Source organism: Miscanthus floridulus, chromosome 10 (assembly GCF_019320115.1).
Source record: "Miscanthus floridulus cultivar M001 chromosome 10, ASM1932011v1, whole genome shotgun sequence".
Taxonomy (NCBI): domain Eukaryota; kingdom Viridiplantae; phylum Streptophyta; class Magnoliopsida; order Poales; family Poaceae; genus Miscanthus; species Miscanthus floridulus.
In genome coordinates this window covers 23,733,284-23,805,372 of record NC_089589.1, presented here as the reverse complement: position 1 = coordinate 23,805,372, position 72,089 = coordinate 23,733,284, and the positions used below count along the sequence as shown (strand labels likewise).

General features: G+C 45.3%; 1 protein-coding gene across 4 annotated transcripts; it reads right to left on the bottom strand.

The window, feature by feature from the left end:
- Window positions 1–23,693: 23,693 nt before the first annotated feature.
- On the bottom strand, window positions 23,694–57,444 carry LOC136486369 (disease resistance protein RGA2-like). Of its 4 annotated transcripts, XM_066483248.1 has the most exons (5): window positions 39,650–39,816; window positions 30,287–31,344; window positions 24,303–26,244; window positions 24,118–24,204; window positions 23,694–24,039 (listed from the first exon to the last, which is right to left on the bottom strand). In XM_066483248.1, the coding sequence occupies exons 2-4, from the start codon at window positions 31,325–31,327 to the stop codon at window positions 24,125–24,127; spliced, it is 3,063 nt and encodes a 1,020-aa protein (XP_066339345.1). In that variant the 5' UTR covers window positions 31,328–31,344; window positions 39,650–39,816; the 3' UTR covers window positions 23,694–24,039; window positions 24,118–24,124. The 4 variants fall into 4 exon arrangements, with proteins under 4 accessions (XP_066339345.1, XP_066339344.1, XP_066339342.1 ...); XM_066483247.1 differs by lacking the exon at window positions 39,650–39,816 and adding an exon at window positions 57,423–57,444 and having other exon boundaries at window positions 23,694–24,204; XM_066483245.1 differs by having other exon boundaries at window positions 23,694–24,204.
- Window positions 57,445–72,089: the final 14,645 nt, after the last annotated feature.

Genomic DNA, 72,089 nt, shown 5'->3' with positions numbered 1-72,089 from the left:
CCGAGCATGCCAGGAGTGATGCTAGGAGGTTCTGCAGTGGTGGCGACCACTTCAGGACGGGTGCCGAGCACTCCCGTGGCGGAGCCAAGACGTCTTACTGTGGTGACGACCACTCCAAGACTGAGGCTGGGCACTCCTACAGTGTGGCCGAACACTGCATGAGTTATGACAAGTTGTCCAAAAGCAGTGCTGAGCACTTCAGGTTCTATGCCGAGCACTCCGGCGAAACAGGGAACTCAATCGACGCCGATCGAGTTCAACTCACCTCTAAGTGACATTACTGAATTCGTGGACGCCTACCACGAAGGTGAGGAGGTGCGGTTCCACAGGATGGACGACATCGTCGGTGACACAAGTCCCTCAGGTCTGGCGAGTAGGCTGCTCAACAATGCAGAGCTGCTACTCGTCAGTGTGGATGAACCACCCACGTTCGCGCTAGCCGAGCGCGATGGAAACTGGCGACGTGCGATTGCTGGAGGAGATGAAGGCGATCGAGGAAAACGAGACTTGACAGCTCGTTGATCCACCTCCAGGATGCCATCCGATCAGCTTGAAGTGGGTGTACAAGGTCAAAAGGGATGAGCTCGGCGCCATTGTCAAGCACAAGACGCGCCTCATCACCCGAGGCTTTGTTCAGCGTGAGGGCATCGACTTCAAGGAGGTCTTTGCACCAGTAGCGCGCATGGAGTCGGTCTGTTTGCTACTAGCCTTGGCAGCAGCAAAGGACTGGCGCGTCCATCACTTGGACGTTAAATCAGCCTTCCTCAACGGCGAACTGGCGGAAACGGTCTTCGTCAGGCAACCTCCAGGTTTCACCGTCAAGGGAGAGGAGCACAGGGTGCTTCGACTGCGCAAGGCGCTCTACGGGCTGCGGCAAGCCCCTCGAGCATGGAACGCCAAGCTTGACGCCATGCCGGGCGAGCTTGGGTTTCAAAGGTGCGCAACCGAGCACATTCTCTACATGCGACGACGGGGAAGGAGGACCTCGTGGTCGGCGTGTATGTGGATGACTTAATCGTCACCGGCGCGCGCACGGTGGACATCAACAGCTTCAAGCGCGAGATAGCAGCTCGTTTTCGAATGAGCGATCTCGGCACACTCTCCTACTACCTCGGCATCGAGGTGAGACAGGAGAAGGAGGAACTCACGCTCGGTCAGAGCGCGTACGCCTCCAAGTAGTTGGAGATGAGCGGCATGGTGGAGTGCAAGTCATGTGTGACTTCGATGGAGGAGCGGCTGAAGCTGACGAAGGCCAGCACCGTGGCGAAGGTGGATGCAACACTCTACCGGAGCATCGTCGGCGGTCTGCGCTACTTAGTCCACACGAGACCAGACATTGCGTTCGCCGTGGGATACGTCAGCTACTTCATGGAGGATCCCAGAGAGGATCACTGGGCTGCGGTGAAGCGGCTACTACGCTACGTCAAGGGGACGATGAATCAATGGATCATCTTCCCAAAGACCGGCGGAAGTAGGCTGCAGCTCATGGTGTTCAGTGATGTAGACATGGCGGCGGACATCGATGGACGACGGAGCACCTCTGGCGTGCTCGTCTTCCTCGGGTCGGCCCCAATTTCATGGGTGTCGCTGAAACAGAAGGTGGTGGCGCTATCTACGTGCGAGGCAGAGTATGTAGCGGCGGCCACAGCGGTGTGCCAAGTTGTGTGGCTACGCCGGCTGCTGGGCGAGCTGACCTGTGTGGAAGCTCACACACCAGCACTGATGGTGGACAACAAGCCCGCCATCGCCCTCGCGAAGAATCTGGTTCTGCACGACCGGAGTAAACACATCGACGTGAAGTTCCACATCCTCAGAGACTGTGTTGATGGAGGGCAGATCGTCATCGAGTTCGTCGAAACTGGTCGGCAACTCACGGACATCCTCACCAAGCCGCTCGGACGACTTCGACTCACGGAGCTGAAGGAGATGATCGGCATGGAGGGAGTATAAGGGTTAGCAGTAGAATTGGGGGAAGATTGTTAGCTAATCTACTGCCACCTTGTGTGAACACAGCAAGGGAAGGCGGCGCCGAACTGGCCCCCTGCTGTGATACTGTAGCCGCTGCAGGTGCAGGCGCCGCAAGGCTCACCTGCAGCACTATAGGAATATGCAGTGGCCGGCGCAGAGTCAGCCCTGTCAGTGTTATCTAGTTACTGTTATAGCATGTGAGCTGTACTAGGACTAGATAGATAGAGTTGTATAAATAGACATACAAAGCAACTCAATAAAGAGAGTTCAGATTTGCCATCTCGCTTCGGCCAGCGCTGGTGTCTTGTATTGTGCTTGCTTGCTCTGTTTTCCCTTCTTCTAGCTCCAGCCATAGTGTGTGAGAATAGACAGCGCCTGTTAATGGTCGGCAAGGCTAGTGGGTGCTCGGCAACACTAGCGGGTGCTCGGCAAGACCGACGAGTGATTCACTCGCCTGAGCCGGTGAACCTGTGGGCCAACAAAGACTAGCTTTATGGGTGGTCCATGATGGTCCCATTTGATGACTGGGATATGAAGAATAATTCATATGCATTTGCCATCTTGGACCTCTCCGTTTAGTGATAACCGGAGACCGTCCAGATACAGGCCCTCCATCCCCATCTACTCATATAGAAGCGTGGGTCAAGCAGTGACAGTCTTGTCTTCTTCTCAATCTCGTATGGGTGTGAGACTCTTTACTTCGAGTCACAGGTCCTGGCTTCCTCGAAATCCAACCAACCACGCGGCCGGCCATCGGACTCTTTCATCAGGAATTTAATATGCAAGGTTACGGCATACACTATCGTAAGCCAGCTGAAATTACAGAGGACAAGCAAGTTCCAATCCATAATACTCCGTAGAAGACATAAATCTTCAGTAGCAGATAGCAACATAAATATTTGCACTGCGCCATGAGTCCATAATCCATAGCGTCACCCAACAAGCCTTAATATTTGCAATGTGCCGTGAGTCGATAACATGGTCCACCAGCATGAAAGAATGGCAATATACTGAGGTGAAGGCAAACGAATGGAATTAACTGGAGGAGCATAATGAACGCAGACTGAACAAAAAGTGGAAACAGATCAAGTCTTGTTCAGCACAAGCAGTTGGCAGATGGTACCGGTGGAGATCAACGAATGGCCAGAATGCATATATTGCCCTGTTCGGGAGGCCGTATCGTATCGTGGATTATTTACTGCTGGCTGGTTTGGTGTGAGAGAAAAACACTGTTCCCGGCTGGAAATTTACGATCGTTTACGAGCAAGCGAACAGGTGATGTGTGTACACGCAGAACACGCTGCTGCTTCGATCCACTGATCTGATGGGTTCAACACCCTAAATTTTGCATCATTTTAAAATAAGATAATTTGATTTATTTATGTATTTATGTGAGCATTTAAACTTAGAAAAATAAAAACTTTGTTGAAATTAAAATCAAATATAAGGTCTAGCTACAAGTTTGTGCATACATGCTGCTGCATATTTATTTATGATGATTGGGTTTGAACAATATTTCAAAAGGATTTAAATTTGAATTGAATTTGGATTTAAAAAACATTGGAAAAAAGGATCTCTCTCCCTCCTCCTCTCTCTGTTTTTGGCCTGGAGGAGCCCAGCAAGGCCAGTACCGTCCGCGCGGCCTACTCCCTCACCTCTATCCCGCAGGCCCAATCTAGCTCTCTCCCGACCCAGCTTTCTTCCTCCCGCAGTGGCCCAGCAGCTGCCCTCACTCTCCCGCGGCCCGCGCTAGCAAGCCACCAGCCCACTTCCTCCCTTTCTTTCCCCGCGACCCACCGCGCGCACCGGCCCAGCCGCAGCATCCGAAAGCCCGCGCAGCTGTGTCGCCCGCAGCCCTCTCTCTCCCGCGCCTTGAGTTGCCGACAGGTGGGCCCTCTCTGTCAGACACGTCGTCTTCCTCATGTCGCCGACCCGAACTCTACTTCGCCGGAGTCCGCTGTCGCCCCGTCCCGCGTCGTTGCTGTGCACTCCAAGCCGCTTCGCCCCTTAAATACCGAGCCACAGGTGCCGCGCCGCCCCATCCCAGAACCTTAGCTCGCGCCGCCCTCGCCTCGAGTCACAGCGCCATCGAAACCCTAGCCGCCGTAGTGCTCGCCGTCAGCCCCACCGTGTCCCGCATCGTCTCCGTGCCGCCTTCGATCGCGAAAAGCATCGTGGTGAGTTTGCCATCCCGCTCTCTTTCTCCCCGTACTATTCCCGCAAGGAACCGAGGTCCTAAACCCTTTTTTGTCGAACTCCGGTGAGCTCTCATCGCCGGTGAAAGCATCTAGGCCCCTAGTTGGGTTTCGGTGATTAATGACAATAATTGTTTGCCTAAACGGTCGTTTAGCCCGTTTAAACACTATGTAAACGCTACACGGTGGTGCGCTATTTCCGTTTAATCACCTGTTTACCCCATTTAATTGGCTGTTTAGCCCGTTTAATGGGACGTTTTGCCCGAATAATGGCTAAACGGTATGTGACCGACTGTTTACCGTTTAGCGTTTAGGAAAACACTGTCAATACGAGATTACTGTGACTAACGTGTGTTTTGCAGATGCAATTAAGTTAGCTCATGGTAATGACAATTGATTGGGCAATCATGGTTGTCATGCCCATACGATGGAAATCTTTTTGGTTTTCAAAGGATGGACGACAAGGTTAAGGATGGACTAGTTCTAAGTGTTGTTTGGTGTTGAAGAGACACTTAGAGTAGTTTAGGACTTTATTTTTCCTTTGGCCATACTATTAAGGGGGGTATGGACGGGTACCTTTGTAACACCCCAGGTGTTTGTCACCAGTAAGCAATGGGTTTAAGCTTAAACATGACAGATTAAGTGACGATGGAGATGTCAAGGTCAAACCTATGGAAATAAGCCCCAACCTAAACTCGGACATAGCACCCTTGCTTTACATATAGGCCCTTTTCAAGATATATGCTTGACTGGTGTTATTGGAATATCTTCATGTGTCTCACATCAATACCCATCTATATGGATTACTGGAAAAGTTTCATGACAGTTGGAATCAAAAAGTCACATGAAATGATAAGTTATATCCCTGTTGGAATGGCTTTAATAAGTGCTTGAATTGCACTATTAAGTGAATGGAAATATAGGTCATCAACCAAACCTTGCCCAAATGACTCTAGATAAACTCTACAACAAAAGTCATGAAAGGTTCGTATTGAGCAAATGCCAAGAAAATGCTCCAATGGATCAAAAAGGATAATTTAAGCTTTATCATGATCCTACATTGGTCAAAATAGAACTATAGGTTCTATGCATGTTTTGGAGTTGGACCTTTAATAAAAGTTGTGGCTCATCTTATGTAGAACAAACTTTGTTAAATGGTCAAGAGCTAGTTTGGTATCTAACTTAGTCAAATAGAGCTCCCAATATTCAATGAAGTGCTTGTTCTGGAGCCTCAGATTTTGGCTAAGTCAAAATGGTGTTTCAGTTTTGGGTACCCTAGTTTGGAGCTATGTATCTTCCTAACCAGGCCGAACCAGTAGAAGGTACTTTAATAAAAGTTGTAGATTGAGTTGTGTACCACAAACTTTGTTTTTGGGGCACACCCCAGTTCGGCTTATTAATGCTTCAACGGAGGTACCAAGTTTGAATTGCGCTGCTGTTGTCCAGTCTTCAAATAATCCTATGTCATTAGATTGGCATGCCAGCGTTCTCGAATTTTTGTTAAGCAACTCAAGTTGAGCTAAATACAAAAGTTGGAGTAGACATTGTGGAGAGGAGCATGTACAAAGATGGCATCAGTTTGACTTCATTTTGGCCATCATTCGCTGGAGTTGTCAATCATTGTCAACTCACTGACGCAGCCACTTTGGAGCCTAATTATCTCATAATCCGTTTCTCTAATCTCCTTGTACCTTGAATGAAAAATGTAGAGCATATTGCGGGCTTCAAACGTCATTAAAGGCCCATGTCTAGATTCGGCCCGTAACCAGCCCAAAACGGCGCACCACCTTCGCCCCATCGTCACCCGCCACGTGCTCGTGGAAATGCCCGAATGGGTAACACCTGCCCAGGGCATGGCGGCCATGCGCGAATTGAGCGCCCCACCGCCCGGCCGTGTGTCCTAGCATGCTGGCGTCGAAGGGGAGCTGCCCCAGGCTCACTTGGTGCCTCTCCCGCACTCGCTCTCGCCTCTCGGTCGCCCACCCTTGCCTCTGCCGAGCTCCAGGGCGCGCTCCCGCCATGGCTGCCCATGGAGCTCCGGCCGCCGCTTCCGTTTCCGCCTCCTCCTACCTCCTCGCGCCGAGCCAGCGCTTCCACTGTCTTCGCATTGCCTCCCTCCCTCCCTCGCATGCGCTCGTCGTGGCTAATTCCGCCAGGGAGCTGCCGCCGTCGGCATGGCCACCACGGCGCCGGCACCCTCGCGTGGCTGGGCCACCATGGGATGCCCGGGCTGAGCCGAAGCCCTGAGCGGGTGCGCGCAGGTCAGGGCCTTGCCGCGGCCCTGTCGCTCGCCGCCGACGCTACCCTGCCGGCCGGGAATCACGAGCCGACCACCTCCTCTGTTCCAGTTTGCGTGGGGGACTTCGTCCTCAAATTCGACTAAAGGGAAGGGCCTAAATGCAATGTCATTGACTCAAGTGAATAGTGCCTCGAGGGACCTATTTGTTGTAAATCGGGTGAAACTTTGAAAATGCATAGTAAATCATAGGAAATTCGTAAAATAGCAAATGAGGACTTTTTGGAATCCTTGTGAAATTATCTATGCATTACATCTATAATATGGCATGTTTTAGTTTCCATATTTTGCAGTAAAAATAGATTTGTGCAGTATGGTTGTAATGCTAGTTGAATTTGTTATTTTCCATAATTGCAGATCTAGGGCTCCAAATGAAGTGAAATTTTTGTGGCATGCTACTCATGTGATAGTTGATGTGTGGTAAAAATTTCATGAGTATTGGATGAAGTATGAGTGAGTTATTGGTTTATCTTGCTCTCATATGAATTCTTGTTTTAGCAACTTGTCTTTTTCATAGAGGTTGCTATACATATTCAAATGGAAGTGAAATTTGTTCAGTAGCCTATTGATAGGATATGTGAGCCACTGTAATTTTTGTAGAATTTATTGTATACTTTTGGTATATGTTCATTAAGTCACCTTGTTATCTAAAATAAATTAAGAAATTTATTAAAAGAATTTATTTGGTCATGGACACTAGGTTTTCTGGTGTTCTTTAGTCATATGGGAAATGTTGGTAAAGTTGGTTTTGCCCAATTATGTGTTTGCAACATAAGTTAATAATTATTTTCTTGCCGATGTGTTTTATGGACAGATCTGGGAACTTAGCAAAGTTCTTCATGATAATGTGCTTTGTTGTGAAACTTGTTTATATAAAAGTTGTAGATAATTCATGTATCTAGCTTCTGTTAAAATTTGGTGTCATTTGACCAAGTAGTTTGTGAGTTATGTCTGTTTAAATTTGGGTTTCAGAAATGACTGCTCTCTGTCAATTGTGGACCAGTTTCTATAAATGTATAATTTCGACCTACTTAACTTGTGAATCATGCTATGATGGTTATAGATGAAATGTAGATAATTTTATAAGATTTCCAAAATGTCTTCTTGCAAGTCATTTGGATTTGTGTAACTCCAGTTATAGCTAAATCTTGTAGCTGCTGTTTGCATGTCCAGAAATTGACAGATTCCAATTATAGTTGTTTGCTTGTATATTGCTAAGTGTGGCTCATACCTTTGATGATGGTGGAGTTAGAGTACCCGAGATCTTGGGAAACTTGTGTCATGCTTGGTGTTGTCATCTTCTTTGCTATCGTGGGATGATAAATTGTGCGATATTTAAAGTAGGCAATGCGAAGTGCTTGTGCATGATTAATGTAACCTTGTGCTTGTCTTACTTACGGCATGCGATGCATTGTCTATTGCACTTCTATGTATTCATACACTTGCATATTCCATCTCATCTAGGTACGCTAGATGCACCACGTGAAGGATGCGATGTTGGAGCCGAACCCAAAGACGGTGTATGGTGGACCTATCCCGAAGGTGGAAGGACTGGACAAGTCCTAGGACGGGAGATGCTCACTTAGCGAGTGTCGTCTACCTAACACTGACTTGTGTCGAATCCCAGGCAAGCCCCGGAGCATATTAAGCCTCCTAATTTCTGAAATGCAGTTAAAGTATTATTGTTACATATATATTGTTGCATTAAGTTTAGGTGTTGGATGCAAACACTTGCTACATTGGTTACCCAATCCTTGTCCAGATATTGTTACCCTGAACCCTATGTAGTTCAGGCTCGTGTAGTGCTTAGCCCTGCTTTAACACGGTAGAAGTCAGGTGATTTCCTGTCACCTGCGAGATATAGGAAGATACATATGGCACGGTTGGCTATATTTGCTTTCGTGGAAAAGAACCAGTCTTAATTTGAAATGAAGACCGGACGGAGGCTTGCCGGTTGCAGTGACTCCGTCTGTGTCGATTAAGGACTGAATCTTGGAGCCTTTCCTGTTCATGTTGAACGCATGCCTCTCTCTTAGTTGACCGTGTTCGATGACCGACCGCGAAGCCGAGTAGCTCACCTCAGGCCGGGAGTCGATAAGTATAAAGTGCGCCTCGGAAGGGAGCCGTAGGCGTGAGTCCAAGGGCAGGCGATTTAAAAGTCCTGATCGTCCTAGCAGAAGGGTAATCCCTGAGAGTGCTGGCGCTGATCGAACCCGCGAATTTGGTTCCTGAGATGTTCCAAAGGTGACCCACGGCTACCCTTGCTAAGTATGCCTGGGTGAGAGTTAGGAATACCCCTTCAGCTGAGTTGTAATTCGATTCGAGTCGCCGTCTCTCCCGGTTAGTGAGAACTTGACGGGCTTATCTCCAATGTAGATACACTAAATAACATAATGGTTCAGAAATGATGATATGATGATGACAGCCTTATTATACCTGCTATGGTTAATATTGATTGCTCCTAATAAGTGAGTGCTCTAGTACAGGTGCTAATCTAATGGATAGGTAAATGATGATAAGCTTGATGCTAAGTTTAAATTGGTAACTATATTCATAAGCTCTTTTATGCAACTGTGTCAAGCTAGCCCACCTCATAAGCCTTGCATGACCCTTGGTGTCCTTTATTTCTAGTTTTGACGGGTAAGTCTAGCTGAGTACCTTCTCGTACTCAGGGTTTATCCCACCATGTTGCAGGTGAAATTCTCGGCCTGTGAAGATGGTGGCTAACCGCCGGTGGGCTCGGTGATTCTATAGTTACTTCTCATCTATATGCTTTTGTCGGATGATGTCACTTATGCTAGCAATGTATTTGGAACATATATTAATGTAATCTTTTGAAAGCTATGTTGTTTTCACTAATCGGTTTTGAAACCCAAACTTGTACTATTATTTGTGAATTCATTTGTAATATTATTTTCCGCTGCAACCCTGTGTATGTGATGTGTATTTGCTTAATCACGCGATCTTGGTTGTGATGTTGATTTACCGAGGTCTTTCGGGACACTCGGCGGACTACCGGGTTTATATGAGTGAAAGTATGCGCATGTCAACGTGTTAGCGGGGACAGCCATACTTGATCTTGTATAAATTGGGTGGTTCTGTTACACCCTCATTTGTAGCTATATGTGAGATTTGTTCCTAAAGACTCACATATGGTGTGCATCAGGTTTTGTCCTTAAAACCGGGTGTTACATCAATATTGGGTGCTTACTGCTTACACAGTTACCGATCAAGACCACGATGATGGGTATCTTCGCCAAACAAAAAATGAATGTTGGGTTTGAATCACAACGAATGGATGCAATCAACTCTGCAGATACGAATGGCTTATTATTCGTCAGTGGTTGGTTGGCTGAATACGACCTCTAAGGGAGGGTCATTCTTTTTCATTATTTCAAATAAAAGAATAACAGAAGTGCTTACAGTTACCGAGCAGGACTGCAAGACGATCGACGAGTTCGCAAGCTCGCAGCTGGCTCCTTCCGATCCGAGGCTCTCGCGCCCGGAGACGAGAGTGGACGGATCGATCAGCAGAACAGTGATGTGTGTGACATGAATGAATGAATGAATGAAAGCGAGATGATGGGGATAGAGAGACGCGTAGAAGCAGAGGAGGCCTGCATGCTTTATACACACACTGCCTACGACGGAGGGGAGAGGACGCTTGTATCCACCTGGAAGCAAGCAAGGGATACATTTTCTGACGGGTCACGTTAGCTGCGCGCCCAGGAAGGAATGTATCCTGAGTGCTTTTGCTTTAGGCCGCGGCGTTGGAAGCATGTTAAAGCGATCCATCCTGATGTCGTGTGAGGGCTTTTGCTTTTGTCCACTGGAATTGGAAACGGCAAAGCATATGTTGCAGCGAGAAGCAAGGAATGTATACAAGCTGGTCGTGTGCTGCCAGCGAGATGTTGGAGGGGCCCGTGTCGGTGCGGTCGAACATGAGGACGAAGTCCCCCGGGAGCAGCTGCATGTGCATCGCCGACACGCCGATGCTCGCGTGGAGGAGCTGCCATTCTCCCTGGGACAGGGCATCATCGGCGGCGGCGGCATTGGCAACACTAGTAGAAAACAGACCTTTGATCCTCGACCAAAATGGACTCTAGTCCCAGGCATTTTTTGCGCTCGGGACTAGAGATACCTTTAGTCCCGGTTGGTGGCTCCAACCTGGACTAAAGGTCCCTCCCAACGGCTACTGCGCCAGACAGAGGTGGCAGGGACCTTTAGTCCTGGTTGGAGCCACCAACCGGGACTAAAGGTAGACTTTTACTCCCGGTTGGTGGATCCAACCGGGACTAAAGGTCTCTGCCACCGCAGGAGCCGTTGGGAGGGACCTTTAGTCCCGGTTGGAGCCACCAACCGGGACTAAATGTCCCCCCTTTATATATCGGCCGTATCCCTTCTTCCTCCTCGAGCCCGAGCTCAGCACATTTTGAAGCTCACTGCACTAGTGTTCTTCCTCCCTCCTCCATCCATTCTTCGATTCCTCCGTCGATTTCTTCGATTCCTCCGTCGATTCTTCAGTTGTAAAGGTTACCAATCTCATACTCTCATTTTTCACCATTGTCTTATCTCATTTTGTTCACTATATATATATGGTTCTTTATTGTGGTTTTTTTTTCATTTATAAGTAATTTGAGCTCAAAATCACTTCAAGCTTGCATATTTACATGAAGGAAGGTTAAAGTAGCTATTAAAAACTAGTATTCACCGTTTATTTGTAGCATGCATAGCACACTTCATTGTTTAGAGATATAGAGAATTTTAGAGTTTTTTATTTTATTTGTTTATAAAATGAGAAATTTATAGTGTATTAAAAAATGAGTATATGGACTAGTGCCTCCGACTGGTATGACAGATGCAATGCAAGGCCGTGCAATAGAAAGCAAATCCGTTCTCTTTTGACGATACGCCCGAACAGCCGGGCCTGACAGATTTGGTGGTTGAACGGGTCCGTCGGCCGTCGCCGTGCGACTGTACGACAAAGAACGGCATCGATCGACCATAGTATTTTATTGTCCGGAGTCCGGTCCGGGGTGCAATGCAACGCAATGACAATTGACAATGCGTTGCTAGGTCAAAATATGGTCATTTCTATGGACTCCGCGACTAAACATTTAATTATGCTTGGTTTGCTTGTGTTGTCATCAATCACAAAAAATGGGGACATTGTAAGGATAATGTGCCCATTATCGTATCTTTGAGTTTTGGTGATTTAGATGACAATGCAAGCCAATGACTAATATATATGTCAAATATATGTTAGATAACTGAAAAATAGGTCCTAGGTGTGGAAGAAAAGAAATTGGCGTGAAAACCGGCAATGAAATGGGGCAAAAAGTACTTGGTGCGCTGAAGAAGCACATGTTGGACAGTCTGGCGGTGGGAGAAATATATGCACCTGACAATTGAAGATTGAAGTGCCTACGAAAAAATTCCTTGCTTGAGTATCGGACGATCCAGTGGAAAGGCAGAAGCATGGATCATTCGATGATGACCAGAGACCTAGCCACTGTGTAGCCCTGGTAGGCAGAGATCATTGAACCACCCAACGAAATGAACCCTGAAGTTGGCGGATCATCCGGTGTGGTCCAGTGGAGTGACTAAAGGTGTTTGCAAGCACTAGATGACCCGGCGATATTAATTAAAAAAATCAAACAACGTATCGTCCAACAATTGGAAAAAGTAAACGAGTAGTTCAATAGCTAGTAACACCGTATGATCTTGTGATGGATCTTTTGAAGGCAGTAAATCATTCCAGTGTTTACATGAAATTTGACGAACTTTTTCGGTGGTTATTGCCAATGGGCTATGCATATGAACTTGCCTTTCACTTGCTTGTGTGTATCTTAGTACCCTTTAGTTTGAACATCTTCGAGACGGTGATCATCCATTCTTGGTGTGGAGTGCTGGCGTATCTGTGTGCAGGGGCGGATCCAAAATCAGCCCGGGGGGGGGGGGGGGCACGGGGGGGGGGGGCGGGGGCCTAAATAACAGGAAAAGGCTTTGAGTTGGGCTTTCGTAGGGATTTTGGGCTGAATTGAGAGCGAGTTGGGCCGATATCCTCCTTGTATTTGTGGCCCCCGGGGGGGGGGGGGGGGGGAGGGGCTGCAGCCCACCTAGCCCCACCATGAATCTGCCCTTGTCTATGTGCAAAGGACGAGGACACCTCCCTAGTTTGGAGAAGATGCATAGTGTATACAGGGTCAAGGCAACTAGAAGAGCCAGGTGGCGGTGGTGAAACTTCATAATTCTAGGGATAGCCTTAGGTTAGCTGGGAGCTTTCTATCGCAAGTCAAACACCATGACAGGGAGAGTATTTGTGTTTGATTCGTGTTTAAGACCTGGCTCGGCTAGCCACCTAAGCCTAGGGTTCATTGGTTAGCTTAGCATGCACAAGAAATGGTGTGACTGGATGTCTAGTTTGCCTTGTATTTAGTCACCCATCTTTGTGCTAGTAAGTTACCTCTTTGAGACATTCTATCGAACAGGTGGTCAGCCACATGCCAAACCATCTCTACTGCCAGCTTGCTCCTCTACCCCCTCACAGGAGGGCACCTACGCCATTCCCACACTCAGGCCAAAGTAGGAAGAAGCAGTTGAGCATGAGGATAGAGTATCGTGGGTGCAATGGTGGTGATATAATCGTAGGTAGGGGCCAAGGCACCTTGTGTAGAGCTAGCATGAGTGCCGAGCCAACGGGTGCTGTCGACCGCCTCCGACCATGATGTCCTCAAGTTTTAAGGCCAATGCTTCTGACCATGATGTTGAGCTCGCCCTCCTCTATGGAGGGTTCCAACGTGGTGCTCGGCCTGGGTTCTTGGCGCTCCTCTCCTCTTTGGCAGGTGGTCGGTCCTTGTCGTGCTCTCCGGCTGGTGCTCAATGGCGGGGTACCAAACGGGGACTAAGGGACTAGAGGTGAGGTGACAGGGAAAGATGGCCTTGAGGTGAGACATGTGCTAGTCAAATCGGGCTCCATGGAAATGACTATAGAGGTCGTTTCTTGTAAAACAGGCTTAGGGGTGTTGGGTGCATTGTTGGACCCAATCTATATGCCCTTCCTAGGCAACCAAATAGGCCTGGCCTGCATTGCTGGAGCCTAGCAGGTGGTAGGATTGGATTTAGGTTTAGACTAGTTCATAGAATTGGCTCTAGGTTGCAAAACTATTTGTGGGAATGGTTAGTTAGAGCAAACTAGAAAAACCATAAATGCACATCATGCTAAAGTGGCTTGGTTTTTCTTGTGTTAATTTAAATTAAGCTGTAGGATTTAAGTTTAAACTCCGCCTATGTTGTCTCAACATAGCAGGTCCCAAGCCCTGGTAAAGGAGGAGGGTTGTGTTAGGCGTGGCGAGCCAACGTTAAATCTAGCCATTCTAATGGAGATGAAACCTGAAAGAAAATCGTTGGGGCGTAACCCTCTTAGCGACGCGCCATATCGGAACCCGGGTATGGTGTTAAATGAGCAAGGGCCGGGTCGTCACCCCCGTGACGCGCCGTGTCGCGATCTGGGCACGGTGTCAAGTGATCAAGGATCGGGTCGTCACATCCTTAGTGGCGCGCTACATCGGCGCCCGGGTGTAGTGAAAAATGAGCAAGGGTCTTCACATCTGATTCGACGGGTGCGAAGGGTAAGGAAGCTAGTCGAACCAACTAGGATCCATTTAGGCAGTTGGAATGTAGGGTCGCTTACAGGTAAGTTAAGAGAATTAGTTGACACCGCGACTAGGAGGCGTGTAAATATATTATGCGTTCAAGAGACTAAATGGAAGGGTCAGAAGGCGAAGGAGGTGGACAATACTGGTTTTAAGCTTTGGTACACAGGGACAGTTGCGAATAGAAATAGAGTAGGAGTTTTGATTGATAAGAGCCTCAAGAATAGTGTGGTGGGAGTGAGAAGGCAAGGAGATAGGGTTATCTTAGTCAAGCTTGTCAATGGTGATATGGTCTTGAACGTAATTAGTGCGTATGCCCCCCAAGTAGGCCTCGACGAGAGTGCTAAGAGACAGTTCTGGGAAGACTTAGATGGCCTGATTAGAGCTGTACCCAGTAGTGAGAAGCTTTTTATAGGAGGAGATCTTAATGGGCATGTATGTACTACAAGCGCAGGTTTCGAGGCAGTTCATGGAGGTTTTGGGTATGGTAGTAGGAATCAGCAGGGGGAGGAAGTTCTGGACTTTGCGGTAGCTTTTGACCTGATGATAGCCAACACTTTCTTTAGAAAGAGAGAATCTCATCTAGTGACCTTCAGTAGCGGACAACACTCTAGCCAGATTGACTTTGTCCTCACAAGAAGAAAGGACAAATGAGCATGCTTGGGTTGCAAGGTGATACCAGGGGAGTGTGTTGTTTCTCAACATAAGCTTTTGGTGGCAGACTTTCGTTTTTAGGTGCGTGCCCGTAGGGATAAACAAGCTAAGATTGAAAGAACAAAGTGGTGGAAACTGAAATGGGAGACGTCAGAGGTATTTAGGGAAATGGTTATCAAAGAGGGCTCTTGGAAGGAAGAAGAGGACATAAACAACATGTGGGAGAAGATGGCAACCAACATTCGGAAGGTGGCCTCAGAGGTTTGTGGAGTAACCAAAGGAAGTGGAGGCGAGGCTAAAGATACTTGGTGGTGGAACGAGGAAGTCCAAAGGGCTATTAAGGAGAAGAAAGAGTGCTATAGACGCTTGTACCATGACAGGAGTGTGGACAACATAGAGAAGTACAAGGTGGCAAAGAAGACTGCAAAGTGAGCTGTAAGTGTGGCAAATGGTAGAGCATATGAGGATCTTTACCAATGTTTGAGTACGAAGGAAGGAGAGAAGGACATTTATAGGATGGCTAGGGTTCGTGAGAGAAAGACAAGGGACTTCAACCAAGTTAAGTGTATTAAGGATGAAAGGGAGCATCTCTTGGTGAAGGAGGATGAGATCCGACATCGATGGCAAGAGTATTTTGACAAATTGTTCAATGGTGAGAATACGGACACAACCTTTCAGTTGGATGACTCTTTTGATGACACCAATAGGTGTTTTGTGCGGAGAATCCAAGAATCTGAGGTCAGCGAGGCGTTGAAAAGGATGAAAGGAGGTAAGGCGATGGGACCGGATGGTATCCCAATCGAGGTGTGGAGATGCCTCGGGGACATAGCTATAGTATGGCTAACCAAGCTGTTCAACCATATTTTTCGATCGAACAAGATGCCTGATGAGTGGAGGAGAAGTATATTGGTACCGATCTACAAGAATAAAGGGGATATTCAAAGTTGTACTAATTACCGGGGAATTAAGTTGATGAGTCATACTATGAAGCTATGGGAGAGAGTTATCGAGCATCGCTTGAGAGCAATAACGCGGGTCTCTATGAACCAATTTGGTTTCATGCCCGGAAGGTCAACCATGGAAGCCATTTTCTTAATTAGACAAGTTATGGAGCGGTATAGGGAGAAGAAGAAGGACCTACACATGGTTTTTATTGACTTGGAGAAGGCTTATGATAAAATACCAAGGAATGTCATGTGGTGGGCTTTGGACAAATATAAAGTCCCAACGAAGTACGTCGGGCTCATTAAGGACATGTACAATAATGTTGTGACTAGAGTTCGAACAATTGATGGAGACACGGATGACTTCCCGATTAGGATAGGACTACATCAAGGGTCAGCTTTGAGCCCTTATTTGTTTGCCTTAGTGATGGATGAGGTCACAAGGGACATACAAGGGGACATCCCTTGGTGTATGCTTTTCGCGGACGATGTAGTGCTAGTTGATGAAAGCCTAACAGGAGTGAGTTAGAAACTGGAGTTATGGCGGGAGACTTTGGAGTCCAAAGGTTTTAGACTCAGTAGAACTAAAACTGAGTATATGAGATGTGACTTCGGCACTACTATTCGGGAGGAGGAAGATATTAGTTTGGAAGGTCAAGTAGTGTCTAGGAAGGATACCTTTCGATATTTAGGATCAATGCTACAGAGAGACGGGGATATTGATGAAGATGTTAGCCATAGAATCAAAGCAGGGTGGATGAAGTGGCGGCAAGCATCTGGTGTCCTATGTGACTAAAAGGGTACCACAGAAGCTAAAAGGCAAGTTTTATAGGACGGCGATTAGACCGGCTATGTTGTATGGTGCAGAATGTTGGCCTACGAAAAGATGACATGTTCAACAGATAAGTGTCGCGGAAATGCGTATGTTGCGTTGGATTTGCAGTCATACAAGAAGGGATCGTGTTCGGAACGATGATATACGTGATAGATTAGGGGTAGCACCAATTGAAGAAAAGCTTGTCCAACACCGGTTGAGATGGTTTGGACATGTCCAACGGAGACCTCCAGAGGCACCAGTGCGTAGTGGAATCCTAAGCCAGGATAGTAACGTGAAGAGAGGCAGAGGAAGACTGAAGTTGACTTGGGTAGAGGCAATAAAAGGAGACTTGAAAAGATGGAATATACCCAAAGACTTAGCCCTAGATAGGAGTGCTTGGAAGACAGCTATTCACGTGCCTGAACCTTGATTGCTTCTGCTGGGTTTCAACTCTAGCCTACCCCAACTTGTTTGGGACTTAAAGGCTTTGTTGTTGTTGTAGGATTTAAGTTTAAAATTAGACACCCAATTCACCCCCTGTTAGGTGTTCTCGAGACCTTAATGGAGGGAGTATTACCAAATCTAATTTTGACATGCAAACAATCATGGATATTGATGGTCGAAGCCTCCTGTGTTCAATATGGTGTCTTAGCTTGCCCAAAAGTATCGTATATATACTCCCTCCCTCCTAAATCAGACCATTCTAAGTTTGACAAAATTTACATAAAAGAATAAAAGTACTTACAATACTAGGTTAACAGCATTAGATAAGTTACGAAATCTAGTTTCATATGTAATTCGCCTCTTTCATATTGTACTGTTGATGTTAATACTCTTCAATATAAACTTAGTTAAATTAGGATAGTTTGACTAATTAGGACAACTTTAGATCCATATATTTCAGGACAAAAAAAATTATGGTATTAGTGATGTATACATTTTTAGAAACTGTTTTTGTCTTTGTGAATGATAATACAAACACACGGATCTTTCAAAAAAACACACAACCACAAGGAAGAGGAGAATGTTTATATATAGGGATTTTTGTTAACACAAGGCTGATTTGTGCGTAGCACACTTGATTCATCGATTTTGTCCGCTGGACACCATGATTTTGTGTTTTATGTCTCCAACACAGCGAAGAATAAAATGGCTATGATCTCTCCTTTGCTGCTGAGCAGTAATACATCAGCAAGAACTCTCGATTCCAATCGAGGGTGAAATGGTTTGCTACTGCCAGTGGTGGTGCCACCGCCCGGTGACCCCGAGGGGCCGACAGGTGCCCATCGGCGAAGTGCAATGGGATTTTTTTTGTTTGTACCAAAGAGAGACTCCTATAAGTTTCTAGCACCACCGCTGTCTACTGCAATTTGTCCACCATTGAGCCACCGGGATTGACAAGAAGTTACTGATTCAACTCCACTGGTGGCCCTAATTTGAAGGGCATGCATGGAGAAGACCATGGATGCGGGCGTGTGGACCTTTCGTGCTTGGCACCCCAGTATAGTACACTGCATGAGCATGTGGCGCTGGCCCACATGAGCGCTAACGTCTAGAGCTGGCGGGGCAGGATGCAGGAAGGGGGCCATGGTGCTTACCATGCGTAGCCCAACAGAAGGGAGGCAGTTGACACATGCACGTGCTTGTAGCAGCGGCGCAGGGTGCGGGAGGGGAAGGTGGCCCATGGCATCCACACAACAGTTACCAGTGGCACGCCTCTCCCAAGAGGTCTCACTGCCCAAGGAGTTTCGTTCTGGTGGAGGAAACGAGTGCGGCGCAGTGGAGGTTTGGCGATAACAACATGGTCCAATGTGGAAATGAGTCGAAGGGAAGAGAGTGTCAAGGGCAGAATGGTCCTTTGACTGGGCATGGCGTGTCATGGAAACAAAATAATGTTTTCGCAACGTGTTTGTGACTAATTCAATGAGTACAGTGCGTTGTGCACAAATCCACTCTTTTTTTAGTGTCCTGTGGACAAAAATCCCTTATTATACTGTCAACAGATGAAGCACATGAATCAAGCAAACAAGAACCGGATATAGAAGGGGACAACATACAATTTTTGTATAACTATCAACAGATGAAGTATAAGCTAAGGGGTGTTGGGTGCATTGCTAGAGCTAGTCTGCTGGCCCTTCCGAGGCAACCATAGGACCACCTGCATTGCTATAGCTGGACAAGTAGCAAACAAGGCAACCAAACAGACTGGGAGGGTACCAGGATGGATATATAGTCCCTGCCTCCTAAATCAGACCATTCTAAGTTTGACTAAATTTATAGAGAAGAACACTAACATTTACAATACCAAGTTAACATCATTAGGTAAATTACAAAATGCAGTTTCATAATCCGCCTCTTTGATACTGTAGATGTTAATACTCTTCATTATAAACTTTGTTAAATTAGGATAGTTTGACTAATCAGGATAACCTTAGGTCAATTAATATTTCAGGATGGAGAGAGTATGCTACTCCATTAAAGATGCATACATTTTAGATTTTTTTTTTCTTTGTGAATCACAATACAAACACAATAGGAAACTTCGAAGAACACACACACATACACAAGGTAGAGGAGAAGATTTATATATATCAACAGATAAATCAAGGAAACCTGAAGGGAACAGAGATGGGGACAACTTACAATTTTTGTATAACTGCGAACCACGATGAGGGGTATCATCGCCGAACAAATATGGAAAAATTAAGGTTGGGTTTCAATCACAACGGATGGGCACAATCAATGCAACTCTGCAAATATGAATGGCATATTCATCAGTAGTTGGTTCAATGCGACCTCTAGGGAGGGTCATTTTATTTCATTATTTGAAATAAAAGAAAAGAAACAGATCGAGGAGAAGTGCTGAATTAATGTTGGGTGCTTACAGTTACAGAGCAAGACGATCGACGAGTTCGCTCGCTTGCAGCTGCCTCTGATCAGAGCTGAGGTGCGCCCGGAGAAGAGAGCCGATGGATTGATCTGCACGCAGCAGTGATGTGTGTGACATGAATGAATGAAAGCGATATTGTGGGCGTACCAGACGCGAAGAAGCAGCTATCGGAGGCCTGCCTGCTATATACACACAGACACAGCTTACGACGGAGGGGAGAGGCCGCTTGTATTGTATCGTATCTAGCTGGAAGCAAGCAAGGAATACATTTTCCGATGGGTCAGGAGAGCCGGGATGGCGCTAGCTGCGCCCAGGAAGGAATGTATCCTGAGTGCTTTTGCTTTAGGCCGCGCCGTTAGAAGTTCGTGGAAGGATGTTGCTTTAAGGCCGCGCAGGGATATGTTGCAGCGACAAGCAAGGAATATATACAAGCAGGTCATATCTGCTTTTCCTATACCCGTGCGGACTGTATAGCGCAGACACACTGCTACCTGTACGTTTGCTTTTTCTGTGTGGTGTAGGAGTACAACTAACTGAAGATGCCCTGAGAAACACAACAAGTACGCAAAGCCGTTAGGAAAAAAAAAAGAGGAAAGGATGGCCAAGTATAAGATTCCCTTGATGAGGCTGATAGGGCCGTTGCACAAATTAAATAAAGGTAAGGAAAGCCAGAGTAACCAGTTGCTAGCTGGTGGGAGGAATTCGAAGGCGTGCATCTGTTCACAACCAAAATTGTCCATTTTTGTGAAGTTGTCAAAATGTGCAATGGACCTCACCATTGCTTTCCTCTTGTCGAGATGGTCAAAAGAAACTTATATGGAACGTCCAATACGGAGTCCTTGAGAAGACTCTAGTGTCTGAGTCCTCGGGAAGATACTCTCTACTGTCGAAAGTTCCGACACATATCCGAAGTGCCGACAACCATCAGAAATTCCGAGAAACCTGAAAAAGCCTGCTCGGCTGTCCGGGGTCATCCCCACGTTGGGTATTCCGACAGGCATCGGAAGTTCCGACATTCGGAAGTTTCGACAAGCGTCAAAACTTTGAACTGACCTAATAAAAGACCCTATTTGGATATGGCCTTTTGGATTCTAATCCAAACTCTTGCAGACTCATGGGAAACTTGGAAAAAACATGTTGGAAGGTTTCCCACTGGGATAAGATCTCCCCTCTCTATATATATTAGAGGATCATGGCCGATTGAGTACATCCAACAACCAATTGATCTTTTTTACATCTATTACTCCTTTCACCCTAATCTCTTCCGACCCATGCTGCTATTCATCGCTTGATCCGACGACCAATGGCGCCCTAGCCTTGCCGGCTGACCTAGGGCAACCTGGCGACGTCCTTACCCTGACGAGGTCCCTCCCGGGCGAGAGCTTCAACTCGTTCCTTTGCTAATTTGCCTAGAAACTTGTCGTTCTTCATCACGCAAGTCTGATTGGCTATCCTTTGGTGGTTTGCTCATAAACTTCACTGTTCTTCGCCATAAAAGAGTGTTGGTTATCCTTTGCTGGTTTGCCTGTATACTCGCCGCTCCTCACAATGTAAGTATGATCCTCACTGCATTCTTTGGTCCATGGCGACCCGGACGATCTAGCCCTAGCTAGTGTGTGATCCGTTTCGGCGTCCATAGCATCTTTTACCTTTCGGATGCGTTATGTGTCACATCTGATCGTGTTGCATGTTTTCCTTTGACCGACAAGGTAAAATTTTTATTTTTATCCATTTGTTCTCAAAATTATTTTTTATGTTTTCATTCGAGTTTGACGTAAGCCCTAGCACAGAAAGCCATTTTTTGCCTTCTAAGATTAATTTTTTTGCTATTTTTAATCCAGATTTGCATTTTTTGGAAAAACAGATTTTTAGGGACGCATCTGTATCCAGTCGCCCCTAAAAATGACCAGTCGCCCCTACAAAACGATTTGTAGGCGCGGCTGGCGAACTACCCCTACAAATCGGCGGTTTGTAGAGTCGGGGCCGTATGGGTGGCTGGCCAAACTGCTGCTACAAATAGTGTGGAGCTGCCCCTACAAAGTCTTTCTTTAGTAGTGCATCTAGCTCTGGTGAGAGTGTTGCCTGGACTAATTACCATGATTAGTTGATTCACTTTTTTTTGGATGATGGATTAGTTGATTCACTAGTTCGTATTTTTCCTCTTTAATATAACCATTCAGGTGGACGCCTTATTATGGACCTCCATGTGAAATGAGTTATAAACATATCAATAAAATAGAAGTATTTCCTCAATCCTGTATAAACAATATATAAGTGATTTTGTTTTTTTTCTTGTATAAGCATTCTAAGTTCGGGCTTCCAACGAAATGTAGTTCCTTTCGCCTTGCCACACGTTAGGCAAAAACTCTTCAACTTTCTAGGCAGATCCAAGGTGAAAACTTTTTAGTAGGCAAACAGTACTCCCCATAATTCGGCATTATTCTGTGAACACAAGGTTAATATGTGCCTTTGTGGTTTGGATTTGTGATGAGTGATTGTCAACGTGATTTGCGTCTTGGGTTGAGTTTGTGAACTAACCATGGCGTAAGTTAGGTTGTGCAACATGTCTCTTCGCTTGTGGTGCGCAGGTGTGGAGTTCGGAGGTGGTGGTCGACGGCGAGGTGAAGGTCAAGTAGGGACGTGCCATGCCAATGGACTAGAAGCGGTGAATGACGGACGTGAGGCTTGGACTAAGGGACCAGGAGGCCGGCTGACCAGCCGCGGTGGCTGACATCTGGGAATATCGATAAGCGCAAGTGTACATGGAGGACTGACCGTGTTGACCGAGTCAAGACGGCGCACGTGCAAGTCGAGCGGAGGCTCCGGAAGACTTGGCGCCCGGGCGGTCGAGGACGGAGGTGACATGCGTCGAGTTGCGGGGGACGCGTATAGAGTATGCTACTCGCGGACGGTTTGGTGGTTTGGGCCTCAAACCATCGGGCGGATGGTTTTCCGGGTTTGGGCCTCAAAATCCGGGCGGAGGTTCCAAGGAGGAACGGGGTGGCACGTGGCGGAATTACAGAGGTTACGTCGAGGCGAAGCAAATCTGTGCAGGAAGGGAGGCTGTCCGATCGATAGAAATCGGGTTGTACCATAATTTCGCCCTAAAATATCTAGGGGCACAAGTGTAATTGTGTAATAAGCCTACAAATAAGATGGGCCTGCCGCCACTCAGTGTCACCTCTTGGACTTTTTCATTTCCTCATTCTAGTCCCCCTCCTAGAGTTTGTTCTTGAGGTCCACAAATTCGAAATTTGTGCAAGCAGAGATTTTGAGTTGGGAACGGAGGCCCGAATCCTCCAGTTGTCCTCCGGAATTCATCACTTGTGCCTGTGATTTTCATTTTGTTGCGTTGTTCGTTTATCTCCATTTTCGTTCTTGGCTACAATTTGAATTTCTCAGAGTTTGGGTCGATCCCAGGCGATGATTTCTTGAGGATAGATTCGTAGCAAGTTGAATTCCATCTTTGTAAATTTTTGGAACGAATGATGGAGATTTGGGTCGTTTTTCTTTTGATTTTCTGGTCGCTCTTTCTCCCTGTTCGTGCCTAGCAGAGGCACTGCTTTTCCTGTTCGTCTTTTGCGTGTGGGGAGACGGGCAACTGAGCACCAGCACCGTGCTCACCAGGCCCGAGCCGGTGCTCGCCCAAAGGGGCCATCCTCTCGTCGGTCTCCTCCCTGTGTCTACTTCCTTCGGTGCTTGCTCTCTGTCTGTCTCAGATTGGCAGCGCAGCATCTGGCCGGCGGCGAGCAGACCCACCGCTGGTTTTCCCTCCGTTCGTGCGGTTTTTCTCTCGGTTCTGTTCGGCTGTCGTTGTACACCGCCTCCTGATCGTGCGGTGCACCGCTCGGCAGTGTCTGGTGCCCTTCGGTGGTGTCCGGTGCCTGTCAAAAGTGCCGGCCCAATTTCCAGTCTGGAAGGTTTGAATTTCCAGCCCTGTTTTTTTGTTTCATCCGTGGTCTGCGCGTTTGTGCTCGGATTTAAGTTCCATCTGTTGCGTTGGTTTTCCATCGATTCAAGGAACTTATCTAAGTATTCTCGTCACCGGTTGGCATGGATATTTTAGATTTAGGAACTTCTTTTGGTTTGCTCGTTTGGCGGTGATTTGGGGACAGCGGCCAAATATTTTGAGAGAAATTTTATGGCTCCCATTCACCCCCCTCTGATCACCGTTTTCAGTCCTTTATATTGCTACTAATTTAAATATCTGAAAAATAAAAGGAGCCTCGTTAGGAAGCTGCATTCTCATGGCACTGGCAGCATATATATGAACATTTAGTTGGCAACCTACGTACATTTTCAGGCTCACAATGAATCCGCAAGCCGGAATACGCTGTATCATAACATTTGTTTTGTAACATGACGACTCACAACTTAATTATATGTACAAGGCTCTGTATTCTCAGGTGGTAACCTGCATCCACAGTAACACAGATTCGAATAAAAAAACTAATTCACATCATATCGCATTCTAGTCACCATGAATTTATTTGCAGTGTCCAACATCTGACTGCCTCACGACGACCCGCAGCGTAGTAATCGGCTCCATTGCTTCTTCTTCGGCCGAAGCGATGATAGCTCCAGCCTCCAAGGCTGCTTTTTGTCCATGCGGCACTCCACCTGCAGGCGAGGTCTTTTATGCATTCTATAATCGAGACGTATGTAGTAATAATAATAGTCTTGGAGTAGCATGCATACTTTATTGTTACTCCCTCTGTTGTTCCACGATGAATTCCCTCCAAACTTGCGCCACTTTGTCCAATAACACCTCCTCTGTTTCATCCCCTGAAACGGACCGTCTAGTCAAGTAACCAGATATTCCAATAGCAAGAAAGGTGCTCAGTATATGCAACATATAAAGCAGCAGTGTTGTGTTAATTTACATGAAGCGTCGGCAGAGAGGCTGATGTTTGTCTTCAAGCTGAAAGAATCTCTCGTGTACTTCACGTACCACTTCCTTCGAATGTTGTTGTCGTCATCATTTGCATATGCCCTAACCTGCTTGATATGACTGCACTTGTCCCACTCAGGCCTAGATTTTCCTTTAGCTATGGAAGCGAGCAGTGAGACATCACAGTCTAGAAGTAAATCCCTTGGGTTTACGTCCTTCAAGTATCCAGGGAGTGTTTTCATGTCGTAGTCCTCCAGTGTGAGTCTATGAAGTGCAGGCAAACCCTCTAGTACCTGCAACTCTGGGCACTCTATGATCACGAGGTTCTGCAAATTTGGTAGGTTACTGATCCTCTCCAGGCTAGGACATCCATCCACCTGAATTTTCAAATCAGAACCAAAGTTTACCAAAGCGCCTGGGTGCTCATGATGGTGTGGTAGTAAGAACTCTGGCCCAACATGCTTGATGGCTGGGGCACTTATAATCTGTAGGAACTCCAAGCTGGGGAGCTGGCACAGGCTGTCGGGTAGCTCCGTGCAATAAGGCAAGTCTTCCATGAATAGAATCCTCAAGCATCCAAGGGGCACAATTGGTGTCGACGTCATCCACTTTGGAAGTCGTTGACCAAAGTACCCATTGATTTCAAGATTTTCTAAGCAAGGCGGAGGGCAGAGCTCATCAAACACCTTCTCGATTTGTTGCTGCTCTTCCTGTTTCACCAACCGGTGCTCTTCCTGTTTCACCCACCGATTACGTCCACTAGTGCACTGTAAGCACAGATGGCTGAGGTGCACCTTTTCACCAAGCCTGGCTTTTATAGCAAATGAGGAAGAAGATACATTCTCCAGGCCATGTATACGAAGACGCATGAGCTGGTTAAGAGGTCCTAATTCTTCCAAACTACACCAATCACCCTCCACATGGGCTGGAAACCCCCATAATTTCCTCAAATTAGTTAGGCCGCCGAAACCCCTGGGTATATTTTTTATACCTGAGGCACCAAGGCTTAGATACGTCAGCTGCTGTAACTTTCCAATGCCAACAGGAAGCTTCATCAAACTTTTACAACGAGAAAGGTCAATGCACTGTAAGAATTTCATCTTGGCTATTTTTTCTGGCAGCCTAGATGTGTCAGTGCCAACTAGACACAAATACCTCAAGTGTTTGAGTTGGACCAAAGATTCAGACAATGCATCAAAATTTCCATCTTCTATATGTAGGGTCCGCAAACAAGGAAAAGATGACAGTGAATCACCTGGGTTGATCTTTGTTTCCCCAACTAAAATAAGTGTTCGCAGTGATATATGTGCTTGTAGAGAACTCCACTCTAGCTCATTTGACTCTGATTCTTTGGATTTTAGTGATAACCGAATAACATTTTGTGGGTTAATGTTATTGGTATGGCCAGTCTCAGTTTTGTGAGCTATCAATGCTTCATCTCTAGTCAAATACTGAGCGAATGAGCGAACAACATCATGCATATTGCAAACTGCATTGTCCACATACCTTGGATCTGGCTCTAGAAGGTTCCTAGCTATTAGCTGGTCATAGTACTCTTTTCCTAATACTTCTATATCACGTGAGTTTCCATGAACAAATCCTTCCCCAATCCACATGGCAACAATACGGTCATACCCGAACAATACGCTCTTGGGGAGGAGGGCGTAGTGCAGAAAGCAAGACTGCAACTTTGGGTGCAAATCTTGATAGCTAAGGTATACTGCATAGTTTAGCTCTTCAGGCATTTGAGATACTGACCATGTAGAATCATTTAGGACATTTTTCCAGTCGCTTCGCCTTATGTTTTTCTGGCGGAGAAGGCCTCCTATTACTTTGACTGCGAGAGGCAAACCATCACATTTTGCTATAATCGACGTTCCAATGTCCTTCAATGCATCAACCTTTGGTTCATCATTGTTTTCATTTCCAACCACCTGCAAAGCAACTTAAGCTTGTTAATTGAATGGAATATGTAGATATAAATACACTTGGTCATAATCGGATGCAAAATCAAGTGCTAAAAAACGATACTGTGTGCAGAGGCAAAATTCACATGCGACGTTCTAAGCGTATGACCGATGTACCAGTCCACTAAAATGGATGGAAAAATAATCGTATATGTATATCACTACGGTGCAATTAGGTGGCGTCTGTGACTGTGTACAAGAATAGTGTTCTCATCAGTCACTATCATTACCAACTCTCGTCTACCTGATGTTTATAGTCACTCCAGTATTTATCGTATATTTTATTTATGTATTTTTTCTTATTTTATTAAAAAAGGTTGTACAGTACGCCAGACTACTTCTCACTGCCAAGCATTGACAGTGATAAGTGATAAAAAAGCACAAAATGTACATCAGATTACTACATCTTCACTGCTAGTAACCGACAATGACAGTATTTAAACTCAAGATCTCAACATTCTCCTGAGCATCTATACCAGCAGAGCTATACAACACTTGTGACTATACAACTGATGCTATTCTTTTAACTACACAATTTTGAATCTTATATTGTATATTTGGTACTCTAAATGATCTCAAATGAAAAGGTTGTTAGCTGCAAAGCTGAAGATCGATCTCATCGACTACTAACTCTACTATTGACTTTGTCTCCATTCGACATCATTAACCATCTCAAATCTCATTGGTGAACATACATAGAATATTTTAATATGTAAACCATCTTAAATTAAAAAGTTGTTAATTATAAAGTTTTAAATCTTTTTGAACGTATAAAGCTTATCTTATCAAACATCATATGAAAAAGTTATTACTTTTTCGTAAAATAGCCTATCACTGCTGGTTGTAGCCACAAACCGGCCACGACGGGTGGTCCTTCACTGCATGTTCGTGGCTATAACCAGCAGTGATAGTACACTGCCTGTCACTATCACTTGTAGCCACGATTCGTTCGTGAAAGTTCGATTCGTTCGTGAAAGTTTATCTATCACTGTCAGTTGTACTATCACTACCGGTTCCAAAGCAACCAGCAATGATGGTCCGACAACGATGGCCTGTGTTTGCGGTAGTGCTAGGTCCTATGCTACCCACTTGCCTATTAATAATGGTATGAACTATCATGTCAGCCTGCACTACGGCACTTAAGGCCATGTTTGGATGTTGTAGTATTAAGAGACGTAGTATTAAGAAACAACGATTTTAGAACCTATAGATGTGGTAAACCATGATTTAGCAACAAAGAGGTCTAGATATGAGTTTATAAAACTCTAAAGAGACTACAAATTTAGCAAAACTCTGGTTTTCAAAACCATAAAATTTGTTGCATCAAAACACTTCATACAACTCTAATAAAATCAAAGTATTTCATAAAAGCATGGTATTTTTTCTAAAACTCCAAAAATACATCTGCATCCAAACAGGGCCTAAGATTTTGAACTTGCTACATTCGAAAATTGTATATGTAGTAGAAGTATTATTTTTATAAAAATATAGAATAATCAAAATTAAATTACCAGTGTCGATATGACATAGTATTTGAGTCAAATTTTATAAAATTATTTGAAATAAAAACTTATAAACTTTTTTGTCATGCCATAGTAATGTAATTTAAAATAAATTATCAGTGTCATTTATATGTGGTTTGTTAAGTAACAGTTTAGCACTTGATGATCTATTAACTAAAAATATCCTTATGTATGTATGTTTGATTGGTCGATATATTAACCCAACTTTATGTTAATAACCGAAATGTATAGCATGGATCATGGAGGATTCAAACTATACAGCCACGATGTTGTCAGAAATTGGTCCTGCTATCGGCCAGGTTGAAGGTGAAAGAAGGAACCAGAGGATTTATTTTAACGAACATCGGTCCCTGCTGATGGTTCAGTAATTAACTAATCGGTCCCAATACAAGCCTACATGAAGCTAGTCCTCGTTTGAAACCCAAAGATTGGGTATATGATCCTAGAAAATAAATTCGTCCCTTTGTGACATTTGGTTTATTTTTTTATTGCAATTTGACACTATATGTTCAATTTTGTTGCAACTTATCATGAGATTATTCATAAAAGGACCAAACACCCCTGGTAGAAAAACGAATGGAGGGAAGTCAATTATTAGGATCCAACTGGAAAGGTTATTAAAGTCTGCACATCTTGACCTGAAGAAGCTACGTTTTTCTCCCTTATTCATACTCTCTTGGATGCAGGTAAGCCTAATGTGATATCCCATGTATCCTTAGCTTTTTAACCATTCTAGAGATGAGACAAGTGAGGCAAGTTACATGGACAATTACTCAAGTGTCTATGGTAAAACCTGTCAATCAGGATATATGCCAAAGGCCCCGTGAGTACTTTTCCTAACTTTTTACGCCATGTTCAGAATAGAATTTTAAATCATTGATTTTATTTTAACATGTTTACAGGATCTAGTAAAATTATATTAGTTTGAAAAGGTTGTTAGAGAAAAGGATAAAAGTTACATATGTTATATGTTATTTTAATGTCTAACTCGATGAGATATTTAAAAAGTAACACTCCTATCACCTAATAATAGGACTTCTGAAAATTTAGAACAAAATAAATTAGGCAACAAGAGAAAGCCTAACATTCCCATCATTAAACAGTAATGTCCAGTCCTGATTGGCTTTAATAGTACAGGCTATAAATTGCTGATTCTTTATCAGACCGTGGAGGATGGGACTTGGTCTTGGAGATATTAAACCTAAGCACCAGACTCCCTTTGCAACGAAAGGATACAGTAGAGTAAAAGTTTAGAAATCTTAATCTCATGACCATCTAAAGAGTTGAGGCTCTCAAAAAAATCTATAGAGTTGCGACCACAAGTATTAGTAACAATGTAATAATCTCTTACGAAACTTCACAAGCACCTACAGTCATTTGTGTAATGTAAGAATTTTTTTTAAAAAATATTACTACATGTTACTAACTTTATTATTGTTTGTAGTTTACGCTTATTCCTTTTAGGCTTTTTATTTCGCCTATTCTTTATCATGCTCTGTGTTCATGATTCTTTAATGACATTTCACTACTATAGAAATGGATTTCGCCAACACTATTTTGATTCTATTAGAAACATCGGTAAAAATATATCACCTCCGGTAATTGAACCGTTGATAAAAATGGCTTTCACCACCATTTCTGGCAGTGAAAAGCGGTTTTGAGTATATAGCCGGTCAGAAACCCTAGCCCATTCTCCCTCCCTCACCGACACCCCACCTAATGACCACCTCTCTCTCCCTTACTCGAGCACTTCCTTCCGCCCCCTCTCTCCCTCACCAGCACTCCCTCCGGGCCCCCTCTCTATCCCATTGTAGCACCGTGGCCCGAAGATCGGATCTGCCATCGGCGCGGGGGCAGACACCACCCATGGCCCTCAGCAGCATGGCGAACGCCGTCCATCATAGAGATGGACCTCAATGTCACAATCCTGGCCGCTAGGGGCAGCTAGCTAGACCATCATGGACGACTGCAGGCACACATGACACGTATATTTTTTAATTATTTTTATTCAACTTTCAATATCGGTTTCAATGTAGCGGTGATGAAGGTGAGCATCACCGCCGAATCACAAAACCGGTAGTGATGGTGGTTTTCAAGCAAGCGGTGATAATGTTTGTGTAGTAGTGTTTTGAAAGTGGTTTACCGAGGCTAGATTCTAATATTAATGCTAAAACAAATAACTATTTTGTACAACCATGCGCATAAGGGCATCTTCAGTGTCGATTTTCTTTCTGTGGTTTCTAAGAGTGCCACATCATTTTATAGGTTTAGGTTGATGAATGAAATGATTCCTCTCAAGACACAATTTTATAAATACATAGTAAAGCAAATGTGAAGAAAATGCGCAAGATTACCGACATCTGAATAGATAGCGTAGCAAATGTGCATGCATGAATGTGTAACAAAATAAAGCTAGATAGATTGTGAAGCAAATGTGCACACATGAATACATAACATATTAAATCCTTAAATTAACTTATACAAACCTGCTTCTTGAGCAAAGACCAGGCATCTTCTTCTTCTAGTTTGTCGACATGGTGGTAGGGCACCTCTGCTATCATGCCTCGAGCGACCGTGTCATGTCTCGTTGTTACGAGAACACGACTTCCACGAGCAAGTGAGTTTATTAATGGAGGCTCGAGCACCATCTCCCATGCATGGTGGTCCCAAACATCATCCATCACCAATAAGGTCTTGCACCCCTCCACGGCTTCCTTAAGGCTTTGCTCTAGTGTGTCCTTTGTGTTTCTTGGTGCTTGATGGTTTCCTTCTGCTCCAGTGATTGCTCTCTCTAATAGATCAACATCGCTAAATTCTTGATTGACACTCAACCATATTCTCTTTTGAAACTCTTGTTTGATGGAGTCATGATTAAAGATCTTCTTGGCAAGGGTGGTTTTGCCAATCCCTCCTACTCCCACAATAGCATAAACCATAACATTTTTGTGTTCATGTACATTTTTGTCCTTCTTCGTGAGCAAATCCACAAGATTTCTTGTGTCCTCCTCAATCTTCTCACCAACCACACCTAACTCATCCCCCCCTGTTGTCTCACGCCTAGCGCGAAGCGAGGATTCTACCTTTTTTGTGTTGTCCTCATAAGATGCAAGGTTAATGAAGTTGAAGGTTTTGCTACGCTTCTCAATGTCATCTAGCCTCTCATTAAGACTTTTTATGCAATTACCGATGTCATGAGCATGGAGAGGATTCCTCATACAAAAGAGCAAGGGATTGAAGCAGCCCATATCACAGCTTCGACCCTGTTCCATCGCCTTGAGCTGGCACAAATCAAGGATGTTGGTAGCATCATACATGGCATTCCTAAGCTCTCTCACCCATGATTTCACACTCTGGTCGCTGATGTCCCTCTTGTCAGCATCGGCGAGGAACCTCTTAAGGTCCCCAAGCTTCATCCCCATCTTTTTTATCTCATCGGGAACACCTAAGAGCAGATGCACCTCTTCTTTAGCCATCTCCAACAACATGTCTTGGAGGTAGGATGCTAAAGCATCCAGTACCACCGCCATTTTTGCTGCTTCGGTATCTACAAAATCGAAATTAGATAAAAAATTACATGTTTCGTTTTAAAGGAAAGGTAATCTTGATGGTAAAAGTACCGAGGCCCCTATAACCATGGCACTATTATTCAAAAGGGAACACTGCAACAGTAGATAGGTACTAGGATAATCACATTTAAATGATATCTGAGTACTTTTGGTACCAGATCTGGCGCATAGTAGCATGCTAAAACGATAACGGAGTTAACAAATTAATGAGTAGCTAGCAGACGAGAATATGATGAAGTTTGATCTATGGATGATGTTGAAATATTATATACTTGGGCACCTAAAAATCGAAAGCAGCTACACCAATCTCAAGCCGCCACCCTTGTGTGAGTATATTTGTGAGTGGAAGAAGAGTATAATATCTCCAACAAAAACTAGAAAGAAAGAAAGAAAGAAAGCGGATGGAAATAAAAATAGAGACGGCCGGGAAAGACTAGGAATATGCACCTTGATTTGCAGCGGGGAAAAGAGAATTAATGCTTTGTGTGTCCTTCAGTTCTGGCGTCAAGGAAACAAACCTGTTGAGTGATGGCTGGAACTGGAAGTACGTAACAGTTTGACCAAGTGCCGGCGTGGTTTGCCTAGCAGTTGCACGGTTGGAGATGCCTGGATCTGGCCTCTGGCTCGGCGTGGTGTGGGCTACTGCTCTGCTTGACGGACGCTGGCGGAGGTGGGAGTAGGTGGTGTCTGAAGGGCTGAGGGCCTGATAGTGAGGATTGCGGCTAGCCAGCAATGGAGGCGTGAGCTAGGAGACGTGAGGTGTGCCTGTGGTGGCTACGCTGGGGCTGCTTTAGTTTGTGAATGAAGGCGACTTTATTTATTGTTGGGCATGGCCACCTAGTTAACTGAGCTGGTAGTGGCAGAGGATTTTTTTGTTTTACTCTGAACAGCTTCAAATATAAACACACACACACACACACAACTACAAGGTAGAGGAGAATGTTTATATATAGGGATTTTTGTCCACAATAAAAGGAAGTTTGTAGCACACCATGATTTTGTGTTTTGTGTCTCCAGCACACCCAAGCAAATAAAATGACTAGCTAGCCCACGGGCCCACTCTCCATTCCCTTTGCATGTGTTTTATTTCTCCGTCCCTAATCTCCTTTTCCCCCTCTGGTGGCCAACAATCGTGTTGTTGGCTTCGACCAGGCACACTAGATCTCTCCTTTGCCGCTGAGCAGTAATACAGATGCCACCGCCCAGCAACACAAGGGGCCACCCAGGCCCATCAGCGAAGTGCAATGAGATTTTTTTTTGTTTGTACCAAAGAGAGACTCTAGAAGTTTCTAGCTCCGTCGCTGGCTAATGCAATTTGTCCATCTTCAACTTCTAGCGCTCGAAATCCCAACCTCTGGCTTCTTGTATTTTTCCCCTAACCACTCCACCTGTAAGATGTTTGTGTTTTTTGAGACCATAAGATGTTTGTGTTATTTTGGGATATTCGTCCTCTCCATTTTATGTCATATGGTTTTGAAATGAGTATTTGGGATATGAAATGAATTCAAATGAAAAATTGTCAACTACAAAGTTTTATAACTTTCCGAGTTCTACAACTTTGGTTTTGGTCATTTCTCCATTCGAGGTCATTTAAAGAATTTCAATTTCAGATGTGAGGAAATTCAACCGTAATTTTCCTTGGACAGATGATTTCTAATGAAAAAGTTGTCAACTACAAAGGTGCACAACTTTTCAAGATCTACAACTTTTGTTTTGGGATTTTCTCCATCCGAGGCCATTTAAAAATTTCCAATTTTGAATTTGAGAAATTAAACATAATTTCTGTTGAATAGATGATTTCAAATGAAAACGTTGTCAACTACAAAGTTGCATAGCTCTTCGAGATCTACAACTTTTGTTTTGGTCGCTTCTCCATCCGATATCCTTAACTACAACTACACACCCACTTGTGACTATAGAACATATGGATTGTTTTGGTATTAACTTCTATGAAATCTTGCAAACCAAATAGAGAGACATCATAACGACTTTAAATAAAAAAGTTTTGATCTACAAAGTTGCATAACTTTTCAAGGTCTACAACTTTTGTTTTGGTCGTTTCTTCATCCGAAATCCTTAACTACCACTACACACTCACTTGTGACTATAGAGCATATGGACTCCTTTGATATTAACTCTATAAAATCTTGTGGTGTATATTTAGACATTCAAATGATCTCAAATCAAAAAAGTTTGTACTAAAAAGTTATAGATCTTGTCGATTGCTACAACTTTGGTATAGTCTTCATCAGACATCATATGAGAAAGTTACTAAGTTCATATCACTGCCGAATCAAGCCATGAACCGGTAGTGATAGTATCACTGGTGCTTTTAGCCAAAAACCGCAGTGATGACCCAATATCATTGCCGGTTCATGGCTCAAACTGACAGTGATATCATTGCCGGTTTTAGCCACAAACATGGTCCAATGTGGAAATGAGTCGAAGGGAAGAGAGTGTTAAGGGCAATATGGTCCTTTGACTGGGCATGGTGTGTCATGGACAAAACTAATGTTTTCGCAACGTGTTTGTGACTAATTCATTGAGTACAATGCGCTGTGCGCAAATCCACTCTTTCTGAGTGTCCTGGGGACAAAAATCCCTATAAATATCAATAGATGAAGCAACCACACCAGAAGGGAACAGAGACGGGGACAACATGGAACTTTTGTATAACTGGAAACCATACAACAGATGGTTGCAATCAACTCTGAAATTACGAATAGCTTATGATCGGCCCTTTATATCTAAAAAAATGATCGGTGGCTGGTCCAATGCGACCTTTATATCAACTCTGAAATTACGAATAGCTTATGATGGCTTTTATTTGATGACTGGGATATGAAGAATAATTCATATGCATTTGCCATCTTGGACCTCTCCGTTTAGTGATAACCGGAGACCGTCCAGATACAGGCCCTCCATCCCCATCTACTCATATAGAAGCGTGGGTCATGCAGTGACAGTCTTATCTTCTTCTCAATCTCGTATGGGTCTGAGACTCTCTCCTTCGAGTCACAGGTCCTGGCTTCCTCGAAATCCAACCAACCACGCGGCCGGCCATCGGACTCTTTCATCATGAATTTAATATGCAAGGTTACGGCATACACTATCGTAAGCCAGCTGAAATTACAGAGGACAAGCAAGTTCCAATCCATAATACTCCGTACAAGACATAAATCTTCAGTAGCAGATAGCAACATAAATTTTCGCACTGCGCCATGAGTCCATAATCCATAGCGTCACCCAACAAGCCTTAATATTTGCAATGTGCCATGAGTCGATAACATGGTCCACCAGCATGAAAGAATGGCAATATACTGAGGTGAAGGCAAACGAATGGAATTAACTGGAGGAGCATAATGAACGCAGACTGAACAAAAAGTGGAAACAGATCAAGTCTTGTTCAGCACAAGCAGTTGGCAGATCGTACCGGTGGAGATCAACGAATGGCCAGAATGCATATATATTCGCACTAATCTCCTGACGTTTCCTCCTTGCAGGTCAGAACAATCTGTGTACACGCAGAACACGCTGCTGCTTGGATCCACTGATCTGATGGGTGTAACACCCTAAAATTTACATCATTTTAAAATAAGATAATTTGATTTACATTACGTAAAAAATGATTTTTAGCAACGGGTCGAATTTTTTATAGGGGCGGCCGGTGATGGAGCCACCCCTACAGTGCCGTGCTCGGGTACCCAGACACCAGCCGCCCCTACAAATGGAACAGCAGGGACGGCTGGTGATACGAGCCGCCCCTACAAATGGGTCTAATTTGTAGGGACGGCTTACTCACCAGCCGCCCCCAGCGTTGCTATTTATAGGGGCGGCTGGTGATTGAGCTGCCCCTACAAATGCCCCCATATAAATAGCTTCGATTTGTAGGGGCGGCTCAATCACCAGCCGCCCATATAAATGACCCACATATAAAACAGCAGCAGCACCTTCTTCCTCCTCGGGTCACTCACTCCAACACGTGAAAGAAAGGTGGGGAGGTCTTGGGTACCTCCCAAAAATTGCTCTACTAAGGGAAAGGTTTTGATCTCAAATCCTTTGGTGGAGAGGTTGTAGAAGGTAAGAAAATGCTATTCCACACTTTTTTTGAAGTTTTAATGGTTGGTTAGTGAGTAATTAGAGTTTTGTTTTTCTCTCTTCTATGGTGCTTGAGCTACTTAGGAAGCAAATTAGACCCAAGTTTTAAATGTACTAGTGGTAAATTAGGGAGGGGAACAAGATCATACCCTTATTTGGTCCATGTTTTTTGATTTTAGTGAACAATTAGTTAGTTTTATGGATGTTTCATGTGCATGTGGATCTAGATCTAGGGTTTGGTTTTTTATTAATTTTGTTTTTGTAAATTTATGTTTGATGAAATTGGACTAGGGTTTGTATGAAAGATATTAGGTAAAGTATAATTGTTGCTAATTATTGTCTTTGAAATTGTTTATTGTAATCAATAAATATGTATTTTAATTATTTATGGATAAATGGGTCATTAATTAATTTGCTCTACCATGGTGTGTTTGTATGCTTCATGTAATTATATTAGATTTATATTCATATATATCTGAAGTATATACAATTATTCTCAAGTAATTATTAATTTGATTCATTTTTATATATATCTGAATAAGTAGTCATTTAATGTTTGTTTTGTTGTTGTTGTAAAAGATGGAGTACAGGAACTCTTGGATGTATGGTTCGTTAACACTACCGGAAACCGGCGATTTGCCGAGTGTCGAGGCTTTGCCGAGTGTATTTTATCGGACACTCGGCAAATACCGTGTTTGCCGAGTGCCAAATAAAATACACTCGGCAAACAAAAACACACGGCAAAATACGTCTTTGCCGAGTGTTTTTTTCTGGCACTCGGCAAAGAAGCTTTTTGCCGTGTGCATTTTTTTTGCCCTCGGCAAATCATTTTTTCGAAGCAATTTTTGAGGCCCTAAATGAATTCAAATGAAAAACTTTTCAACTACAAAGTTGTATAACTTCTCAAGATCTACAAAGTTTATTTTGGTCATTTCTTCATTTGACAAAGCGACAATAACGTTGTTCATAAAATCTACATATCTCATATCTCTCATATTAATTTCATGAAAGTAGAAGATACATATATAAGATTTTGTGAACAATGTTACTACCACTACGTCGGATGAACAAATGACCAAAATAAACTTTGTAGATCTTGATAAGTTATGAAATTTTGTAGTTGGCAACATTTTGATTTGAAATCATCTTGTCATGCAAAAACGACGTTTGAATTTGAAAATTTTAAAATTTGAATTTTTCAAACGACCTCGGATGAAAAAACTTCCTAAATGAAAATTGTAGATCTCCAAAAGTTATGAAACTATGTAGTTGACAACTTTTTGATTTGAAATCATCTTATCATGCAAAACTATGTTTGAATCTCTCAAATTTAAAATTCAAAATTTTCAAACGACCTCGGATGGAAAAACTTACTAAATGAAAATTGTAGATCTCAAAAAGTTATGAAACTTTGTATTTGACCACTTTTTGATTTGAATTCAGTTAGGGCCTCAAACAAGCAATTTACTCTCAGTTTGCCGAGTGCCTTTTTTCTAGCACTCGGCAAAGCCGTATTTTGCCGAGTGCCTATATTTTGGCACTCGGCAAAGAGGTATTTTGCCGTGTGCATTTTTTTGGCCCTCGGCAAATCAGTTTTTCGAATCAATTTTTGAGGCCCTAAATGAATTCAAATGAAAAACTTTTCAACTACAAAGTTGTATAACTTCTCAAGATCTACAAAGTTTATTTTGGTCATTTCTTCATTTGACAAAGCGACAATAACGTTGTTCATAAAATATACATCTCTCATATTAATTTCATGAAAATAGAAGAGAGATATATATGATTTGTGAACAATGTTACTACCACTATGTCGGATGAACAAATGACCAAAATAAACTTTGTAGATCTTGAGAAGTTATGAAATTTTGTAGTTGGCAACATTTTGATTTGAAATCATTTTTCATGCAAAAACGACGTTTGGATTTGAAAATTTTAAAATTTGAATTTTTCAAACGACCTCGGATGAAAAAACTTCCTAAATGAAAATTGTAGATCTCCAAAAGTTATGAAACTATGTAGTTGACAACTTTTTGATTTGAAATCATCTTATCATGCAAAACTACGTTTGAATCTCTCAAATTTAAAATTCAAATTTTTCAAACGACCTCGGATGGAAAAACTTACTAAATGAAAATTGTAGATCTCAAAAAGTTATGAAACTTTGTAGTTGACCACTTTTTGATTTGAATTCATTTAGAGCCTCAAATAAGTAATTTACACTCGGTTTAGTATAATATATTGGGAACTAAAACGGAATCTAGACACAAGTGACAGTGTGGTGTAGTGGTAGAGGAGGTTTGTGCGCAGCGGGAGGTCTTGGGTTCGAATCCCGTCGGCCGTGTAGCCGTGAAATTTACGCGAAAAAAGCCGGAGAGATGGGCGCTGACCGGTGGGGGCCTCCACCAATTAAAAAAAAAATTTCATTTTTTTGGGTAAAAATTCCCATTTTTTTCGGGTTTTTTTTCGGTTCCAACTTTGCCGAGTGTCGGCACTCGGCAAAGGTTTTGCCGAGTGCCCGACAAAAGACACTCGGCAAAGACGTCTTTGCCGACTCTTTTTTTGCCGAGTGCTCTTTGCCGAGTGCAGCACTCGGCAAAGCCTTTGCCGAGTGCAAATTGGGCTTTGCCGAGTGCCCCTGGCACTCGGCAAATTCACTGAGTCCGGTAGTGTAAGGTTCAAGGCAGGTTTCCGTGAAGAGGTGGATAAATTTATTAAAGCCGCAAAGAAGCATGCAACGACATTGAAAGAGAATAAGGATACAATTATTTGCCCCTGTAAAGATTGCAAGAACCGTATGGCATGGACAGATGTGACTATCATCATATCACATTTGATTATGCAAGGATTTGTTGAGGACTACACAGTGTGGATTCATCATGGTGAAACGGTTATTGTTAATGATGAGGATGAGGAGGAATACGACGACGAAACCATAGAATCCCTGTCCCAATATTCAGCAGAGCTTGATGCACGAATGGATTTCGAGTTTGACAATGAACAAGGTGGTGATGCTGGTGGTTGGGATGGTAATGACAAAGGTGGTGCCAATAATGATGGTGGAGCACGTGTCGGGGATGAAGATGATTTCGAGGACATGATTCGAGCCCTTGGACCAGAGATTTTACTAAATTGCCCGAAAGGTCTGGAAAATTTGGAAAGGGTGACAAAAGCATCGAAGGAGACTGTGTATGGTGTTGAAAAGGGTTGTCTGACACATTGGACATTGCTACGTTTTGTGCTTGAGCTGCTCATCCTGAAGGCTAAGTATGGCTGGACGCATAAGCAGTAGTAGAGACATAACAGTTCATCCAAGGCCGGAAGCAAGGAAGTTCAACCCTTCAAGTGGCTGCCAATTAACTAAACCTGGCCATGCATATATGTCAAGGAGTTGATGCCGCCTTACCATCTACAGCCTGTTCGGGAGGCCGTATCGTATCGTGGATTATTTACTGTGGTGTGAGAGAAAAACACCGTTCCCGGCTAGAAATTTACGATCGTTTACGAGCAAGCGAACAGGCTTAGCTTATGTACACAGTACACATTGACCGCTCCAGTGTGGAAGCCTGAAACAGAGCGCTTCGGTCATTTGGCTGAATTAATATACTAGTATAACTGCACCCACTTTAATAGACGGCTTGCGCAGGGTCAAACATCAAGAAATTTTATGTACATGTTTCTTTTCGAAAGGATGCTAAGATTTGCCCAGCAAATATTTCTTTTATGAGAACTAGAAGTCACCTGATGACTAAAGTATATACTAGGTGAGCTCAAGTTTACTCCTAGACCATCCAAACCGAGGAAACTAAATTTTAGTTCAGCCCACGACTAAACTTTAGTTAGGCTAAACTTTAGTTAGACTAACAAATAGTCTAGGCGACCCAAACAGACGGCTATTAGGGTGGTGTAGTCTGCGGGCAGTAATAAGTTTTTGCAGTAATCAAGTGAAACGACTTTTGTATTCTGTTGAAAAGTTTAATAGTTCTCATGTACCACAAGACACAGTGATTGCTAAAATATTGATTCTCTGCTTGTTGTTTACCGTTGAGGCAGATGGTGCAACTCGTGCAGTTTCATACTGCTAACGGTTGGTTGAAAGTTGGAGCGCATACGAATATAATAAAGTACTCGTTATGAAATGAAACGACTCCTTATTTGAGAGAGAGAGAGAGAGAGAGTATGCACTTCAGATCAGTGGGGTTTCTTGTGATCGCCAGATGTGTTTGCAGTGGTCGGAGGACCAAAGGACCGGGATCCTCTCTTTGTTGTAGTAGTATTATAGGTAGGGTTTGTGTGCTGGGCTGCAGGCTCTGCTCTGCTCTACTTCAGCACCACCATCCATCGGTGACTTGGTGGTTGGTTGTATTGATAAGGCTGTAATTATCTCAGCCATCATCATCAAGCAACTTGACAAAACAACATGTGTCGAGGACTCCAGGGCCAACCTGACCTTTCTATGAGGAAGATGGCATATGCATCATTGAGCTGACCTGGCGTCATCTGTCCACGGTATGGTAGTAATGGATATCACAAGCAGATAGTAATGAAGGACCCCAATAATCGTTAGTGTTGCTTTCTATCGTCAATTCATTTGTTGTGATATAGGGAGAAGAAATTTCAACGTCCTTGAAATTAAGGACATTGAAAAGAACACCGATGTGAAGTACATTGGCAGCAAATAGGAAGACTGTTAGCCAATCTAGTGCCACCTTGTGTGAACACAGCAAGGGAAGGCAGCGCCGAACTGCCCCCTGCTGTGATACTGTAGCACTGCAGGTGTAGGCGCCGCAAGGCTCACCTGCAGCACTGTAGGAACATGCAGTGACTAGCGCAGAGTCAGCCCTGTCAGTGTTATCTAGTTACTATTATAGCATGTGAGCTGTACTAGGACTATATAGATAGAGTTGTATAAATAGACATACAAGGCAACTCAGTAAAGGGAGTTCAGATTTGCCATCTCACAGACAGGGCTTCGGCCAACGCTGGTGTCTTGTATTGTGCGTGCTTGCTCTGTTCTCCTTTCTTCTTCTAGCTCTAGCCATAGTGTGTGAGAACGGACAGCGCCTGTTCGTGGTCGGCAAGGCTAGTGGGTGCTCGGCAAGACCGGTGAGTGGTTCACTCGCCTGAGCCGGTGATCCTGTGGGCCAACAAGTGGTATCAGAGCCGTACAAGCGCCCTCGCCAGACTAACCGCTGGCGATGACAGGCGGTTCGGAGATGGGCGACGGCAGTGGCACTGCTGTGGCTGCCTAGCCACGACCGGAGGTCGTTGTTTGCACGGTGCTGGAGGTCAGCGGCACCAGTTGGCCGATGCTGACTCGCACCAACTATGGAGAGTGGTCGGTGACCATGAAAGTCAAGCTCAGAGCCCGAGGCTCTAGAATGCTGTTGACAAGGGCACCGACATTGAAGAAGACAACATATCATCGTTGGAGGCTATCCTCGCTGCTGTACCGGTGGAGTATAGTGAGCCGTTGGGGGTGAAGAGCTCGGCTAAGGAGGCGTGGGAGGCTATTGTGGTGATGCGCGTTGGTTCCCACCGCGCAAAGAAGGCGACGGCCCAGCTTCTGAAGTAGGAGTACGCCAACCTCAAGTTCAAGGATGGTGAAATGGTGGAGGACTTCTCCCTCCGCCTGCAGACGCTCATCAGCAAGCTGAAGAGCCACGACGTCACCAACGATGAAGAGGAGGTGGTCTCCAAGTACCTCCACTCCGTGCCGGCAAAGTACATCCAGATCGCTCTCTCCATAGAGACGATGCTGGACTTGTCCACACTCACCATTGAGGATGTGACAGGCCGTCTGCGGGCGGTGGACGAGCGCCTGGAGCAGGCGACAGCAACGAAGGGCAGCGGGAAACTCCTGTAGGCGGAAGAGGAGTGGGCTGCTCGGAGGAACTCCGGGAAGGCAGCCTCCTCCAGTCGCGGTGGCGATGGCAAGCGCCGCGGCAAGGCTTCTTCGGAGAAGAAGCAGGTCGACCCCAACGCCTACCGGCGTTGCGGGAAGATGGGCCATTGGGCACGGGAATGCCCAAATCGCAAGCAGGAGAAGAAGGCTCAGGCTCACCTAGCGCAAGCCGATGATGAGGATGAGGCTACTATCCTGATGGCAACGTTCTGTGCACTGCACGACATCGAGGTCGAGGAGAGGGAAGAGGCGACGATAGTGGAAGGACCTAGGAAGGCCCTGAAGACCGTCAACATCGACGAACCACACGCCTAAGTTCACCTCGGGCGTGTGGGCGCCGACCAGGAGCAGCGGTGGTATCTGGACTCTGGTGCCAGCAACCACATGATGGGCTCCAAGGCATCCTTCTCTGACCTCGACGGGGATGTTACCGGTACGGTGAAGTTTGGTGATGGCTCAAGGGTGGCAATCCAAGGGCGCGGCACCATCATCTTCAGATGCCAGAATGGGGAGCACCGCGCACTAACGGATATATATTACATCCCACAGCTGCGTTCCAGCATCATTAGCATTGGTCAGCTGGATGAGCGCGGTAGCGAGGTACTGATCAAGGACGGCGTCCTGAGGATCAGGGACCGGAGCAGCGACTTCTTGCCAAGGTGAAGAGGTCCCTAAACCGGTTGTACCTGCTTGACCTAAAGGTAGAGCAGCCGATGTGCCTGGCGGCAAGGCACTCCGAGGAACCGTGGATGTGGCATGCCCGGTTTGGACATCTCAGCTTCGATGCGCTTGGTCGGCTGGAAAAGATGGTCCGAGGACTACCCCACATCAAGCACGAAGGCGAGCTGTGTGACAGCTGCTTGGCCAGGAAGTAGAGGAGGCTACCTTTCCCAAAGGCGGCCAAGTATCGCGCGGAGGAAGCTCTTGAGCTCGTCCACAGCGACCTCTGCGGGCCAATCATGCCTACTACATGCGATGGTCGGCGGTACTTCCTCCAGCTCATGGACGATTGCAGTCACTACATGTGGCTGCAACTCCTGACGAGCAAGGATGAAGCGGCGGCGGCGATCAAGAAGTTCAAGACACGTGCAGAGGCCGAGAGCGGCAAGAAGCTCCACGTGCTGAGGACTGATCGCGGTGGTGAATTCACTTTGGTGGAGTTCGCTGTGTACTGCGCGGATCAGGGTGTGGGGCAACACCACACAGCGCCGTACTCGCCACAACAGAATGGCGTGGTGGAGCGATGGAACTAGATTGTGGTCGGCATGGCCCAATCCATGATGAAGGCCAAAGGCATGCCAGCTAGGTTCTGGGGGGAGGCGGTGACCACGGCGGTGTTCATCCTCAACCGCGCTCCGACCAAGGCCCTGACGGGCAAGATGCCGTTCAAAGCTTGGTACGGGTGCAAGCTGAGCGTGTCCTTCCTCCGGACATTCGGTTGCATCGGCCACGTCAGGAAGACAAAGCCGAACCTCACCAAGCTGGAGGACAGGAGCACACCGATGGTGTTCCTGGGCTACGCGGAGGGTACCAAGGCGTACCGACTCTACGACCCACGCGGAGACAAGGTGCTCGTCTCGCGCGACGTCGTGTTCGACGAGAAGGCGGCTTGGGACTGGAGCAATCCGAGCATGGGGGAAGCTGGCGGCTTCACTAGCACCTTCGTCATCGAGCACTTGGTCATCCACGGTGGTGGAGATGCTGGGGAAGAGGTGCCGAGCACTCTGGGAGGAGAGCCGAGCACTCCGGCGGTAGAGTCGAGCACTCCTGGGGCAGTGCCGAGCACTTCGGGAGGGATGCCGAGCACTCCAGGAGGAGTGTCGTGCACTTTTGGAGGGATGCCGAGCATGCCAGGAGTGATGCTAGGAGGTTCTGCAGTGGTGGCGACCACTTCAGGACGGGTGCCGAGCACTCCCGTGGCGGAGCCAAGACGTCTTACTGTGGTGACGACCACTCCAAGACTGAGGCTGGGCACTCCTACAGTGTGGCCGAACACTGCATGAGTTATGACAAGTTGTCCAAAAGCAGTGCTGAGCACTTCAGGTTCTATGCCGAGCACTCCGGCGAAACAGGGAACTCAATCGACGCCGATCGAGTTCAACTCACCTCTAAGTGACATTACTGAATTCGTGGACGCCTACCACGAAGGTGAGGAGGTGCGGTTCCACAGGATGGACGACATCGTCGGTGACACAAGTCCCTCAGGTCTGGCGAGTAGGCTGCTCAACAATGCAGAGCTGCTACTCGTCAGTGTGGATGAACCACCCACGTTCGCGCTAGCCGAGCGCGATGGAAACTGGCGACGTGCGATTGCTGGAGGAGATGAAGGCGATCGAGGAAAACGAGACTTGACAGCTCGTTGATCCACCTCCAGGATGCCATCCGATCAGCTTGAAGTGGGTGTACAAGGTCAAAAGGGATGAGCTCGGCGCCATTGTCAAGCACAAGACGCGCCTCATCACCCGAGGCTTTGTTCAGCGTGAGGGCATCGACTTCAAGGAGGTCTTTGCACCAGTAGCGCGCATGGAGTCGGTCTGTTTGCTACTAGCCTTGGCAGCAGCAAAGGACTGGCGCGTCCATCACTTGGACGTTAAATCAGCCTTCCTCAACGGCGAACTGGCGGAAACGGTCTTCGTCAGGCAACCTCCAGGTTTCACCGTCAAGGGAGAGGAGCACAGGGTGCTTCGACTGCGCAAGGCGCTCTACGGGCTGCGGCAAGCCCCTCGAGCATGGAACGCCAAGCTTGACGCCATGCCGGGCGAGCTTGGGTTTCAAAGGTGCGCAACCGAGCACATTCTCTACATGCGACGACGGGGAAGGAGGACCTCGTGGTCGGCGTGTATGTGGATGACTTAATCGTCACCGGCGCGCGCACGGTGGACATCAACAGCTTCAAGCGCGAGATAGCAGCTCGTTTTCGAATGAGCGATCTCGGCACACTCTCCTACTACCTCGGCATCGAGGTGAGACAGGAGAAGGAGGAACTCACGCTCGGTCAGAGCGCGTACGCCTCCAAGTAGTTGGAGATGAGCGGCATGGTGGAGTGCAAGTCATGTGTGACTTCGATGGAGGAGCGGCTGAAGCTGACGAAGGCCAGCACCGTGGCGAAGGTGGATGCAACACTCTACCGGAGCATCGTCGGCGGTCTGCGCTACTTAGTCCACACGAGACCAGACATTGCGTTCGCCGTGGGATACGTCAGCTACTTCATGGAGGATCCCAGAGAGGATCACTGGGCTGCGGTGAAGCGGCTACTACGCTACGTCAAGGGGACGATGAATCAATGGATCATCTTCCCAAAGACCGGCGGAAGTAGGCTGCAGCTCATGGTGTTCAGTGATGTAGACATGGCGGCGGACATCGATGGACGACGGAGCACCTCTGGCGTGCTCGTCTTCCTCGGGTCGGCCCCAATTTCATGGGTGTCGCTGAAACAGAAGGTGGTGGCGCTATCTACGTGCGAGGCAGAGTATGTAGCGGCGGCCACAGCGGTGTGCCAAGTTGTGTGGCTACGCCGGCTGCTGGGCGAGCTGACCTGTGTGGAAGCTCACACACCAGCACTGATGGTGGACAACAAGCCCGCCATCGCCCTCGCGAAGAATCTGGTTCTGCACGACCGGAGTAAACACATCGACGTGAAGTTCCACATCCTCAGAGACTGTGTTGATGGAGGGCAGATCGTCATCGAGTTCGTCGAAACTGGTCGGCAACTCACGGACATCCTCACCAAGCCGCTCGGACGACTTCGACTCACGGAGCTGAAGGAGATGATCGGCATGGAGGGAGTATAAGGGTTAGCAGTAGAATTGGGGGAAGATTGTTAGCTAATCTACTGCCACCTTGTGTGAACACAGCAAGGGAAGGCGGCGCCGAACTGGCCCCCTGCTGTGATACTGTAGCCGCTGCAGGTGCAGGCGCCGCAAGGCTCACCTGCAGCACTATAGGAATATGCAGTGGCCGGCGCAGAGTCAGCCCTGTCAGTGTTATCTAGTTACTGTTATAGCATGTGAGCTGTACTAGGACTAGATAGATAGAGTTGTATAAATAGACATACAAAGCAACTCAATAAAGAGAGTTCAGATTTGCCATCTCGCTTCGGCCAGCGCTGGTGTCTTGTATTGTGCTTGCTTGCTCTGTTTTCCCTTCTTCTAGCTCCAGCCATAGTGTGTGAGAATAGACAGCGCCTGTTAATGGTCGGCAAGGCTAGTGGGTGCTCGGCAACACTAGCGGGTGCTCGGCAAGACCGACGAGTGATTCACTCGCCTGAGCCGGTGAACCTGTGGGCCAACAAAGACTAGCTTTATGGGTGGTCCATGATGGTCCCATTTGATGACTGGGATATGAAGAATAATTCATATGCATTTGCCATCTTGGACCTCTCCGTTTAGTGATAACCGGAGACCGTCCAGATACAGGCCCTCCATCCCCATCTACTCATATAGAAGCGTGGGTCAAGCAGTGACAGTCTTGTCTTCTTCTCAATCTCGTATGGGTGTGAGACTCTTTACTTCGAGTCACAGGTCCTGGCTTCCTCGAAATCCAACCAACCACGCGGCCGGCCATCGGACTCTTTCATCAGGAATTTAATATGCAAGGTTACGGCATACACTATCGTAAGCCAGCTGAAATTACAGAGGACAAGCAAGTTCCAATCCATAATACTCCGTAGAAGACATAAATCTTCAGTAGCAGATAGCAACATAAATATTTGCACTGCGCCATGAGTCCATAATCCATAGCGTCACCCAACAAGCCTTAATATTTGCAATGTGCCGTGAGTCGATAACATGGTCCACCAGCATGAAAGAATGGCAATATACTGAGGTGAAGGCAAACGAATGGAATTAACTGGAGGAGCATAATGAACGCAGACTGAACAAAAAGTGGAAACAGATCAAGTCTTGTTCAGCACAAGCAGTTGGCAGATGGTACCGGTGGAGATCAACGAATGGCCAGAATGCATATATTGCCCTGTTCGGGAGGCCGTATCGTATCGTGGATTATTTACTGCTGGCTGGTTTGGTGTGAGAGAAAAACACTGTTCCCGGCTGGAAATTTACGATCGTTTACGAGCAAGCGAACAGGTGATGTGTGTACACGCAGAACACGCTGCTGCTTCGATCCACTGATCTGATGGGTTCAACACCCTAAATTTTGCATCATTTTAAAATAAGATAATTTGATTTATTTATGTATTTATGTGAGCATTTAAACTTAGAAAAATAAAAACTTTGTTGAAATTAAAATCAAATATAAGGTCTAGCTACAAGTTTGTGCATACATGCTGCTGCATATTTATTTATGATGATTGGGTTTGAACAATATTTCAAAAGGATTTAAATTTGAATTGAATTTGGATTTAAAAAACATTGGAAAAAAGGATCTCTCTCCCTCCTCCTCTCTCTGTTTTTGGCCTGGAGGAGCCCAGCAAGGCCAGTACCGTCCGCGCGGCCTACTCCCTCACCTCTATCCCGCAGGCCCAATCTAGCTCTCTCCCGACCCAGCTTTCTTCCTCCCGCAGTGGCCCAGCAGCTGCCCTCACTCTCCCGCGGCCCGCGCTAGCAAGCCACCAGCCCACTTCCTCCCTTTCTTTCCCCGCGACCCACCGCGCGCACCGGCCCAGCCGCAGCATCCGAAAGCCCGCGCAGCTGTGTCGCCCGCAGCCCTCTCTCTCCCGCGCCTTGAGTTGCCGACAGGTGGGCCCTCTCTGTCAGACACGTCGTCTTCCTCATGTCGCCGACCCGAACTCTACTTCGCCGGAGTCCGCTGTCGCCCCGTCCCGCGTCGTTGCTGTGCACTCCAAGCCGCTTCGCCCCTTAAATACCGAGCCACAGGTGCCGCGCCGCCCCATCCCAGAACCTTAGCTCGCGCCGCCCTCGCCTCGAGTCACAGCGCCATCGAAACCCTAGCCGCCGTAGTGCTCGCCGTCAGCCCCACCGTGTCCCGCATCGTCTCCGTGCCGCCTTCGATCGCGAAAAGCATCGTGGTGAGTTTGCCATCCCGCTCTCTTTCTCCCCGTACTATTCCCGCAAGGAACCGAGGTCCTAAACCCTTTTTTGTCGAACTCCGGTGAGCTCTCATCGCCGGTGAAAGCATCTAGGCCCCTAGTTGGGTTTCGGTGATTAATGACAATAATTGTTTGCCTAAACGGTCGTTTAGCCCGTTTAAACACTATGTAAACGCTACACGGTGGTGCGCTATTTCCGTTTAATCACCTGTTTACCCCATTTAATTGGCTGTTTAGCCCGTTTAATGGGACGTTTTGCCCGAATAATGGCTAAACGGTATGTGACCGACTGTTTACCGTTTAGCGTTTAGGAAAACACTGTCAATACGAGATTACTGTGACTAACGTGTGTTTTGCAGATGCAATTAAGTTAGCTCATGGTAATGACAATTGATTGGGCAATCATGGTTGTCATGCCCATACGATGGAAATCTTTTTGGTTTTCAAAGGATGGACGACAAGGTTAAGGATGGACTAGTTCTAAGTGTTGTTTGGTGTTGAAGAGACACTTAGAGTAGTTTAGGACTTTATTTTTCCTTTGGCCATACTATTAAGGGGGGTATGGACGGGTACCTTTGTAACACCCCAGGTGTTTGTCACCAGTAAGCAATGGGTTTAAGCTTAAACATGACAGATTAAGTGACGATGGAGATGTCAAGGTCAAACCTATGGAAATAAGCCCCAACCTAAACTCGGACATAGCACCCTTGCTTTACATATAGGCCCTTTTCAAGATATATGCTTGACTGGTGTTATTGGAATATCTTCATGTGTCTCACATCAATACCCATCTATATGGATTACTGGAAAAGTTTCATGACAGTTGGAATCAAAAAGTCACATGAAATGATAAGTTATATCCCTGTTGGAATGGCTTTAATAAGTGCTTGAATTGCACTATTAAGTGAATGGAAATATAGGTCATCAACCAAACCTTGCCCAAATGACTCTAGATAAACTCTACAACAAAAGTCATGAAAGGTTCGTATTGAGCAAATGCCAAGAAAATGCTCCAATGGATCAAAAAGGATAATTTAAGCTTTATCATGATCCTACATTGGTCAAAATAGAACTATAGGTTCTATGCATGTTTTGGAGTTGGACCTTTAATAAAAGTTGTGGCTCATCTTATGTAGAACAAACTTTGTTAAATGGTCAAGAGCTAGTTTGGTATCTAACTTAGTCAAATAGAGCTCCCAATATTCAATGAAGTGCTTGTTCTGGAGCCTCAGATTTTGGCTAAGTCAAAATGGTGTTTCAGTTTTGGGTACCCTAGTTTGGAGCTATGTATCTTCCTAACCAGGCCGAACCAGTAGAAGGTACTTTAATAAAAGTTGTAGATTGAGTTGTGTACCACAAACTTTGTTTTTGGGGCACACCCCAGTTCGGCTTATTAATGCTTCAACGGAGGTACCAAGTTTGAATTGCGCTGCTGTTGTCCAGTCTTCAAATAATCCTATGTCATTAGATTGGCATGCCAGCGTTCTCGAATTTTTGTTAAGCAACTCAAGTTGAGCTAAATACAAAAGTTGGAGTAGACATTGTGGAGAGGAGCATGTACAAAGATGGCATCAGTTTGACTTCATTTTGGCCATCATTCGCTGGAGTTGTCAATCATTGTCAACTCACTGACGCAGCCACTTTGGAGCCTAATTATCTCATAATCCGTTTCTCTAATCTCCTTGTACCTTGAATGAAAAATGTAGAGCATATTGCGGGCTTCAAACGTCATTAAAGGCCCATGTCTAGATTCGGCCCGTAACCAGCCCAAAACGGCGCACCACCTTCGCCCCATCGTCACCCGCCACGTGCTCGTGGAAATGCCCGAATGGGTAACACCTGCCCAGGGCATGGCGGCCATGCGCGAATTGAGCGCCCCACCGCCCGGCCGTGTGTCCTAGCATGCTGGCGTCGAAGGGGAGCTGCCCCAGGCTCACTTGGTGCCTCTCCCGCACTCGCTCTCGCCTCTCGGTCGCCCACCCTTGCCTCTGCCGAGCTCCAGGGCGCGCTCCCGCCATGGCTGCCCATGGAGCTCCGGCCGCCGCTTCCGTTTCCGCCTCCTCCTACCTCCTCGCGCCGAGCCAGCGCTTCCACTGTCTTCGCATTGCCTCCCTCCCTCCCTCGCATGCGCTCGTCGTGGCTAATTCCGCCAGGGAGCTGCCGCCGTCGGCATGGCCACCACGGCGCCGGCACCCTCGCGTGGCTGGGCCACCATGGGATGCCCGGGCTGAGCCGAAGCCCTGAGCGGGTGCGCGCAGGTCAGGGCCTTGCCGCGGCCCTGTCGCTCGCCGCCGACGCTACCCTGCCGGCCGGGAATCACGAGCCGACCACCTCCTCTGTTCCAGTTTGCGTGGGGGACTTCGTCCTCAAATTCGACTAAAGGGAAGGGCCTAAATGCAATGTCATTGACTCAAGTGAATAGTGCCTCGAGGGACCTATTTGTTGTAAATCGGGTGAAACTTTGAAAATGCATAGTAAATCATAGGAAATTCGTAAAATAGCAAATGAGGACTTTTTGGAATCCTTGTGAAATTATCTATGCATTACATCTATAATATGGCATGTTTTAGTTTCCATATTTTGCAGTAAAAATAGATTTGTGCAGTATGGTTGTAATGCTAGTTGAATTTGTTATTTTCCATAATTGCAGATCTAGGGCTCCAAATGAAGTGAAATTTTTGTGGCATGCTACTCATGTGATAGTTGATGTGTGGTAAAAATTTCATGAGTATTGGATGAAGTATGAGTGAGTTATTGGTTTATCTTGCTCTCATATGAATTCTTGTTTTAGCAACTTGTCTTTTTCATAGAGGTTGCTATACATATTCAAATGGAAGTGAAATTTGTTCAGTAGCCTATTGATAGGATATGTGAGCCACTGTAATTTTTGTAGAATTTATTGTATACTTTTGGTATATGTTCATTAAGTCACCTTGTTATCTAAAATAAATTAAGAAATTTATTAAAAGAATTTATTTGGTCATGGACACTAGGTTTTCTGGTGTTCTTTAGTCATATGGGAAATGTTGGTAAAGTTGGTTTTGCCCAATTATGTGTTTGCAACATAAGTTAATAATTATTTTCTTGCCGATGTGTTTTATGGACAGATCTGGGAACTTAGCAAAGTTCTTCATGATAATGTGCTTTGTTGTGAAACTTGTTTATATAAAAGTTGTAGATAATTCATGTATCTAGCTTCTGTTAAAATTTGGTGTCATTTGACCAAGTAGTTTGTGAGTTATGTCTGTTTAAATTTGGGTTTCAGAAATGACTGCTCTCTGTCAATTGTGGACCAGTTTCTATAAATGTATAATTTCGACCTACTTAACTTGTGAATCATGCTATGATGGTTATAGATGAAATGTAGATAATTTTATAAGATTTCCAAAATGTCTTCTTGCAAGTCATTTGGATTTGTGTAACTCCAGTTATAGCTAAATCTTGTAGCTGCTGTTTGCATGTCCAGAAATTGACAGATTCCAATTATAGTTGTTTGCTTGTATATTGCTAAGTGTGGCTCATACCTTTGATGATGGTGGAGTTAGAGTACCCGAGATCTTGGGAAACTTGTGTCATGCTTGGTGTTGTCATCTTCTTTGCTATCGTGGGATGATAAATTGTGCGATATTTAAAGTAGGCAATGCGAAGTGCTTGTGCATGATTAATGTAACCTTGTGCTTGTCTTACTTACGGCATGCGATGCATTGTCTATTGCACTTCTATGTATTCATACACTTGCATATTCCATCTCATCTAGGTACGCTAGATGCACCACGTGAAGGATGCGATGTTGGAGCCGAACCCAAAGACGGTGTATGGTGGACCTATCCCGAAGGTGGAAGGACTGGACAAGTCCTAGGACGGGAGATGCTCACTTAGCGAGTGTCGTCTACCTAACACTGACTTGTGTCGAATCCCAGGCAAGCCCCGGAGCATATTAAGCCTCCTAATTTCTGAAATGCAGTTAAAGTATTATTGTTACATATATATTGTTGCATTAAGTTTAGGTGTTGGATGCAAACACTTGCTACATTGGTTACCCAATCCTTGTCCAGATATTGTTACCCTGAACCCTATGTAGTTCAGGCTCGTGTAGTGCTTAGCCCTGCTTTAACACGGTAGAAGTCAGGTGATTTCCTGTCACCTGCGAGATATAGGAAGATACATATGGCACGGTTGGCTATATTTGCTTTCGTGGAAAAGAACCAGTCTTAATTTGAAATGAAGACCGGACGGAGGCTTGCCGGTTGCAGTGACTCCGTCTGTGTCGATTAAGGACTGAATCTTGGAGCCTTTCCTGTTCATGTTGAACGCATGCCTCTCTCTTAGTTGACCGTGTTCGATGACCGACCGCGAAGCCGAGTAGCTCACCTCAGGCCGGGAGTCGATAAGTATAAAGTGCGCCTCGGAAGGGAGCCGTAGGCGTGAGTCCAAGGGCAGGCGATTTAAAAGTCCTGATCGTCCTAGCAGAAGGGTAATCCCTGAGAGTGCTGGCGCTGATCGAACCCGCGAATTTGGTTCCTGAGATGTTCCAAAGGTGACCCACGGCTACCCTTGCTAAGTATGCCTGGGTGAGAGTTAGGAATACCCCTTCAGCTGAGTTGTAATTCGATTCGAGTCGCCGTCTCTCCCGGTTAGTGAGAACTTGACGGGCTTATCTCCAATGTAGATACACTAAATAACATAATGGTTCAGAAATGATGATATGATGATGACAGCCTTATTATACCTGCTATGGTTAATATTGATTGCTCCTAATAAGTGAGTGCTCTAGTACAGGTGCTAATCTAATGGATAGGTAAATGATGATAAGCTTGATGCTAAGTTTAAATTGGTAACTATATTCATAAGCTCTTTTATGCAACTGTGTCAAGCTAGCCCACCTCATAAGCCTTGCATGACCCTTGGTGTCCTTTATTTCTAGTTTTGACGGGTAAGTCTAGCTGAGTACCTTCTCGTACTCAGGGTTTATCCCACCATGTTGCAGGTGAAATTCTCGGCCTGTGAAGATGGTGGCTAACCGCCGGTGGGCTCGGTGATTCTATAGTTACTTCTCATCTATATGCTTTTGTCGGATGATGTCACTTATGCTAGCAATGTATTTGGAACATATATTAATGTAATCTTTTGAAAGCTATGTTGTTTTCACTAATCGGTTTTGAAACCCAAACTTGTACTATTATTTGTGAATTCATTTGTAATATTATTTTCCGCTGCAACCCTGTGTATGTGATGTGTATTTGCTTAATCACGCGATCTTGGTTGTGATGTTGATTTACCGAGGTCTTTCGGGACACTCGGCGGACTACCGGGTTTATATGAGTGAAAGTATGCGCATGTCAACGTGTTAGCGGGGACAGCCATACTTGATCTTGTATAAATTGGGTGGTTCTGTTACAACCTTGTCCTAGGAGAGTCTAGTGGGTTAGCTGTGGTGCAGACTTATCAAATCTAGCACTAGGTAGCTCCTAAATAGCCCTTAGATCAATTGCAGCGAACTTCATTCACATATGATTGCGAGTTGGAAGTGAATGGAGGGTCAAATATTGACCGGACGCTGGTTCCGGTGTGACCGGACGCTGGCGCAGAGTCCGGTCAGTTCATTTGATCAAGGTGAAGTCGTGTGGATGCGACCGGACGCTGAGTGAAATGTGACTGGACGCTGGGTACCAGAGTCCGGTCAACTCCAGTAAGGTTCCAGAGAGGGAGAATCCAGAGTGGACGCGTCTGGTCAGTGCTGACCGGACGCTGGTAAGGTTCTGGCTACTGACCGGACGTTGAGCAGCAAAGTAACCGGACGCTGTGTGCCAGAGTCCGGTCAACATCAGTAAGGTTCCAGAGAGCGGTTTTTGTGACCGAACGGTTCCGGTCAGTGCTGACCAGACGTTGGTCAGTGTCTGGTCACAACTTAACTACTCGGTGGCGGGGAGAACTGACCGGAGCATCCGGTCACCTGGACTGGAGCGTTCGGTCACCTCATAGTGGCACACGACGGTTCGTTTTGAATGAGGTGTTATAAATACTTCCTCTATTCACTCAAGGGATGACTTTTGCTCATTTGAACAGCTGAGAAACACTCTTGAGAGTGCCAAGGAGAGCAAGGTCCTAGTGAGGTGATTGAGATTTGAGAATCCAAGAGAGAGCAAAGTGTGCATCCACCCTTCTCATTAGGCTTGTCATGGTCAAGTGAGAGTTTGTGCTTGTTACTCTTGATGATCGCCATCACCTAGACGGCTTGGTGGTGATTGGGAGTTTGGTGATCATCCGGCGGAGCTGGTGGATGACCCAACTCAAGTTGTTAGCGGTTATGGGTGATTCACCGCGATGGAGTGTCGAAGAATCAACCCGTAGAGAGCACTTGATCCTTGCGCGGATCAAGGGGGAGCTACACCCTTGCGCGGGTGCTCCAACAAGGACTAATAGGGAGTGGCGACTCTCCGATACCTCGGCAAAACATCGCCGCGTTTCTCCTTCTCTCTTTACTTTAAGCATTTACTTTGAGCAATTCAATTCTTGTCTTTACATTCATAGAATTGCCATGCTAGAGTAGGATTGGAACTTAGGGTGTAAAACTTTTGTGTGGTAGAACATTAGAAACTCTTTCTAGGCACAAGGGGTGAAGTGGGCTAAGTGTAGGGTTTAATTATTGCAAAGAATTTTAGAATTAGCCCAATTCTCCCCCCTCTTGGGCATCTTGATCCTTTCAATTATTATTAGAGCCTCGTGCTCACTTATTTAGGCTTAACCGCCTAGAGAAAGATGTCTCATGAGGATGGACCTCCTCCTATCTTTGAGGGAGATGATTTTCCTTATTGGAAAAATCTGCATGGTGACGTATTTAGAAACTCTAGATGTTGGAATACTTAGAGCCGCCTCACAAGGATTCCCAAAACCTCGGGATCCCACGCACCTTCAAGGCGATGAAGTGAACTACAAAAAATGGAATGCAAAGGCTAGAAACACCATCTTTAGAGGTCTTTGCAAAGATTTGTTTAATCGGTTGAGGAACCACAAGGACGCCCATGCACTATGGTCGCACATTTGTGCGCTCCATGAGGGAACTAAGAGCGAGCGTGAGGAACGCTATCATCTTGTAATGAAAAAGCTTAATTCTTTTGAGATGCTTCCTAAAGAGAGTGCTAATGAAATATACTCACGCTTGAATATTCTTGTAGAGGTAGTCAATGGGCTTGGACTCACTCAGATGCAACCATCCGATGTTGTAAGAAAAATCTTGAGTGTCCTCCCCATTGACAAATATGGGCATATTGTGACTATACTTCATCAAGGTGATCTTTCCACCGCTACACCAACTCAAATCTTGGGAAAGATCAACGCCCATGAGATGTACATGCACATCACACCACAAGATGGCTCATCCTCTACCAAGAAGAAAGACAAAGACTTAGCATTCAAGGCTAGCCAAGAGAAGGGCAACGCAAGAATTGAGTATGAGAGCTCAAGTGATGATGAAGTTGATGATGCAAGTCTAGCTCTCATGGTGAGAAGAACTGCCAAGATGCTAAAGAAGCTCAACAAGAATGGCGTCAAGTTTGATGGCAAGAAAAAGAAGTTCTTCACTAGCACTAGAAGGAAGCCAATCTCCGAGAATTGGGTTTCGACTTGGATCAGAGTTAAAGACAAGTATAGCATGGGATCATACTTGTTGTCCTATTCACTTTAATAATTTAATCATATGCATGTGTCTACCTTGGCAACCTTAGTAAAATTTTCTAGCTATTTGATATCTTGGATTCCTTGTCACCTATGGGGTATTGCATTGGGTAGTATGATGCTAGTGCTCAACTAAAGTCATGATCTAGTAACTTTGACTAATGGAGTATGCAATAAACACTAAAAGATGTTTTTAGCAACATGGAACATATGGGCTAGAGCATTGGGCTGTTATTATGGTGCTTTAGATTCCTCTCCTTAAGAACTTATCTATAAGTGATCATCCGGGACTTATAGTACAACTGTGAGGGTCACATGGCTCTGGCTTTAGTCAAGTATGAGGACTTTTTTTAGCTTATTAGTGGTTACCTTTATGGCATAAAAGGGGCTTGCCGTGTCAGGTATAGGACAGCCTCTACTCTTATGTGTATAGCCGTGAAGGAATTGTGCCATTCGAAAGGGGGTCCTACATCTGCTTGCCAAGTGAATCCTAGCAGTCCTAACTTGTTAGACGAACCTTTAAAAGGCTTCATAGTGAACCCCGCCGACCTTCCTTGGTAGTGGGTCAAGAGGCTGATCACCTCGGGCGAAAGGATAAATCAGGACTCACAGTGAAAGTGTACAACCTCTGCAGAGTGTAGAACTGTTATAACGGCCGTGCTCATGGTCACGAGCGGCCTTGGAACCATTATGGAATAGATGATGAACACTAATGATACTGATGATACAGATGCTCACTTATGATTATTGTTTTCGCTATTCATTATTCATGCTTACCTGTTCATGTGTTTATACGGGCTTATGATAAATTTGATGCTACTCAACTGCTTAAAATCATGACTCATTAAAGGCTAATCGTAGTTAAACCAGTGTCAGTCTTTTGAGCCTCATGAACCCAATGTTATATTTGTTGCGTACGACATGTACTTATGCTTGTTTTACTCTTTAATTATTTGGATAAAAATCCCGGATGGGTACCAGATTGGTAGAGTTTGAAGAAGTTAGGCTTGTGATCAACCAATCAGTTGTCCCTGTGGAATTGAAGTCTTCACCCGAAGATCGGAGTTGACTTTCCGCTGTTTGTTGTCTAAAGTTATATCCTTTATACTAAGTTTGTTATATATTAAACATTATCTATTGATATTACCTCTATTTGTAGCTATATGTTAGATTTGACTTCATGAACTCTCATATGATGTGTATCTGGTTTTGTTTTTAAAACCGGATGCAACAATAGGGAAGCGATGTCGTCGGCTTCACGGCAGTGCAGGCACACTTGGCTCAACCAGTCAACCAAGTGACGATAGGCGTTGCATCTGCACGTACGTGTTGCCGAAACACGTTAATTGAAATTCATAGAACACCATGAGAGGTCGACAATGTGCACGAAAATTTACCTAAAGCGTTGGCACAGCGGCAGACGTTTGTCCGTGCATCCACCAGCTGACCGCTCGACTCCGATGGGACATGTTTGTTTTTTCAAGTAAGCAAGCTGTAACATGTGATCCCTGCAAGCTGTCGATGAAACATTGCATCGACAGGAACAGACAACGAAACTAACAAAACAGAGAAGCAAAACATTAGTATCCGTGCGAACACAAGGTTGATATGTGCCCATGTGGTTCGATTTGTGATGAGTGATTGTCAACGTGATTCGCGTCTTAGGTTGAGTTTGCGAACTAACCATGGCGTGAGTTGGCTTATGCAACATGTCTGTTGGCTTATGGTGCGCAGATGTGGAGCTCGGAGGCGGTGGTCGACGGTGAGGTGAAGGTCAAGTAGGGACGTGCTATGCCGATGGACTGGGAGCGATGAGGGACGGACATGAGGCTTGGACCGAGGCGCATGTGCCCCGGCAAGACGCTAGCCCTGACCATCGTTCACCTATGGCTTGCTCAGCTGCTGCAGATCGAGTGGGTGCTAGCATACGACAACGTCGATCGAGCGGCCATGGCATTTTCAGATTCAGACATAGATGACATGGGAAATCCAATTTTTGCCCATGAATGAAAGTACTAAAATGACTAATTTACCCTTATTCGGAAACAAAATGTAAAACGAAAAATAGATCTTGCCTCACATATTTTGGTACTGGCCTCACCTAATTTGGCACTATCCCCACCTATTTGGTACCTCTTGGTACTTTTAGTTAGGTACCTCCTATTTTTCCACTGTCCGATCTCGCCTAATCGATGGACCATGTTTTTTTCAACCATTATAAAATTTCTCTTACCGTTGAGTCAGATGGTGCAACTCGTGCAGTTTCGTACAGCTAATGGTAGGTTGAAAGTTGGAACGCATACGAATCTAATAAAGTACTCGTTATGAAATGAAATGACTCCTTATTTGAGAGAGAGAGAGAGAGTTTGCACCTCAGATCAGTGGGGTTTCTTGTGATCGCCGGATGTGTTTGCACTGGTCGGAGGAACAAAGGACCGGAATCCTGTCTTTGTTGTAGTAGTATTGTAGGCAGGGTTTGTGTTCTGGCTCGCTCTGCTCTTCTTCAGCACCACCATCCATCGATGACTTGGTGGTTGGTTGTATTTATAAGGTTGTAATTATCTCAGTCATCATCATCAACCAACTTGACAAAACAACATGTGAAGGACTCCAGCGCCAACCAGACCTTTCTATGAGAAAGACGGCATATGCATTATTGAGCTGACCTGGCAAGTCTCCTCTGCCGTCGTCTATCCACGGTATGGTAGCTAGTAATGGATATCACAAGCACATAGTAATAAAGGACACCAATAATCGTTAGACTGTTGCTTTCCATCGTCATTTTTTTTTGTTGTGATCTAGGAGTAGAAATTTCAACGTCCTTGAATGAAGGACATTGAAAAGAACACCGATGTGAAGTCCTTTGGCAGCAAATAGGAAGACTAGCTTTATGGGAAGTCCATGATGGCCCCGGCCCATTTGATGACTGGGTGTTGACACCGTTTTTTGCACGTGTCAAAATGATCAGAGTGGGCTAATCGGCAGGAGGAAAGTTACTGTATACGCTGACAGTCGATGAAGATCAACTTGTAAAGATGGTTGCCGATGAATGGTGGTGATCGATGGAAAGGTTGATTTAGACTCGGGCGTTGCCGATAAGGTTGGAGATGTTATTATCGATGCCGATGAAGGAAGGCTTGAAAACTACTGCCGATGAAACAGGAAGTATGCCGATGGAAAGGAGGTCGGTGAGAATTCCATCGTAATTGAGACGGACAGGGAAATAGATAGGAGTTGATTTCCTTTTCTATATTTGTTAGAGTATGATTCATGTAAGAGTCACGTGTTTCCTTAGATATGGACTTGGTGTCCTAGTCGTATTTGGTTATGTCTCTTTAGATCAGGGTATAAATATAGATTGAGTGGCAATGTAATATATATCAATCAATATCAAAACCAATTTTTACTCCTATTTGCATCTACTTACTTTTCGGCGACTTCGTCAATTTGCATATTTTTCCTTTTTACGAGTTCTCATTGATTCGGCGAGTTGCATCGCTTCAGTGCGACCTTCGGCGATTCTCGAGTTCCGCGTGAGTACCTCTTGGCCATGACTTCCGGGCGTATCGCTGTTGTCAGGACCAAAGTGCTCGTATCTTCATCCTTGTCGATTAACAGGTCAAATCGACTGACACGCTTTGGATATCGATTCGGGTATTAGCCCTTTGTGTTTGCAGATCCACTTTTGCATCAACACATCTTTTGGCACGCTCGGTGGGACAAATCAATCCGATCAATATGTTCAATCCCGAGATCGATTCAGGGAACATTATCGCGGTATCAGAAGAAGATCTTAAGGAAGAGCAGAGGCAGGCCATGGAAAAGGCTATAGAAGAATACATGCAGCTTTATTTGAGATCGTTTAGCCTGAACAAGAGTGGACAAGTCATCCAGAAGCAAGATTTGCCGTTGCCTCGGCAGGTTACCTTTGACTCCAATCCTGGTAAACTTCAAGAGATGGTTAATTCTACAGTAAATCATGCTTTGATTAATCATTCCAATGTGCTGTCCAATACTGTTCATAATGCTGTGGTTCGAACTCTCAAAGAAGGACAAGCGTCACCGCATTACGTTGGGCCTGCCTATCACCAACCAGAGCCGGCATCTGTCAATACTCCATCGGCTCCCTCGGCCGTTGTGGGTACAGAAGTTACTTCTCCTCCCGTATCGGCAGGCTTACCTAATATTCAATCTACACCGATACGATCAGATCCGGTACTACCAGGAGGACGAGTTCAGCTTAATACAGATCTATCGGCATCAGCTATGTCAGGCCCTGTGTCTCAGAATAGCCAGATTCCTGCTAATTGGTGGGGATATGGTATGCCTCCGGAGTCATCTGCTTTCAATCCTGGGTTACCTCAAGTGTTTGATGCAGTAGGAAAAGCTCCTATACCATCGGCTGTTTCACCGATGGCTCAAGTGCCTCAATATGCCACAGCAACTACTGTGCAACCAACTCCAGGAGGTTTCCAGATGCCTTTGGTTCAAACACCCAATTCAAGTCCATCGGCAAGCTTACTGCCGATGCAGCAGAAAGCCCCTGCTATGAGTCAAACTGGGGTTCAGTTCATGCCTCAAGCTGGTTATAATTATCCAACAATGTCAGCAAATTACCAGCCATCGGTAAGTTTTGTATCGATGAGTTCTAATAATGGTTGGTCAGGACAGTTACCTGTTCAACATACAGTTCAGCAAAATCAGCAGGTTGCAGGGATTCAACAAGGTCATGTGCAAGCTGGTTTCCAGAATCAAGCATCGGCAGCTCAGCCGATGAATCCTTTCCAGCAGGTTAATGGACCACAAGTAACGGCAAATATGCCGATTGCTGGAGATCGTGGGCCACAAAGATATGTGCAGGGATATCAGCAGGTACCTCCTGTAGAAATTCAGCCAGTTCGTCAGCAGGAGGCTGATGCTTTTTGGGCTGATAAGATAGCAGAAATTATGAAGGATCAGTTTGGGATAAAGCCCAAGGTCAATACTTATTCTTATCGGACTCCATACCCTCCTGCATATGATTTAATTCCTCTCCCAAATTGGTACAAGGTACCAGATTTCACTAAATTCTCTGGGCAAGATGATACATCAACAATGGAACACGTCAATCGCTTCATTATCCAATGTGGAGAGGCAGCTAGCAGAGATGAATTAAGAGTTCGATTATTTTCATCATCTTTGTCTGGATCGGCATTTACATGGTTCATTTCATTACCACCAAATTCTATTATTACTTGGGCTGATCTAGAAAAACAATTTCACAAGTATTTCTTTGCTGGAATTCATGAAAAGAAGCTTACCGATTTAGTAAAATTGAGACAGCGTAATGATGAACCGGTAGAAAGCTTTGTGCAAAGGCTACGAGATTTAAAAAATAAGTGCTACAACCTGGTGCTGGATGATCGGCAGCTTGCCGATCTGGCTTTCCAAGGGTTATTGCCACATCTTAAAGACAGATATGCTTCTCAGGAGTTTGGAAGCCTCAGTCATCTTGTGCAAAGAATCTCTTATCAAGATACTAGGGTTTTTGAACCTAAAAAGAATTGGAGTAAAAAAGTATCATTTGTTGAAGAAGTAAGAGATTCTGATTCTGATGAAGAACCAGTTATCGGCTTAGCTGAGTGGGTTAAGAATAAAAAGCCGATATCTTGTCCCTTTGGTCAAAAAGAGCCAGAAAAGTTTACCTTTGATATCACCAAGGCCGACAAGATATTTGATCTTCTGCTTCAAGAGGGCCAAATTAAGCTGTCACCTAATCATGTAATCCCATCGGCAGGAGAGTTGAAGAAGATCTTGTACTGCAAATGGCACAATGCAACTTCACACAGTACAAATGAGTGCAAGGTGTTCAGGCAACAGTTACAATCGGCTATTGAATCTGGGAGAATTAAGTTTGGTACTTCCAAGGCCCTAGAAGCCGATGAAAATTGATCAACACCCTTTTCCAGCAAATATGTTGGAGGCCAAAGGGAAGACCAAGGTATTGACATCAGAGGCTGCTGAGAAAAATGCATCAGTGGATCCCCAACATCGGATAACTACCGATGATGCAAAAAGTAAGGGTTTGCTGGGAGAAAGCAGTAGTTCCAAAAACCCTCCTCGACCTGGCATTGTGATTACCCATCGAAGGCAGCAGGAGGGTTGGCGTCAGCGTAAGGACCGATATCGACAACAGTAAGAAGAGAGACGTCGGGAGGAATGGTATCGGCATAAAGATCATTGGAGGTGCCCGTTTTTCATCCATTGCTGGGAAGAAGGTATTAAATTGCCAACTGTTGAAAATTGCCCTGAGTGCAATGGTTATTATGGGGTCAATCGGTCAGAAAGGAGGTTTCAACTTGGCAATCAGGGTTTATTTATCAATGAGCCGATCAGAGGCAGAGCATCAGTGCATGATCGGCTGGGGGGCAGACTTAGTGTACATGAGAGGCTTGGTAAACGCGCTGGATATTTTCCAAGGAATCAAGAGGAGCTTGAGGAGATGGCAAACGCAAGAGTTCCCGATGAAGAAATATTCTACAGGGACCCTAATATACGCCGTGTAGAATCAACTGGGACCTGTTATCAGCCGGTTTGGAAAACCAAGTTTCCTCGATGGTGCCCGGAGGGTCTGACAAAGACACAGAAAAGGAGGATGCAACGTGAGCATCAGGAGGATTTATACCGAGAGGAAAATTCCTCCAATGAGAGGTCTGGTCATCAGCAGTGGCAGGTAAAACACAAAAATAAGGGTCCATCGGCAGATGTTAATATGGTATTCATGTTGCCGATGGAGTTTTTGGCACTATCTGATAATGAGGAAGAAGTTGTTCTCTCTGATCAAGTAGCTCAGTTGACACTAGATCCAATGATGGCTGTTTTTGAGAAACCTACCGATGACGAGAGATAGCATCTTAAGGCTTTGTTTGTGAAAGGCAGAGTTGATGGGCAGCCTGTATCTAAGATACTTATCGACGGAGGGGCTGCGATTAATATTATGCCTTATGTGATGTATCGGAAACTTGGTAAGGGAGATCAAGACTTGACCAAAACCGATATGATGCTGAAGGATTTTGAAGGCAATGTGTCACCGGCTAAAGGGGCAGTATGCGTTGAGTTGACCATTGGCAACAAAACCTTGCCGACGACGTTCTTTGTTATTAATGGCAAGGGTGCATATAATCTGCTTTTAGGGAGGGATTGGATTCATGCTAATTGTTGTGTTCCTTCTACAATGCATCAATGCCTCGTACAGTGGATTGGGGATAAGATTGAGTTTGTCCCTGGTGATTCTTCTTATATCATCGCATCGGCAGAATCAGATACTTATGAGCGAACTAAATGCATATCAGGAGAAGTTTGGGAAAAAGAGTTCCTTAGAGTTGCTGATTATGAAATTCCACCGATCCAAGCAGTCGGTTCTGAAGAAGAGTTTTAATGGATAGGTTTGCCGATGATGGAAAATTAGGTCAAGGGTTCACATCGGCAGATGATTTAGTAGAAGTAGATATTGGTGATGGCGATGGGCCAAGACCTACTTTTATTAGTGCTAAGTTAGATTCCAAGTGTAAGCAGCAAATAACTGATTTGTTAAAAGAGTATAAAGATTGTTTTGCTTGGGATTATACTGAGATGCCTGGATTAGACCGATCGATAGTTGAACATCGGTTACCTATCAAATCTGGATTTTGGCCACATCAGCAGCCAGCGCGCCGATGCAACCCTAATATACTTCCTGACATTAAGGCCGAAATAACTAAATTAATTGAGGCAAAGTTTATTCGGCAGTGTCGATATGCAGAGTGGATCTCTAATGTGGTTCCTGTTTATAAGAAAAATGGAAAACTTCGTGTTTGTATTGATTTCAGGAATCTCAACAAAGCCACACCGATGGATGGCTATCCAATGCCGATTGCTGATTTGTTGATTGATGCTGCAGCCGGACATCAAATTATCAGCTTCATGGATGGTAATGCAGGTTACAATCAAATATTCATGGCTGAAGAAGATATTCCCAAGACTGCTTTCAGATGTCCAGGTCATGTAGGGTTGTTTGAGTGGATAGTCATGACGTTTGGTTTGAAAAATGCCGGCGCTACTTATCAAAGAGCTATGAACTTTATTTTTCATGAATACATCGACACATTAGTGGAGATCTACATTGATGATGTAGTGATTAAGTCTGGAGATGTCACAAAACATCTAGCCGATCTACGAAAGATACTGGAGTGCACAAGGAAGCATAGATTGAAGATGAATCCTAATAAATGTGCATTTGGTGTATCGGCAGGTCAATTCTTGGGTTTTATGGTGCATCAGCGGGGCATCGAAATCAGTAGGAAGTTTATTGATGCAATTAACAAGGTGGTTGCTCCTGCCAATAAAACTGAATTGCAATCTTTGATCGGTAAGATTAATTTCATTAGAAGATTCATATCTAATCTGTCGGGTAAGATCAAGGCTTTCAGTCCATTACTTAAATTGAAAGCCGATCAGGAATTTGTATGGGGAGCTGAGCAGCAGTTAGCCCTAGATGAAATTAAGAAATATTTAACAAACCCTCCAGTGCTAGTTCCACCTCAACACGGGAAACCTTTCAGGTTGTATTTGTCAACTGATGATACCGTTATCGGTTCAGCTCTTATTCAAGAATTTAAAGGGAAAGAACGTGTTATTTATTATTTGAGCAGAAGATTAGTGGATGCTGAGACAAGGTATTCGGCCATCGAAAAATTATGTCTGTGTTTATACTTTTCTTGTGTCAAATTAAGACATTATTTGTTATCTGCCGAATGTACGGTCATATGCAAAGACGACGTAGTCAAGTATATGCTGTCGATGCCGATATTAAGTGGTAGAATCGGCAAGTGGATTTTAGCATTATCAGAATTTGAACTACGTTACGAATCGACTAAGGCAGTTAAGGGGCAGGTTATGGCTGATTTTGTCACTCAGCATTGTAATACAGTGGACTCTCTGGAGGTTGCTCCTTGGACACTTTTCTTCGATGGGTCCACATGTGGTGAAGGAGCAGGTATCGGCATTGTGTTGATTTCACCTCAAGGAAGGAAGTATGAGTTTTCATTGCCGATTGTTGCTACATCGACAAACAATCAGGCTGAATACCAAGCCTTGATAAAAGGGTTAGAATTGCTGAAGGAGATACGTGCCGATGTGTTGAAATCTTTGGTGATTCTATGCTAGTTATAAATCAATTGGCTGGGATTTATGAATGCCGAAGTGAAGTTTTGATTTCGTATTATGAAAGATGTTTGCAATTGTTGAAAGGGTTTAGAGATTTTCGTCTTGAACATATTTCTCGACTGCATAATGAAGAGGCTAATCGACTAGCTCAGCATGCTTCAGGGTATCAACCTATTCGGGAAGTGCTAACATCGGCAGTCGATACCGATGACTGGAGAAAGGAGATTGTCGATTATTTAAAGGATCCATATAAAAAGGTTGAAAGACGTATAAGGTTCCTGCGCTACCAAGTATGTGCTCCTCGATGATGAATTATATTATCGAACTATAGATGGAGTTTTACTCAGATGTGTTAGCAGTGATGAATCGAAAAGCTTGATGGGTGAAATTCATGAAGGAGTGTGTGGAGCGCATCAATCGGCTTTCAAGATGAAGTGGATACTATTGGCCAACTATTCTTGAAGATTGTTTTAAATATTTTAAAGGATGTCAGGGGTGTCAAAAGTTTGGTAATATTCAAAGAGCGCCTGCATGGGCTATGAACCCTATAATTAAACCTTGGCCGTTCCGGGGATGGGCTATTGATCTCATCGGTCAAATTTATCCGCCATCGAGCAAAGGACATAAATTTATTCTGGTTGCTACCGATTATTTCACAAAATGGGTTGAGGCAATTCCTTTAAAAAAGGTGACATCGGCTAATATGATCGATTTTGTGAAAGAGCATATTGTTTACCGATTTGGTATTCCTCAAACTATCACTACCGATCAGGGTACTATGTTTACATCGGGAGAATTTGATGAGTTTGCTGTAGGTATGGGAATTAAAGTTTTAAATTCTTCTCCATATTATGCTCAAGCTAATGGTCAGGCTGAGGCTTCTAACAAAGGGATCATCAAACTCATTAAGCGCAAAATTAAAGAAAATCCTAAGAGGTGGCATACAGTATTAAATGAAGCCTTGTGGTCATATCGGATGTCATGTCATGGTACAACCAAAGTAACGCCTTATCAGTTAGTATATGGACACGACGCAGTATTGTCTTGGGAAATTAAAACTGGCTCTAGGCGAATACGTTCTCAAAATCAGCTGACAGCCGATGATTATGATACTCTTATGAAGGATGAGTTGGAAGATGTGGCGGGTCATCGGTTAATGGCTTTAGTTAGCATCGAAGAAAATAAGAAAAGAGTAGCCAGATGGTATGACAAGAAGGTGAAGGTAAAGGAGTTTGCCGATGGAGATCTGGTCTGGAAATTGATTTTACCGATTGGGACTAAAAGTTCAAAGTTTGGAAAGTGGTCTCCTAATTGGGAAGGTCCATATCGGATAAATCAGTCTGTTCCTGGTAACGCATATATTCTAGAAACCCTCAAAGGGGTTGTGTTTCCCAGAGCATTAAATGGAAAATATTTAAAGAAATATTACCCTAGTATCTAGATGGATGCATAAAAGTATAAGTGCCGGTAACAGTCCTATCGGCTAAAATTATACAAGGATGTCAATGTCTCATAAAGTGCCGATGCAATAGACAAGATTTACAAGTTTAACAAGGATTGGATAGCCAATATCACACGCAGGCGAATCTGGTCGGCTTCCTTCATTTCTTTGATGTCTTCATCGGCAGCACCCTCCACAGGCTTGAGTTTTTTCTTCATGGCCAAGGCTTTGCGAGCCTGGATGTCTCTTTCTTGCTGAAGGGCCTTGATGGCATCGGGTAGCTGGCTTTCTTCTTGTTGGGCATGAGTTAAGGCTGCCTCGACTTCTTTCAATTCAGCCAATAGAGCCATCCTCTTTGCCGATAAATCTAAGATTTTCTGCTCAAGTTCAGCGCCCGAAGTCTGCAAGTTGCCGATGCCCTTGTGCTTCTCATCGGCAATCTATTTCAGTTGTAGCATCTCTTCTTTGAGTTGAGCCTGAGCTACTCTATCGGCAATGCGTTGAGCAGCCCATTGATATTGCAGTTGGCGGCTTTCTAAATGGGCTGCTGGGAAGAGTGCTTCTTCAACATCGGCAGGGACCTGGCCATGGATTGTTTTGAAAATTGCCTTTGTGGGGTCCGAGTCATCTACCAGTTGGGCGGTATCCTGCTGTAACAAGTCCAGGAGAGCTTCCAACTTGGACTTAATTTCTGCCGATATTGTTCCCAGTGCAAGGGAAGAACTTGTTTCCTCTCCATCATCGTCAGAAACGTCAATGGCAAAGGAAAATAGGTTGTTTGGGGAGTCTTGTTCCTGAGAAAAAGAAAAAGAGGTCAGTTAAGGATAAGTATGAATATTATAAATCGACTAGGTCAATCGGCTTACCTGTTTCAAGGCAATTTCCTGTACTTGGCTGGAGGAAGCAGCCTGGAGTATGCCGTGTGGAGGATCGGCTGGGCTTGCCGATGGGATATCCTCTGTGGCCTCATCGGTGGTTGGCCCTTGGGGTATGATGACCGATGGTATGTCCTGTACAGGAGGATTAACTGCTTGCTCAGTTGCATCGACTGATTCTGGCCGAGCTTGCAGACATTGGGGCAGATGTGGGGATCGGCATGGACTTCTGTCGTTTTGGCTGTGCCTCGGCATCTGTTAAGGCTTTGCGCTTTGCTTGGGCCTCAGCAACGGTTGGCTGGGGGGCATCGGCACTTGTTGGTTGTGGAGCTTGAACATCTGGTACGCTTGCCGATGTACCCATTTATTGCTGCAAAACAAGTGTAAGGTATGATATTTAACAGATAAAATGTAAAATCAAAGGAATACCTCTGAAGGTTTGTCAGAGGTAGTGGTGCTTGATGTCGGAGGAATTGCCGATGACAATCCAGCAGCGGCTCTTACACCCTGATGATTAATGTTAATACAGTTTGTGATCGGCATGAGTAGAAATAAACAGGGTTGTTACCTTGAATGCCTTGATCAGGGTTGTAGCAGCAGCCAATGGACTAGCCCTAGCTGTAGCCAATTTGGACTTGGAGGTGATGGTCTTGGCATGGGTCTTCTGGTGAGTCAAAGCAGCTAAGGTGGGGGCGTTGTAGCCGATCGGTGATATCGGGGAGACAGGCCGAAGATCGAAGGGTTTCCCACTTTTGCTCATAGATGGTGCTGGGTTGTTAACCTGTCACGAGAAAGTTAGTTACCGATATATGAAAGGAAAAAGCAGAAGGGAGTTAAAAGAAACTTACTGCGTCATCGGGGATGGCGTATTCAGGGTCGATCATGTGCCGATATGTGTGAGCAGATGTTACAAACAGTTGTTCCCTCCACTCTCGCCACCATTGCTTATATGATTCGGTGATGAAAGATGTTGGCGTCCGGATGGATATATCGACATCTGTAGTATCGGCATCGGGAGAAAGTCGCACTACCCTGCTCCAATCTGTTCCGCAGGTGATTGTTTCTCTGGGTTTGATCACATCGGCAAAACAAAGTTTGATTGGCAGTTGCCCAAAAGCCAATTGACGGGATACTGCCGATGGATTGTAAAATTCATACGTGATATTGGTGTTTTTCCCGCTACCGAATGTGTTTACTGGGATTGCCCTGGGAGTAATGATGGACATCATGAGTTCATTATCCTGATTCAGAGTGTCATCGGCAAAGTTGAAAAGAAGGTGGAATCTGTTTTCTTTGTCAATATAAGGTACCCAGGCCCTATGATCACGAGAAAGACCATTGTAGAAGCTTTGGAAGAATCTGCCGATCTGGTCTTCATTGGCCTCTGTTCCAGGGAGGACAATTATGGCTTCACCAAAATTGAGGGGTGAGCGTGTTGCCGATTCCTCATCCCCAAGCATGTGGTCTTCAGCAATTTCTCGTGGGAATTGTTGGGCAAAGAAGTCCCATTGCAAACGTTTGTGCATATGGGCATTCAGCCACATGTTGATAAACCACCACGGGCCTCCTAAGTTGCCGATGGGTTCGCCAAGAAAAAGTTTCTGAGACACTTGATGAAGAAGATGATAAGTGGAGCTCAGAAGGTATCGGCCAAGAGGGAACCTTACACCATTGGCCAAGAGTTCAGCCGCGGGGAGGAAGGCGTTGGTTGGTCCTACTGATCGACCACAGAAGATAAATTTTTCTAACCACATATTCAAGAATGTGGCATGTTCCTTCTGGTTAACTGTCCCGGTCCTCTGGCATTCTTGAATATATCCCGTCCAACCGCCGATGTTGCGGGTATTCACCCTATATTCAGATTTTCTGCCATAGATGGAGCCTTCATCGGCAGTTGAAATGTCCAAGCCAGTGAGCATGTAGACATCGGTAAGTGTGGGAGTAGCTGGGCCATGTCCAAACATAAAAGTGTTTGTTGTGTCTGACCAGAAGTAAGCAGCTGCAATCATCAATGACTCGTTCTTTTGCATATCGGCAATGGATAGCCTAATGCATTGGTCTAGCTTCCGTTCTGCCCAGTGTACTTGCATCGACCTGTTGACCCTCAAGTACCAATCTTTCCACCCTTTGGTGGTTTTGGGCCAAGATCGGAATGTATCTTTCCATAAATTCAGAGAGAAATTTTGGGCTCTAAAAGGGATTCTGTTAACCTCTGCATTAATCAGATCAGTTGGATCTGGGTTGCCCATTGGTCCTAGGCATTGGAAATGCGGCTGATCGGTTGGAATAACTAATTTGTTGCGAAGTTCCTAAGTTTAGAGGATCCGAAGAACAAAGAAAAAGAGAAAAAATTACCAACTGTATGAACTCGCAAAGACCAGAGGAATCGAGGTAAAAAGTAATGAAAGTGGAACGAACCGCAGGGACGTCGAAGTTGATTGCCATTATCTTGAGGTAGATGGGGGCACGAGCTGGAGACTCGAGGTTGACGCTGGATAAAAGTTCTTGTTGGTTGAGGCCACGCAGTTGTTCGTCGGAGTCGCCGCCGGAAAGAGAGAATGCCAAAGATTGGAGTCTGAGGGTAGAAGACGAGCGTTCCGGAGAAATCTATTTATAAGCCGCTCGGAGTAGGGGTATTTTGGACTTATCTCTATGCCGCGCGCATGTGGGTCGAGGTGGTTCAGATGGATATGGTAACTGTTCGCACGATAATCAAGGGATTGTACACATGATTTGATGGCAAGTAATCATGACTTGGAAGAGATCTCGGTACAGGATATTTTAATTCTGAAAATGGCGGCATTATTATGTTAGGGTCTTGCCGATGGATTATTGTTTCGGTATCTTAACCATAATCAGGGCAAGAGTGGTTGGAAATTGTGCGATATTTACTGAGGTGCGTGAATCAGGACTAGATTTGATTAGATTTGATAACAGATCAAGTTTTGGCTTGGAGGATAAGTTACGGTAATTGGGCGAAGGCAAACGTTATCTGGAGTAAATTTCGGAGCATTAATGGTTTTATACTCCGAAATTGGGGGGCATGTGTTGACACCGTTTTTTGCACGTGTCAAAATGATCAGAGTGGGCTAATCGGCAGGAGGAAAGTTACTGTATACGCTGACAGTCGATGAAGATCAGCTTGTAAAGATGGTTGCCGATGAATGGTGGTGATCGATGGAAAGGTTGATTTAGACTCGGGCGTTGCCGATAAGGTTGGAGATGTTATTATCGATGCCGATGAAGGAAGGCTTGAAAACTACTGCCGATGAAACAGGAAGTATGCCGATGGAAAGGAGGTCGGTGAGAATTCCATCGTAATTGAGACGGACAGGGAAATAGATAGGAGTTGATTTCCTTTTCTATATTTGTTAGAGTATGATTCATGTAAGAGTCACGTGTTTCCTTAGATATGGACTTGGTGTCCTAGTCGTATTTGGTTATGTCTCTTTAGATCAGGGTATAAATATAGATTGAGGGGCAATGTAATATATATCAATCAATATCAAAACCAATTTTTACTCCTATTTGCATCTACTTACTTTTCGGCGACTTCGTCAATTTGCATATTTTTCCTTTTTACGAGTTCTCATTGATTCGGCGAGTTGCATCGCTTCAGTGCGACCTTCGGCGATTCTCGAGTTCTGCGTGAGTACCTCTTGGCCATGACTTCCGGGCGTATCGCTGTTGTCAGGACCAAAGTGCTCGTATCTTCATCCTTGTCGATTAATAGGTCAAATCGACTGGCATGCTTTGGATATCGATTCGGGTATTAGCCCTTTGTGTTTGTAGATCCACTTTTGCATCAACACTGGGATATGAAGACTAATTCATATGCATATGCCAGCTTGGACCTCTCTCAGCCTGGGCACATTTCCATCGAAAACCGAACACCGAACCGAACCGAACCGAACCGAAACCGAACCGAACTCTCGGTTTTTCGGTTTGGTTTCGGTTTCTGCTTTCAGACAATTCGGTGATCGGTGTTGGCTTCGGTTCCTGCGTCGAGCCGAACCGAGCAACCGAGCAACCGAGGTTTGCATCGTAGGATGCCTGAATCGCAGAAAGCCAGAAACAATCGCTGATGCCCTCCCTTCTATCCTTTGGCCCAACTAGCGCCCCAAATAAATACTCCACCCAGTCACCCACCAGACCACCAAACCCTAATCCTACCTATCCTGTATCCCATCCCAATCCCAGGCTCCCAGCGGCACAGTGGCGGCGGGAGCTCGCGCAAGGCGTGACCGCGTGCACGACGGCGGTGGACCGCGCACTTCCCAGCAGCGGCCTGCTCGCATCCTAGCTGCGGCGGCTACTGCGGCCGGTCGGTGAGCGCGCATCGGGGTGGCAGCGGCTGCGGGGGGAAACCGCGCATCGGCTCCGGCAGCAGCTACGGGTGGCGCGCGCGCATCGGCGAGTGGCGGTGGCACGCGGCAGCGGTGGGCGGCTTCCGGTGAATCAGCAGTCGAGGCTGACGGCAGCGGCTCGCTAGGCTAGGTGAATCGGTGGCGGCGTGAGCAGCGGCGCGGCGGGCGGCGGCACCTGGGAGGCGAATCGGAGAGCTCGGAGCTCGAAGCCGAGAGCGCCGAGCAGGATTTCGCCGATGCGGGCAGCGGAGCGTGTGGCATCTGCGACCTTTCCTTGTCGATTTGTTCTTTTCCCGTTCTCCGTTCTCTCTGTTGATTTGTTCCTCTGTGCTCGCCTCGGTTGGTTCGGTGGAACTGAAAAACCGAATCGACGAAACCGACACCGAACTCGTCGGTTTTTGATTCTATGGCAAACCGATCGGTTGTTGATCTGTGGAAACCGAAGTTTACAGCAACCGAACAAACCGAACCGATTCGTCGGTTTAAACCGAATGCCCACTCTGAGACCTCTCCGTTTAGTCATAACCGGAGACCGACCAGATACACGCCCTCTTCCACAAAGTAAAGCTAGAGTAAGTGGCGTAAGATAAGATAGATGTTCACTTTCATCGACCAATGTACCTGAAATTCCTGTACTTAAAGTCCAGAGCTAGAGAGATGTAACACCCTAAAATTTGCCTCATTTGAAAACAGGATTAAGATGATTTATTTGTGAATTTTGTGCTCATGAAAACATAGGAAAATAAATTTTTTATTAATTTAAAATTCATTATAGGGAGTAGCAACATGGATGTGCATACATGCCCTTCCATTTGATTGATTGAGTGATTTTGAATAAAATTCAAAATGGCTTGAATTGCTTTGAAATAAAAGAAAAGAGAAATAGAAAATAAAAGAATTTAAAAAGGTGTAAAATTTATTTTCGAAAAAACTTACCAAAATTGTTCATTTTGTTTGAATTGAAAAGTGTGTTCGAAACCCCATTTGAATTTGAATTTGGTTTTGAAAACGAAATAGGAAAACAAAATAAAAAGGAAAAATCTTTTTCTCTCCATTCGGCCCAGCAGCCGGCCTGCTTCTCCCTACCATTTTTCTCCCGCGCGAGACCAGCTCGGCCACTTCCTTTCCCTGGCCAGCTTCTGTCCGCTGACGCTTTGGCCCACGCTAGCGCGC

What these genes read in the sequence shown, in the direction of transcription:
- LOC136486369 (XM_066483247.1), bottom strand. Translation starts at nt 31,327, where the DNA reads ATGGCGGTGGTACTGGATGCTTTAGCATCCTACCTCCAAGACATGTTG. An exon ending in GGTCTTTGCTCAAGAAGCAG is followed by an intron (nt 26,245 to 30,286) that starts GTTTGTATAAGT and finishes GTTGCTTTGCAG; the next exon opens with GTGGTTGGAAATGAAAACAA. An exon ending in CCTCTCTGCCGACGCTTCAT is followed by an intron (nt 24,205 to 24,302) that starts GTAAATTAACAC and finishes GGTCCGTTTCAG; the next exon opens with GGGATGAAACAGAGGAGGTG.